Raw genomic sequence first — 72089 nt, forward strand, 5'->3', positions numbered from 1 at the left:
TGTGCTCTGTCATAAAGACAATCAATATTTTTTGGCAAAATCTATCAATCTTGCACTTTATGATTTCTTACCTTTGTGTCCTGATGAGAAGTATGTTGTTCACCTTAAGATGACAAGCATATTCCCCTGTATTTACTTCCACTAATTATCTAGTTTTTTAAAAAATGTTGAAATCTTTAGTAAATCATTACTTTATAAGAATACAATAGATAAAAAATCTAACTTATTGTTTCTCTTCTAATGGTTATTATTAGCCTCCACATTATTTAGTGAGTTAGCCCTCCTTTCCTTGCTACATTTAAATAGTCACTAAAGATCCATGTAATCATGGATCTGTTTCTGCATTCCCTGTTCCATTAATCTCTTCACACTAGTATCATGTTTTAGTTATAGCACCTTTAAAATGTATTTGAATCTGGTAGTACAGATTCCTTCTCATTATATTTCATTTCAAAAATTTGTCAGGTATTCTAAACATTTACTCTTTCAAGTTAAACTTTATTATTAATTTGTAAAGGTTGACTAAAATTGGAATTTTTCGAGTATTATTAACATACAATTTATTTTGAGAATTGTCAGTTTCTTCTAAGGGTAGTTCTCTGTCTTTTCTCATTGAGTATGTTGTGGGAACTAACTGTTCTCTCCAGAGAGCAGTGTGTGAAAATGGTAAACGAAAGTAATGCCCTAAAAATATGGGTTTTGAGAAAGATAATGGTAATGATTGGCTAGAAAATGACAGTTAAGACAAAGCAATAGTGATATGGGAAAATGGAAAAGGGCATAAATGGAGGGAAGTAAGTATAGAGTGAGTGTATAAAGTGAGAGTGAGGAGAGAATGGAAGTGAGTGTAGGAGGAGGAAAGTGAGAGAAATAAGAAACCGAAGAGAAAAACTGATTGAAGTGCAAGATAGAAACAATGACCTATGGCTGGCTGGGCAGAGAAGGGCTAGAGGGGCTGTAGTGGATTCTATAGTCTCATTCAAGTTGGATTGGGCTGCACAGAACTTCTTGAGCATGTGGCTCTGGGGATACAAAACCAGTGGTGGAGGGTGAGCCTGGGAAGGCAAGAGGTGAATGTAGTGCCTTTGCCTTTGCCTTTGCTTGTCCAGAAACAGTGCTGAGTTTGATCAGCATAGGGAGAAAGATAAATGGGGCAGAGTGGGGCAGGGTAACATGGGAGAGTAAGAGGGCCCAGATCAGAAGATGGAGGAGGGATTTAGATGGAGCTCTACACAGGGATACAGGCCTGGTACAGATCCAGCCTGAACACAAGGAGCAGGGGCTTAGTTAGGAATATTTCTGACCACAATCTTTGTTAAGTCCCCCACCCACTCTCCACTCCTGCCCGCTTCACATTTCCTGGGGCCTGCTCCAGGGATATATGTGTGCAGCGTAACTTGCCCAATCTAGCTGACCTGATTTGCGCAGTGGTGGCACTTAACCAAAGCTGAGCCTTGCACTCACTTCACCAGGAGAGTTGGCATTGGGACAGAGGGAGCAGATGGACCTTTTCCAGAGCAACTGCATTTCAGTACCTAAAGACAGTGACTGTACTTCAGCTAGAGGACTGAGAAGCAGAGAGAAACAATCTACTTTAAGAAAGATCAAAACATATACACAGAGAGCAGAGACCAATTCTTCCTCCTGGCTTGTTTTTGAGACTCAGCTGCATTCTATGCTTTGAGCTCAATAGGATACTCTAGAATTGCCCCTTTTGTAAAAAAAAGCTGGCTCAAACTGAGTTTGTGTTGTATATAGTCCTAGAAATCTTAAATAACACAGGAATTAAGGAATATAGGGTGGCAAAGTTATGGATTTCCCTTTTAAATAAAAATATAAGTTCTAAATTAACGGACTGAAATATCTGGTAGAACTCCAGAAAGCAGGGTCAACAGGTTAGATCTAGAAATAGAAGTTAGGGCTTTGCATTCAACTAGACCAAACTTGGCAGCTGGGGCTCGTGGAAAGAGCACTGGACAGAAAAGGAAAAAGCCAGGCCCAACGTCATGGAACGCCACAGCCCTGAATGAGAATTACTGGACTTCTATGGATAAAACAGGGTAGTTGTGCCTGCTTTGTGGTCCTGGCCACAGAGGAAGTTTTTGAGATGTGTGGCAGGGACCAGGTGCACTCAGTGGGCTGTAAAATACTATTTCCATGGAAGTCATTGTTGCAACTGCTTTGTAGAACCTGTATGGTGACTCAGTGCTCTCTGGGGTCAAGGCTTGTAAGGTCAGTCACTGACTGATGTAGGGAGTAGGAAAAGAGGTATCGGATAAGGCTGGGGCCCTCTGCACCGCCTCTGGGTAGCACAACTTCAGAAGGTTCCATTCTTACTCTACACAGTTGGAGTGGTGCCCTCTGGGATCCAAGAAAGAATACCATGTGAATGAGGCCCCCAGAGTTGTGTGATGTGGCAGTCCCGGTTCCAGGGTCACATCTAAAGAGAATGAACTCTCATGCTTGGAGTTCTGGCCGTGCATAAATGTAAAAACAACCCTCAACTGGAAGAATTTCTCTGGCAACCTCATCACAGCTGTGTTGTCCAAACCTTTGGGAAAGGGCGAAAACATTAGAAAAAGCATGGATCTGGCTGGTACTTGAAGGCATGCACCCCATAAACTGTGTCAGCACCCCATAAACATGCCACTTTTAATGATGAGTGCATATCCCTATTCACCACCATCATTTATTCTACCACAAAATCTCCCGGAACTTTGTTTCCAGAGTTCCTTTTATCTTAACCATTAAACTAGCCTTGGGGAGATATTGAGGTCAGTAGTCCTGGACCTGAGTCATATCTCCCTCTGACCTCACCTCGGTAGTAATCTAAATAGCAACAAAGGCTGTTGAATAATACTAACAACTTTGTAGAAGGCTTTCTGACCAGGCTGGCATATGCAGAAATCCAGACTCATCAATAGTCCCATAATGGTTTATGAATGTTCACCCTGGAATAGGAATACTTTAAAACATCTGCTTTGGCGATAATTAACATGTATAGGTGTCTGGAAGTTAGAGGGTACATTAAAAAGACATGCACATCATGTGAAAAGAGGGATGATATACATAAAAATTTGGTCTAATGCTGGGGAATGGTGTCAGAAAGGCTAAAGTTGGAGGTTATAACTGGGAGGGTTGCAAAACTAACATAAAACAAAGAAGCACCCAATGAAATAATATGTACCCATAAGGAAAAATGACTCAGAAAGAAGAATGAAAAGTAATTTTTTGGTCAATGGGGAGCAAAGAGAACAAAAGAATGGGCCCCCTGCTGAGTGGGAAACCCTGTCCAGAAGCAGAGGTTTGTCCTAAGAGCTTCCGAGTTTCTGTTAAGGACAATGTGCTTCAGACAACAAGACCCAGGGAGAGCTTGGCTTGGGGGCGGGGAGCTGATGTTCATGGGGGACTAGCAAGTCAGCTCTCAGATAAACTGCATGGATTGAGGGGTCCAGGCCAGGCTGATGACACCAGAGCACTAACAGGGACAGTGACTTGCACATGTGAGGTGGGAACACTAGAACGAGTCAGCCATTTTCGAGAACTCATAGAGGACGGCAGAGGTTCAAAGATGGGAGAACAATTCTGTCTTGATTTCAAAAAAGATAACTCTGACAAATATAGAAGACAAAAATTGCTGATCTCCTGCCTAATTTTGGAATGGATTCTAACATGGTGTATAAGCCCCTTGAAGTAGAAAAAGGCTTGTTTATTAGGAAACTACATGGATTCATAAGAATAATTCATTTCAATGCAACCAACCCTTCTCTTCTTCCTCTTTTTTTTAAGTTAGAAGTTGACCAAGGGGATTCTGGAGATAAAGTATGCTTACTTTCCTAAAAGGCATTTAATAGCTTTCATATTTTTTGTGAATAAGATGGAAAATATGGGAAATAATTTGTGTATAATAGTTATATCATTAAATTAAAAGAATATTATATAATAGGTATATTATAGTAATATAGGCTTATTGCCATAGATGACTGTTTGTGTCCCCTCCAAATCCATATTGTTGAAACCTAATTCCTAAAAGATGGTATTTGGAGGTGGGGCCTTTAGGAGGTGAAGGCAGAGCCCTAATGAATGGGATTGTTGCTTTTACAAAAGAGATACTAGAAAGCTCCATTGTATCTTCTACCATTTGAGAACATAGTGAGAAGACATCTGTTTACAAACCAGGAAGAGGGTTCTCACCAGATACTGAGTGTGCCAGTGCCATGTCTTGGACTTCAGCATCCAGAACTATGTGAGAAATAACTGTTGTTTAAGTCACCAGTCTATGGTATTTTATTATAGCAGCCTGAATGGACTAAGACATAAATATTATAATATATTAAGCATTATAGAATATTACATTACAATATGTTATTAACAATAATATTTGATAAAATTAACATATAATTAATATTATATTTTAATGTAAAAATATTGAAAATGTTTGAGTAAGGTGGAAAAAATTACAGTTAAGTGGCTAATGGGCTGCTTAATGGATTAGTGTCAACCACAGGAAGTAGAAAGGTGAAGTGTAGGATTTTTCAAAACCATCTGGGGAGCTAATTAGAAGTACAGATTCTGCCCACACCAGACCTATTGAATCACTGGGAGTGGGGCCTAGGAATCACCATTTTAATCAGATCTCCAGATGATTCTCAAGCACACTCACAAGTCTATATCTTTAGGCCTGACTTCTTCCCTGAGTTCTAGGCTTGCATACCCGACAGCCTTCCCAACATATCCACTTGGATATCTAATAGGAATTTCAAACATAACTTGCTCAAAATAGAATTCTTATCCCCCAAACCTCATCTTTCTCAGTAAATGGTACCTCTAGCATCTAAATACTTGGCTAAAATCTAGGAGTCATTCTCTTTTCCTTAAATCCTATATTGGCTTACCTCTGAAGGAAATCATGATTCTGTCACGTCTCACCATTGCCACCTCACCAACCCTAGTCTAAATCATCACCATCTCTCCTCTGGGTTACTATAATTACCCTCCCCAATCTCCCTGTCTCCACTTTTGTTCCCTATTCCTTCTTCTTAGAGCAGCCAGTCTGATCTTTGTTACCCTGAAATAACATCTTACTACATGAACAACTGATCCCATATGTCTTACTTTGGCCTATAAGACCTCGACCTGGTTCCTGAGTATTTTGATACATGGCTCACTCTCTGACTTCCCCTGTGCTGGATGGTAAAGTTCGTTTCTGCCTCAGGGCGTTTGTGTTTACTGAACTCCTTTGCATTTGACACAACAGCCTCTGTTTCATCTTAAGGATCATTTTATCAGAGAAGCCTTCCTGACAACCACAGTTCACCCTCTATTTCCTGACTGCTTTATTTTACTACCTAAAATTCTTAATGATCTATTTATTTGCATGGTTGCTATCTGATTTCTTGATGGACTGTATACTCCATGTGAACAGGAAATGTATGCCTAGGACATTGCTTAGCACATCATAGGTACTGAATAAATTTTTATTCATGAATGAACCACTGGTGTAACAGGAGGCTGGACTTTGCCATCAGACCTTGGTATAAATCTCTGTCCCATGTTGGTTCATGCTGAGCCTGTGTAAAAACCTGGTTCCTTTGAGACTTCTGCTGTCCTTCACCCATCATCTAATCATTTCCTCTTCCTACCCCATACAACACCTCTACTAAAGACTTTATCTGCTTCAGAATCCTTTCTCTTCCCAAGGACTAGCATGACCCAGGGGTACTTCACTGTGCTTTTGTTGAAACAGCCGGCATTATAGCATCATTCTCAACAGTGGCCACATATTAGAATCATCAACGGAGCTTTAAAACAACACCAGTGTTGAGGTACCTAGAGGAGTCCTATACAGAACGGTTGAAGGGACAAGTGGTAAATGGCATGGAGAAGAAAAGGCTCGCGGGATGGAAGGAAGGAAATGAGCTGTCAGGAATGTCTTCAGGCCTTTAGGGGACCATGATGTACAAGAAAATATATTCATGATATGTTGCTCCAGAAGGTGGTATTGGAGCAAATGACTAAACGTCGTGGGAAAATATTTTGACTCTACTTAAGGAAGATCCTTTTGGAGATAAACACAAGAAGAGAAGAAGCTGCTCTAAGAGCTTTCTGCCCTGAAACAATTAAAGGCAAGACTGCCTGACTCCTGGGCAGCGAAGTGATAGAGGTCTCAACATTCCAAAGACCAGGAGAGCCTGTGACAGTCCTAACCCACCGGTACAAGGGGAAGGGGTTAAACAGTGACATCCCTGACGTCTGCTCTGGGGATGGGGGTGTGTTTGGTGGTGTTGCACAGAAGACAGTTTGTACATGATGAAGGGAATCCATTTTCATCTTTTATTTCAAGTAAGATGTGTCCATTCTCAAACCAAAGAAACCTGAGGCATACAGTTTATTGACACAGCAGACAGAGAATGTTGAGGCTAGAGCCAGTGGTTGCTGGCCTATAGAGAAGAACCAGATATTAAAACAAACAAACAAAAACCAAAACCCGGACAGCACCAGCCCAGGAGCAGTCAGGCTGGAGGGCTTGTTGCTGCCTTTAGCAGAACCTTCTATGGAAATCATCTGAGAAGACGTTAGCATATAAAGGCTGTGCTTCCCCAGAGTACACACCTTTACATGAAGACTTGGCAACAGTGGCCCTCCCAGAAGCAGGATGTGAACGTGGCTGTGCCGAGAGTGTGGTAAGATCCATGGGATGCAGAAAAGGACCACTTACAACAGTCTTCTGGGAATACTGCAGACTTCTTTGCAGGGGAAGATCCATATACGGCAAAATCTCTTCATTGCTTGTTGTGGAAATATTACTGACAAAACTCGATTAAATAAAAGAACACTGGTTTGTTTTTAAACCTTTGGGGAGGCAGGGGAGTACTTATGGGAATTTCTAACACTAGTGTTAATTTTCTTGTAACCCAGACTTAGAATCCAGTTTAGCATTTCTCCTTTTTACCTCTCATCAGTTCTGGGATTTATTAGGCCCCAGTTCAGGCAGAGGGATGGGCCATACTACTTACTTTTTGCTCTCCTTTTTTTTGACAAGGTTTGCCTCGATACATTTGTTACGAGATGATACGGAAGAGGGAGTGGACTGTATTAATTACCTGCAGGTCTGCTTAAGTGAGCTGCGACACTTCATTTTTTTTTCACCCCTCTAGGTGCCAAAAATCACTAATGAAGCCAGAAAAGGAATATGGTGTGTTGATTACTCTCTTTTCAATAGGCAAAGAGAAAGCAAACAAACAAAAAAACCCAACCAAACAAAACCCTTTATTGTTCTGAGCTCTTACAGATACTTTGTCACTGCTGATTGTTAATTACTGTCAGATTACACTTTGGGTGATTAATTGACCTTTCTTAGCCAAAACAATAAAGGCCATTTTACTAATACAGCAGAAAGCTCAGAGCACGGTTTGTTACACTGCTTTTCTATCACTGGGTGATTGTTCACTTTGCGCCCCTTCTCCTCACTTTTGACCACACCTACTTGGGAAATAATTCTACAGGTACTTCCTCCACTTCACCACGGGTCCTTACCAGAAGGCGTCAAATCTATTTTTGGAGTCATTAAGACAGATGGTTTTACTCTGAAGATGAGTTGTTTATCTAGGAAGTGAAAGAAACCTAGTAACAATGCACAAGACAAGACTATTCTTATTCTCATTTCTAAAATCTTTCTGGGCAGCAGTTCACCTCTACTTTAAGCTGGCACAGACTTCAAGTCAGAGCCTGAATCAATTTCCCTGGTGCTGCTGGTATCTCATATGGAACAGTTTGTATACTCACAATGCTGTAAGGGATGAAACTATGGACTGTCCTGATTTGACCTTATTCTAGAACTCACCACGTAGCCATGAAGACAGATGTACACACAGAGTTTATTTGGGTTGCCCAGGGTCCTCACTCAGGCAGCCTGCACTCTGACATGGCTCTTCTTGTTGGGTAACTGCCTTGTCAGAATGCAGGTAACTCTCCATATTAAGTTCTGCCCTAGCCTTTCTTCTGAGCTCCACATTTCCAACTGCCTCTCAACTCTCCAGTGGAAAATGGCTAACACAGAACTCCTATATTCCCTTCAAATTTGCTTTTTCTCTTGATTTCCTTACCTCAATAAATGGTGCCTCCAGTCACCTAGAGCCACCTGGGTGTCTGGAACACCTCTCTACTTCAGTATGCGTTTGGATTTATCCACTAGTCTTGTCACTTCTCAACAACTCTTCGTTACTGCTATTACTGCCTTATTTCATCCTCTCCCATCCTCCATTATTTCTCACCTTGACTTCTTAATCTAGTCTCTGACTCCTTCAATCTACTTTTCACCTTGCCTGTGGAAGAGTGATCTCTGAATGGAAAATCTGACTCCATCATTCTGTAGCTCTTTAAAATTCTTCAGTGATTGTTGGCAAAGCAAAAACTCCTTAACAGGGCATAGAAAATTCACTCTAATCTATCCCATGCCTACCATGCATGTGGGGCTTCCTGCCTTTCTAGTTTTAGACTCTGTGCCTGGCCCTCAGTGTCCTACCTTTCTATAACCCCATGCTCCATTGACCACCTCCCATGCCCTACCTTTCTCTCTCATCCCCACTCCTCTGCTGGATACCTTTCTCATATAGAGTCACATGAAGTGTGGTCTCCCCTGTGAGCATTTTCTGAGTCTCTGTGTAGATTTTCCTTCTTATGGTGCTCTGCTCCACCCTGGACTTGCTTCTGGCACAACACCCTAACAGCACATGAATCTTATTAGTCGAAGGTCTGATTTTCTCATCAGCTGTAAAGTCCATTATGGAAGGGTATTACTTGCAGGTTTATCCCTATAATACCAAGCACAATACCTGCACCTACTGTGTTCAGTTAACACATTACTATAGAGTAAACAATGGATTAATATTATTTTACAAGAGCAGTTTTAGGAAAAATTCTTAAATAGTAATTTTTCTTCTTGTTCTTTTTTTACTTCTCTTTTCTTGCTTCAGAGCCTCGGTATTTAATATGTTTCTGCCAGTTACATATTATTTCTTCACTCCCTCCCCCACATGCTGTGATAATAGCTGAAAAACAAATACAGAAAAAACCTCCAACTGTATAAAAATAGGTATCAAGAACTAATGTTTTATTTTAAAAGATACTATGGCTATGATATCTTTCTTATTTTATTTTAGGCTGTAAAAACAAAAACAAGCAAGCAAACAACAAAAACCTTGAAATGGGTTTGTCAAATGATGAAAATTCATCCCTTCCAGAGAAGCAGAAGGCAAGACTGCTTCTTGCATTCTGCTGGGTTTTGAGGCTTCTTTGACTCATAGTCTGGATCATTTTCCTTATCTTCTTCCCCTCCCTTATCTGCTTCTTCACCTTCTTCATCATAATCATCTTCTTCTTCAGTTGCTTCTCCAGTAGAGTCTAATATTGATCTTGGGATTATATGAGCACGTAAAAAGTGACCAATTTCAAAGTCCGCAGCAAGGATAGCTTCAGCAGCATCATCCAGATGCCCACTCTCAGGTCCTATATGTCAACACTTCATTTGTGAAATATTCGTTGGGTTCAAAGTGAAATTCTAAAACAAAACTCATAAGCTGGCCAGCATCTGAGAACTTCACTTTAATATCTTTCAAATGCTTCAGAATTGGTTCATCATGTTCCTGAAACATATTACTGAGTAAGGCACCATTCTTAAAATCAGTCAACCGAAATTCAGGAATTCCCTTGGGGTCCTTTTTTTCCTCATCCCTTTTCTCATCTTCAATTTTGTCCTTTTCTTTCAGCGCCTCTGAAATTACATCTTTCTCATCTGGTTTCCATTCACATTTTTCCGTAGGTCCATAAATTGCATTAATGATCTTGAATTGCTTATCAAATAAAAGCTGATAGAGAACAGCATACTTTCTTTTAAGATCATGAACTTCCTCATAGGAGTTGGCTTCTATCTGTGCACATTTAATTTTAAGATTTTTGAGAGCATTTCAGTGGATCCTGTTGGTGTTTCTACCAGACCATCAAGTCGTTCTTGGAAGGCTGCAAGAATCTAAGGCTTTTGCATCATCTGTGTGCTTTGATTTTTGTTTCTTCACCCGTTTTTTTTTTTTCTTGTACTTCTTCAACATCATCCAAATCTTCATCAAGTTCAGACTGTTCCTTGTTGTCAGTCTGTCATGTTGTAAGAAATCCAAGTATCGTAAGGCTAGCATAGGGAGCCAGGCAGTGGGAGCTGCGTAGTCAGTGACTGGATATGATATCTTCATTCAAAGTTGTTATGAACTAAGTATTTGCATCTCTCCTCCTCCCCCAAATTCTATGTAAAGTCCTAAGTCTCAAAGTGATGGCATTTGGAGATAATTAGGGTTAGATGAGGTAATGAGGGTGGGATTATGTGCTCTTATAAGAAGAGATACTAGAGCATTCTCTCCATCCTTACCCTGGGCATGTGAGCACACAGTGAGAAGATGCCTGCCACCCACAAGCCAAAAGCAAAGCCTCAGAATGAAATCACTCTGCTGGCACCTTGATCTTGGACTTCCCAATCTCCAGAAACATGAGAAAATTCTGTTCTTTAAGCCATCATGTCTGTGGTATTTTGTTATGGCAGCCCGAGAGAACTAAAGCAAAGGGAATATTTTAATGGGAGACTATTACGTATTAGGGTAGACTGATGGGGAAATGTACTTTTGCAATAGCTCATCTCTGTTCCTCTCCTCAAATCACACCATCAGGGAGTTGCCTTGAATTACTATAAAAATCTAATATAATCTGATATATCCACTAGGATTATTAAATCTGGCTAAGTCTGAGAAAAAAAAGTTAAGTTCTTATAATTCTGAACACATTTCTGGGATGGAATTTTTTTGCACTAGATTGAGAGTTGATCAGGGAACCACTTTCTCTTGAACAGGTTTAAGATGAAAACAAATGTATCCCAATGCTAGAAATATCTGTGAAGTGGTCTGATTGTGTAACTGCTCTTTGTAAGCTCATGACTCTTGGGCATATTGCATGGGAGAGGTCTGATTTCTCTAATCAAACCTAGAGACAGTGAGGACTGCTCTTAGCTTAACAGGAAATGGAAAATTGACAAAAAAGAGACAGAGAAAGTTTGCAAATCACAGGATATAACCCTTCAATGTAGATTATTACAAGGTCACGACTGAGACATTCTTTAGAAAATGGTGCTCAGCTCTTCCTACTTCTTATTCAGCTGTGGTGATGATGGTAACTTTATTTGTCCTCTACATTGACCACCCCACCTTTCTCCTGCCAAGAAAGCAACTTGGTAACAGGTGTTGGGAGGGGGAAAAGTGGAGCAAGATTTGAGATGTCCTTTTGTGCTTCGGTGTGAGCCAAGATGGCATTCCAGAGCCAGCCAGAGGCCACGGGGGATTAGCACGGCTTCCTTGGAGCCATGGTGAAGAAACAGTCAGTGCCAAATAAACAAGTCACATTCTCAACTTCTAGCTTGAAAGGGCAGATGCTTATGTCATTTTAATGGCAGAGTCCAAATGACATCCATTGCAATTATCATCTTATTAGATTTTCCTTAGACTTGGAAAAGAATTCACCTTTCTCTACTGCATTTGTTTGACTGAAGTGTGTTCCATGTTTTAGTATTGCTAGGGAATTAGTACACAAATAATGGCAATGCATTTCTCACACACATGCATACCTGTTTATTATGATCTGTTTAAACTAAAAATCATCAGGAATTAGGTATCATAGCACTCTCAAGTCTCACTACAAGTAATTCAGTTTCTTCTAGTTCTTTCCAACCAGTTCTTTTTTTAAAAAATATATTTTTTATTGATTTTTTTACAGAGAGGAAGGGAGAGGGATAGAGAGTTAAAAACATCGATGAGAGATAAACATCGATCAGCTGCCTCCTGCACATCCCTTACTAGGGATGTGCCCGCAACCAAGGTACATGCCCTTGACCAGAATCGAATCTGGGACCCTTCAGTCCGCAGGCCGATGCTCTATCCACTGAGCCAAACCGATTAGGGCTCCAACCAGTTCTTATCAAACTGTCAGTGGTGAAGGGCCATTTAAAAAATTTCCAATCCTTTGTAGATCCATACTTTTGTAAAATACAATAAAAATGAATCATTAGGGAAAAAAGAAATACAAAATACAAACGTCAATTTTTTATTACTAGATTATCAAATTGCTATTAAATTTTCTCAATGTTTGCTCCCTATTTTTCTTCTTACCTGTCACTGATCTGTACCACATGTGCAAATGGCCACATCTTGAGTAGTGTAGACAATTAAGTAAACAAACAGGCCCACAGGACTTCTCCTTTGCCTTGTCATCCGGGCAGAGGGCTCATTATCTTAGAATTGCCCAGAAGTTTCTGGTCTATTAAAACCTGGGGGCTTTCGTCTGGGCTCCCAACCTCTGGAATCCCTCTTTCCACAGAAGGGCAGTGCTTTGGAGACATTGCTCCAGACGAACCATTTTCAGTTCTCCTTCGGGCGGGAGCTGATGTTAGCAGGCTGGCACCCATGTAATGTCGGTGAGCCATGCCCTAGGAAAATGCAGCATGGGTGGTGTAATGTCAGGTGCCTTTTACTCCAAATGACCTCTTCTGTGTACTGAGGCTTTTCAGAAGGAAAACCAACACACACGGAAGTGGTAAAAACAGCAAGAGTTAGTAGCTAAAAGTTATGAGATTTAGAGTGAGGCTTCAGGGGAATGGGACAGAGGTCACAAGTAGCAGGAGATGGGCATTCACAGAGCAGAGAGAGCAGTAATGACAGGGATGTCTGGGGTTGATTTTATTAATAAGGATTTTAACACTTTGTAATAGTTTACCTCAGTGGTATGATAACGAGATGGAGTCCACGAACCAGGCCTTCACCCACAGCCTGAGGAAAAACATGGGGCTTAGACAGCAGAAGTCATCTTCTATTTGGGAAAAATTTAAAAAGGTATATATTAGCATGACTCCTTTAAACCAAAAAATGTTATTTATCAGATTCATGATATTCTTTATTGTCCATCATGTAGTTGGGCAGCTATTCTTTAACACTCTTGCTTTCAATTTACTCAGCACATTTCTTCTTAAGAATTCCAAATATTGCCTTGGCCGGTGTGGCTCAGTTGGTTGGAACTTCACCCTGTGCACCAAAAGGTGGTGGGTTCAATCCCCAGTCAGGGCTCATAAGGCAACCAATCGATGTTCTCTCCCACAGTGATGTTTCTCTCTCTTTCCCTCTAAAATCAATAAGCATATCCTCGGGTGTGAATTAAAACAAAAAGAATTCCAGATATTTTTACCTATGTTATTTCATTTATCCACACATAGTTGTTGAGATATAATTATTATTCATTTATACACTGAGTGGCCAGATTATTATGACCACCCCATCAGTACTTCGTTGGGCCACCTATTGCCTTCAATACTATGGCGATACTTGGCATTGACTCCACGAGAGGTTGAAAGGTGATGCGAGGAATCTGACACCATGCCTGAGGAATAGCGCTGTCCAGTTCTGTGAGATTTGATGGTTGTGGAACCAGCTGCCTGATGGCTCTTTTAACTTCGTCCCACAAATGCTCAGTTGGATTGGGATCTGGTGCCTGTGGGGGCCACCTAAGCAAGGTAAAGTCTCCCTCATGTTCTTGAAACCACTCCTGCACAATACGAGCACCGTGGCATGGCGCATGGTCTTGTTGGAAGAAGCCATCTCCATTGGGATACGCCATCAACATGATAGGATGAACTTGATCAGCAACGATACTTAGGTATGTTGTGCTATTCAGACGTTTATAATGATCTGGCCCTCTAGCAACTTCAGCGCGAAATTATAGCGAATTTGCCTACAAATGTCAGGTGGTCATAATAATCTGGCCACTCAGTGTATATCCAGTCAACATTTCTTTATAGAGGTTAGCAATCTACAAAGTGAGTAGGAGCCATAGCAATTTCTTCAAGATTTGTGAGACTAGACTTCAAGAAAGAAAATATACTTGATCTTTTATATATTTTTAAGATTTAAAAATCCATTATGGGCTTTGGTACAGGTTCTGAAGTAAAAACAATAAGACCATCTGTGCTCTTTCCATATGACAAACACTGTTTGCTAGCTTCATCATAAGGAAGCCTGTGAGGTTTACCAACAGGGAAAAACTTTGGAGTGCTTTTGAAGCAGTTGCTAAATGTGTGTTCATGATTGCTTTGCATTTGTTGTTAATGTAGGTTCTAATGACATGGGACCTGTCAGAATTAAAGAGATTTTGGCTGAAATTTGTTTTCCTGTGAGAATCACTTATCCCCATGTATAAATTTGCCCTGATTCAGTGCATTTCAACCCAGTTCTGTGAGATACTCATGGTGCACAGAATGCTGTTAGGTGTTGGGTTCTCTCCTGAAGTTAGGGAGCTGAGAGCAAGATCTCCCACTGAAGAGTTTAAATGAAGTTGAAATAAATGAATGCAATTTTCTATTCCATACATATTAAATTGTGTCTTATATACAACTGATGCTCAAATATGTGTACAATTATAATCATAGAGTGAACATTTTTATTTTTTGGCTTCCCAAATCTGAATCTCAATTCCTGTGTTTGAGGAATTTCCCACTTTAGGGGCAAGGTGAGAGTCAGAGCCCACCCCCACTGTGATGCTGAAAATGCTGGATACTCTTTTTCTCAGTACCCCTGGGGCTCAGCCCATTAGGCGCCCATGCCTGAGATTTGGCATCCAAGGGTAGGGGTGCAAAGAAGCAGGTGTGGTGGAGAAATCATCCTAGCGCAAGTGCTGGTGATGGCTGGGGAAGGGGAGGCGACCAGTGTTTAATGGCTTTGGCAGAAGTGTGTTTGGCTGGTTCTAAGGGTCATTTTGGTTCTTGTCCTGGCTGTGGACACACAGTTTTCCTACCTGTTTTCTGCGTGTGGTTTTCCAGTCTTCCCCATGATTCTGTGAGTGACTTAATACATTCTTTTCTGCTTAATCGTTTGGAGTTGGTTTCTGGTGCTAGCAATTAAGAGCCCTGATACACTTTTAAATATGAATATTATGGGAACTTGGTTATTGGTAAAATGTGTATTGTCCTCATTCCAAGTAAACTGAAGGAACACTTGCTTTTAGAGCATTTCTTGGAAACTTTATGGCAATTCCTGAAACTTAGTTCTGGCCACTGGAAGGTAGAGCTAGGTGAGTTTTGCCCAATGTTGGGTGGAACAAGCAATGTGGATTGTTCTGGAGTGTTCATACAGCCCCTGCTTGGGTCCTCCATGAAATGCTGTTGTCCAGGACCTCCACTAGCCCATTCAGTGCTTCTGAGAATTGGAAACAGGGTTTCTTCTTGCCGGTGGGCACAGCCCCTTCCAGGATCACATTTGGCAGGTGGACCTGGTGCTGCATTTTTGTCCCCCTTCCCTCTCAGTCAGGAGCTTGCACAGGGCACAGTTTGTACAACGGTGTACTGTAGTCCTGCTGCCCTCCACGGTCATGCCTCCAATATTTCCCCAAAGGTCGACAGATGTTGAAGACTTCCTAGTCTCAGACCTTAGAAAGTTTACAATTGAGTTTGGAAGGCAAGATAAAACATGAAGAAAGACTAAGTAACATTAAAAGAGTTTAGTAACAGTTTAAGACAGGAGAATAGGACTATATTAGCCAGGGTTCTCCAGAGAAACAGAACCAATAGTAGACAAATATCTATATCTATATCTATATCTATATCTATATCTATATCTATATCTATCTATCTATATCTACATCATCTATCTATCTATCTGTCTATGATATTTATTATAAAGAATTAACTAATGATATTATGGAGGCTGAAAGTCCCAAGATCTACAGGGTGAGTGGTGAGCTGGAGACCCAGGAGAGCTGATGGTGTAGTTCCCATCCACAGGCTGGCAGGTTCAAGACTCAGGAAGAGCCGATGTTTCAGTTCAAGTCCAAGACAGGAAAAGTCAGTGTTCCAGTTAAGAGGCCATCAGGTAGGAAAAAAAATCTCTCTTACCTGTGGGAAGGTTAGCCTTTTTGTTATATTCAGGCCTTCAACTGATTGGATGAGGCTCACCTATGTGTACCTATTCAGATGTTAATCTCATCCAAAAAGCACCCTTGCAGAAATGGCCAGAAAAATGTTTGACCAATATCTGGGTATCTTGTGGTCCTAGTCAAGTTGACACATAAAATTAACCATCACAAAAACATATCAAAGATTGTGCATAATTAATTGCCCCATGAGTTATACAGATAATAAATACTCTGAGATATCTGAGGGGGGTGAGGTCACTTCAGTCTGTGGTAGCCTTGGATGGCAGATAAGTGAAGACTGATAAATTTGGGATCAGGAAAAAGAAAGGTAAAGCCCTAACACCACCACTTCCTCCCCCTAAAGCAACAACAACAACAAAAACACCAAAACCCCTTCCAAAAGATAAGTCCAAGCTCCATAGCTTGAGTAGAAAAGTCTGCACAATTGGAGTCAAATCCAGTCATTTTGGTCTCATTTCTAAGAAAGCTCTCCTTCTGAGCCATTCTGTCATTCCCTTCAATCCTTCAGCCAGCATTTACTAAGTCCTACTGCATGCTAGAAACTATGGCCGAAAGAGTTGATTCCTAGTCCCTCCCACACTCCTTGTCTCCCACTCATGTTCTTCCTCCCTGGAATGAACCTCCTTTCTACCTCCTTTCCTCTCAAATCCACTCTTAAGATCCATCTTTAGCATGTAACCCTCCATTTTTTACTATAAACATTTACTGCTCTGAACATGAATACAATAATTTTTGGTGCAATTCATTTGACAATAGATAAACTATTTTATTTCAAATTGTTATAAAAATGTTTTGTTTGCCTTTTTAAAAACATGTTTTATATTTCTTTCATCTCTCCACTGGATTATAAGATATGAGACCAGGTTTTCTAATATTTAGGTGTCCCTTGTGAATGCTTTCAAAGTAAGCATGAGATGTTTGCTGCTTACAGTCAAAGTCTTAGCTAGTGATAATGTAAAAAAGGGCACCTTGGCCCTTGTCATAGTGGCAGGTATACAGATTCAGAGTTGAGACACCTCTCCAAACCAGCAAGAACTGCTTGGACAGTATCTTCTCCAAAAGAGAAAGAAAACTTGCTCAGGTGGTCATAAAGGTGATCCCTAGTTTAAATTCCTCTGGAAGAATGAGGAATAAATGAAAGGGAGTGGCTAGCAGGGCATATCCCCAGAAAGCAAGGCCTAATTAAAGTTCACACTGGAGTTCCTTTTAGAAGCAGCATTTCTTAATTGCAAGAAATACATAAATGAGTTTCCGAAGGAGCTTTAATGCAAACTAAAAGGCCAAGTATTGAGCAGAAGGAAGGAAAGGAAGCACATTAGCCTCCTGTTCTGTGTGCTCGCAAACCACCTAGTTATCTGACAGCTTTACAATTTCACTTAGAGGTCACCAATGATAACTCATTTCCTAATGCTGGACACTTAAGTAGAAGCAGATTACTGTGGAAGAGTAGAGTAAATAGCAATACTAATAAAGCCAAGCATCAATTTTTCATTTCCAGCCCAATCACTAAACTTTTACCAAAACTGTATGTGATACATTGTAAGTGTCCTTATATATCAATAAAATTGATTTGAACAAGTTGAATCAAACCCACAATTAGAGTGAAATTGGCAACACTAATATGTGTTAATGATAGGTGGGCCACCTAATTTTGAGAAATAGTAACGATTAGAATGCAGCCTTGACCTTGTCTGTTCGACTTTTTAGTAAATTTAATCTTACTTCTGGTTTTGGCTAAGATAACACATATTTGATAAAAGGAGCTCTTTCTTTGGGTTATAAATGGAATATTCTGTTACTGCTTGAAACCAAACTACTCAATGAATTGTTTTCCAACTAGAACAAGGATGAACTGCCATATTTAATTTGGTTCATTGCATTCTCTTTACAAAATCCTTGTGACTAGATTTCATTGGCCAAAGCAAGTCATGTGGCTGCTCTGGAGGCCAACAGGGGTGGAGATATATAATTCTCCCAGGAGGAGGCACATCACAGTCAGGTGTCCAGCCCTAACATTTGTGGGCCAGGGATGTAAAATCTTTTCACAGAGAGGGCAAGAGCATTTTTGAAATATTATAAAATCTGCCATAAAACATGAGTCCATTTTCCCCCCATCAACCTTTCAAAAACTCTTCAAGAAAATACTTTTTTCAAGGCTAAAAGTCCTTCATTCCTTTTATTGTTTTCTAAGACATAGTTTTTAGTTCCTTTCCATCCTCTGAGCATGCTCTACTTGCACTTGCTGGCCTATGAAGCTTCAAGACTACAGGGACTGTATCTGTTTTGTTCTCCACTAGATCATCAAGGCCTAGCATGATACCTAGCACATAGAAGGCACTCAGTAAATATATATCAAATGAATAAAATGTTCCTTTTAGTTTGTGACCTGATAAATGCACGTTGTAATAGAAATATCACCACCCTATTGTAGATGTTGTATATCTTTTAATATAGTTTAGAATCACATGCATGTGATCACATGACCCTGATTCCATTGTTGGCTAAAACATTTTCCGTAGTTGTTTTCAAACTTTGGCTCATCATATATTACTAGAGGCCCAGTGCATGAAAATTCATGCACTGGTGGGGGGTCCCTCAGCCCAGTCTGCCCCCTCTCACAGTCTGGGAGCTCTCAGGGGCAGGAGGCGACCTGATGATCAGGGGAAGGCGACGCCTCCATCACACCTCTGCTGCTGCCACTGCGGGCAGCACAAGCCTCGGCCGGCCCTGGTTACCTGAGCCTCGGGCGGCCCTGGGCAGCTGGGCAGCCGCCATTCGAGGTTTGCCTGAACCTTGGGCCGGCCCTGGGTGGCTAGGCAGCTGAGGGGACTGGTGACTCCGGAAGCAGGCGCGCGGAGCAGCCAGACCTGTCTTGGGGTTGGCCCGGCCATGTTATGCGCCTGTCGCCCTGGTGGGGCTGAGGAGACTGGACGCCGCCATCTTGTAGCTGTGGGCACCGCCATCTTTGAGGGCTTGGCAGTCAATTAGTATATTCCCTCTTTATTGGCTATGAGCGCCGGCATCTTTGTAAGGGTGTGATGGTTAATTAGCATATTCCCTCTTTATTAGATAGGATTGTAAGATTGGGTTTTTGAACATATATATAGATCTTGATATTTTCCTACTTATAGTAACAGCTTATTCCATTCAGTCCATCACTCCAGCTGCTTGGTATTTTTTGTAATCTTGATTTAGTCACCTAATATATTTACTATTCTCATAAGTGTCATATGCAATCATATGCAAATTAGGTGACTTTACCTTCCATGGCTTTGTTCAAGACACTGAAAAAAACGGAGCAGGAAACATCTTCCATGGAATGTTTTGTGGCAGGCTATCTGAAATGTCCTTCCAATCTATCAGTCTATTATTGTAAACTTAGTGTTCTTGGGGTTGCCCAGACAAGCAAGCCTGTATGAGCCCTTGGCACTACAGGAGTCTGACTCTGGGCTCCATCATGTACTAACATACTACTTAACATGTGTGAGCCCTGGTTTTCTCTATGTATAATGGGGGTTGGTGCGATTGGAGAAGGTAAGTTGGATTCTGCACAGTTATATATGTGAAATGCTTAGCTCTGTGTCAGGTTCCTAGTAGGTGATAGGAACCATGTTTCCTTCCTTTTCTGCTCCTTCGAGTATCCTGTATGCAGCTCTTCTTGGATTTCTTTTCATTGGGTTCAGAATTACTAGTAGAAGACAAATTTACCGAGTCCCTTGATTCAAGTACAGTCTCCACACCCAAAAATATCCACTCTGGGTGATGGAACATAAATGTAACACCAAGCCCGTGAAGTGTCCATTTTCAAGTATCCAGGAATCTTGGAAAAGTTTTCAAATCCATATGTACTCCTAGGAATGTCCCTGGATATTTACCTAGGAGAATAACTAACTCTAATGAGACTCTTGGACTCTACTTTTTCTTTTCCTTTTAACAAAATAAGATTATTCTATATCATTGCACTTTGCTCAGGCAGATCCAAATTAGTTTGAGCTGGGTAGCAGAGGGAAACACAAGAGGAATTTGGCTCTGGAAATCCATGTTCTGGAAAACCTTCTTGTAGCTATAAAGAGGAGCTTAGATGAGCTCAGAGTGGGCTCTGGGGATTTTGGGATGTTTTCCTTCTCTTCTATTCTCTTGATCTCAAATGTCAAGTTAATTTTAACCTAAACTTCTGACTCATTTTAACTAATGTAATACCTACATATATGTTCAAGACTGCACCACAGTAGTAAATTTATGGTCTAACCATTATTCTTCACTTCAGCTAGATGTGGAAGTACGCCTAAGTTTCAGTGCATTAAAGGCATGGCACCTCACTTTAAGTACCTTTTTTTAAAAAATATATATTTTATTGATTTTTTACAGAGAAGAAGGGAGAGGGATAGAGAGCCAGAAACATCGATGAGAGAGATCGATCAGCTGCCTCCTGCACGCCCCCCAGTGGGGATGTGCCGCAACCAAGGTACATGCCCTTGACCAGAATCGAACCTGGGACCCCTGAGTCCGCAGGCTGATGCTCTATCCACTGAGCCAAACGGGTTCGGCACTTTAAGTACCTTTTTATTTGTACTGGTTTGGTTATTCAGTCATCAGCCTAGTTAAAGTCCTGCTTGCGCTCAAACCACACAGCTGGGGCCAAGGACTCAGACCTACCCTGGGTCCCAGTGATAAAGGTGCTTTATAACACATTGGCAGACTCACCAATATACAGCTTGAGACAAAGGTCAAAGCATTTCTAGCTGAAAGGAAAGTGCAGGAAATAAGAGGGCTGGGCCTGGGATCACCCAGTATGAAATGTTTAAGCTCTCAGGAAGTGACATGGATGGGAAGGAAAGTAGACCGTGATTGGCTCTGAGCAACTGAGATAAAGACCTGTTTAAGTGAGGAGCAATGGGCGGCCTAAAATCTGTGCTGTTTATCAGACAGTTTCTATTATTTTTGTGCCTAGTTTTAGTGGATTCATAAATTTTCTTTTCTAGATTTTTGAATTTAGTTATATGAGATAATGATGAATTATTTTGTGGCATTACATCCCCTATGTGATAACAAACAAACAAATAAGCAAAAAATACAGTTGGAAGACCTACAGATCACATCAGATAATCTAAGTCAGATTACAATTGTTAAGAAACATCATTTTATTATATGATAGTTGAACTTCATGAATTTGGACTCAAAATTTATGAATGGAGGCAGAGACCTCCCCAGTTTATCTTACATTTAAAGAAAAAGAGAAAGGATCTGGGGAACAGAAATGATGGAAGTGGGCTTTCATATGAACCTCATTAGGAAGGCATGCTGTTGCCAGTATTTTAGGAGCAAAAATTTATGTAGAACGTTACTAGGATACTAATTGAAGGCATTATTTTCTATTCATCAGAATAAATCTGTAAGCATCTCTGTTTTTAATAATTTGTAAGCCTCTGTCCTTTATTGTGTGTAGTAGTTTTTATTTTATAAGATATTTGTTTTCAGTGGGGGTGGCCTAGAAGGGGTCAATAGGGGAAAAAAGGGGGACACCTGTAATACTTTCAACAATAAATATTAAAAAAATATCTATTTAATTCAGACTAGGCTATCATGCATTAGTCCATATCAATATTTTATCTTACACTAAGGTGTCTATTGAGGGATTTATAAACAGACTATTTTTAAAGATATTTGGGATGTGGTCTTTCCTACTTAAAGGAATAAATTTCTATACATGGAAATGGAATAAATACACTTGTTACAGAAATTATTCTAGAGCATTTAAAAGATTATATTAAGGAAGAGGCAGCAAAAGTGAGAAAAGTAAAACAGGATGGGAGGTAACCCATGGGGAGGTGATGAAATAAACCTGCTAGAGAGTTGGTGAGAAACCATATATTGTACAGTATTTTGGTAATTTAAGAATGTACCAGTGAAAAGGAAGTAAACTACCAGACGAGAATGAGAAGAACAGTGTCCTTAATAGTACCAGCAGTTGAAGTGAATTTTAGGGGAAAGTATTTAGTCACATACCTGGCTGTTCCCTGAGATATCACATTGCAGCCTCCATTTTCATTTCAAGTAATGGAGTTCAGACAAATGCTTTGGATAGTGGCAAGGGATTGAGAGGATTATATAAAGCGGTGCTATTGAAAATCTCAGTGCAGAGATGAGTTCCAGTTGTCCAGCTTCCATTCTGGAGACCAGAAAAAAATAAAGATGACTTCATTACCCAAGTGCTCAAGTCAATGCAAAATGTTGGGTAGGCTGACAGACGTCATCTCCCTCTTTTCTTCGCTGGATGAATAGTGAACCACATGTGAAAAAATTAGAAGCAGATGGCTCTAAAACTAATGCCTCCACTCCTCTGGAATATGTGTGTGTGTGTGTGTGTGTGTGTGTGTGTGTGTGTGTGTACTCATATTCTGTACATGAATACATATATGGCTATGGCATAATACATATTGAAGAACTACCATTTTATCTTTTTATTATGTACAATTTCAAACATACACAAAGTAAACAGAATAGTAAAATAAACTCCCGTGTACTAATCACTCATTATCATATTCTGTCCTTCTTGCTTCATATCTACCTCTACTCATTCCCTATCCCCTATTCAATAATTTTAACTTTTTCAAGATAAAACTTACATAACATCAAAAAGTTTTAACTCTACAATTTTGACAAATGGATATAACCAATGTAACCCACAGCATCACTTCATTTTAAGCCCCAAGGTTTTCTACAGGGGTCTGAAGCAAGACTTGGATCCCACTTTAATGTCAGAATGGCCAACTCAATGCCAGTGGCTTAGATGGCATAATCATGGGGTACTGGATACATTAAAGGGATGGCAGGGTAGGGAGGGATGAAAATAAATATATATGCTAAGAAGAATTTAGGAGCAGTAAAGGAAGAAAGTGTACCCTGCAAGTAAAGGAGTTGGACTTGGAATAGTCTATAAAAAGAAGATGAGCAAGCCGCGAGAGAGAAGAAACTTCGTAACTTCATGGGCTCCATGAGGAAAAGAAGACACTTCCTACTTTTCAGCTTTTAGATGACAATTACAGGAATACCAGGCTTAAGATGTTACCTTGACCGTAAGTGTTTGAAAGCTTCTCCACAACCTGTTGAAAAGGCCCAGGATGGAGTGTTGCTTCAGTGCACAGAGACTTCAGTGCACGTCTCCCCTCCACCCAACACACCGCACCTTTGGCATGGCATCCTTTTTATTTCCAGCACGACTCCCTGACCTGGACATGTTGTTGATCATCACTGGTATTACTCTCACATCTTACAGCATTTGGGGAAGATAAGGCACTAGCAGATGCATAGTCCAGGAGAAGGCCTTATGTCCACTCTTAGGGTGCCTTTTCCTATGCTCCTTCTTCCCACACCAATTCCCTTTTTAGGGCAGTTGTCTAACTTTCAAGACCCACTCCTCTCTTCTGCACAGTCCAGCCAAAGCAAACTCCCAGAGGGAATGCATCAAAATGCTGCATTGCTTCCTGGTGAATTCCATCACCCTCAGTTGTTTTCTCTGGATCCCAGATACATTTGCCAGGTGATTTCTTTGTCTTTGCTCCAAGACAATTCTGGTGATTGGACCCCAGTGCTCTAGCTTGGAACTTTACTCAGAATTGATTCCAGATGGTCCCTCAACTTATAACCTTTAGGTTTTCCTCTCTTCCATTTGGTCCTGGATTGATGGTGTGGGCCAAAAACCATTTTTAGTGGTATCATCTTCTTTAATGGTAGGTAGGCAAAGGCACGAAAATTTGAGCAAATTGCTATGAATTAGTATAGGAGGTTTAAGGGTAGGAGACAAGACCATGTTTTCTGTTGATAGAATAATTTTAGAGTTTTTTTTTTTCTTAAAGGCATCTGGTTCCCATGTCTGTTGATTTCCCCAAAATAAACATAATGTGGTAAAGCTTTAATATATGCACCCTATTTTTTTTTAATATACACTAAATGTAAAGTCAAGTTCAAAGACTCTACTCTATGTCCTCAAGGTGGTACCTTGCTTTGTAGCTTGAGGAAAAATGAGTTTTAATGTATTTGGTGGGGGAATATGAAGGACCAATATTGATCAATGAGGTGTTATTCATTTTTTAATTCATTTTTATAAGCTCACACATTTGGTTAAGAATATTAGATTTAGCACATCGATCTAATTATAACACCTAAGCAGAATTTTGGAGGCTAAGCATAACCAGTAGAAATGTATTTAGAAAAATTTTGTTTTTCTTCAGTAAACTCTCATTTAGCAATGCAAATTTTAAAAATTTACTCAGAGAATATATATATATATATATATATATATATATATATATATATATATATCACAAGCATACAACGATTCTTAGAAAAAAAAAAGAGTTTATTTTGTTTTCTTCCAAAAAATTTCCAAGAATTGCAGCATTTGGTAAATCTGTATATATTTTTTCTTTTTAATGGTTTTGTTTTGTCTCTTCATCCCCATTCCAGTCTTTGACTTTCTAGATAAGAACACCCCATATTTCTTGGTCTATAGCCACCTAAAACTCCTCTAGCCCTTTGGCCATTTTAAAGAAAAGTCTGGCATATTTTTTGTTCTATTATTCTTTGTTTCCCTCGTTGAGCAACCCTGAGGTTTAGTTTGTTCCTAGTCCTCCTCTCCTGCTCCCAGTACTTCAAAAGCACAATCAGATCTTTGCTAAACTTAAAATACATCTTTTTTACTACTCAGTGATACTTATCATCTTTTATTTTTTACACTGCTTACATGTTCCTCTTTTTCCCTCTGCAAGGATTGACTTTTATGGTTCTTAAACTCCTTTATTCTTCATGATATTCCTTCGTCTCCTCCTTTAAAACATTCTAGTGCCCACTGACTGCTGGCAGCTTGATTTTCGATGGATTTACTTTAGATAAACACACAGCACTGAAGCACTTTTGAATTGTGCATGAAATCTATGTCCAGATTTAGAGAAAAATAATAAATTCGCCAGCCATGCGCCTTGAAGGATCTGCTTTGTTTATTCCTTTCTGTAGCTGCGGACCACTGCTGATTTAGTTTGGATTCATGGGGGCAAATGAGCCTTTGAGGGTAAAACTATATGTCAGTTGGAACTGAGCTGCTTTTACACACTTCAGGTGCAAAAAATGCAAAATAATGAAAGCCTGGCATTGGTGTAATTGCTGGCGGTAGGATAGCTGAGCCAGCTGAAGGCTGAGGATCCAAGCATTCCATGACTAAACTAATTCCTTGTTTATTTCTACCCAATTTTTTCCTTCCTGGCCACTAACGCCATTTTCATAATATGTAGTGACACCGATAACCTGTATATTTATATGTTAAATCTGAATCTATCCATAGCATTATTAACAGCAGAGTAGAATAAATACAGACTGGCGATAGTGTTAAAATAAGTTTCAGGCATTCAAATATTTACCCAAATTTAATAATAGCAAAAAATCTATAATTGCTGTACCTCTCTCTAATTTAGCAATATCTGTGCAAGTGTGTGCAAAATCATGGTTAAGTCTCTCCATCTTTGGAGGAATTTTCTTGAATACATTCTGTAGATCTGCCTAGCAAGAAGAATCTCTACATCCAGCCATTTCATACTCAGAAAAAGCTGCTTTCCTCTTATAAGACTCCTTGCTTTATTTGGAAGAAAAATTTTAGGGGAAGTTGGGGGGAGGATCTTGATGTGGCTGCAGTGGAGATAGGCCTTCATGTCCTCTAACGCGAGGCAGGCATGGTACAAGGAAACCCAAGTTTCTCTCGGCATGGATCATGAAGACAACCCTTCTAAGAGATACGCAGTTACCGAGGATTTGATTGCTGCCCCATCCTTCACTCAAAATCCATCCCAAAGGAAACGAGGTCGGCTTTTGTTAGCACTGAGTCCGCTCTTTTTTTCTTCTGAATACAGAAGTTGGAGGACACTGTGGGAAGAGTGCCAGTCTGTTTTTATTTCTTTTTTTAAGAAAAATATTGTACTCCGGAGAACTTTTTCAAGACCCTTCACCTTCAGATGCTGCCAGCTTCAAGGTCAGGTTTAGCATAGTTTATCAGCTCTAGAAAAGGGAATCAGGCAAGCCAAAACTACAAGAAACAATTTCAACCATTGCTCTCATTCTGCCTTTGTGAATTTGGTAGGTCCTATAAAATCTGAGCGGGAACTGGGCTGCTGGAAGCTGGCACCTCCCTTTCATTCAGCCCCGTTGCCCGCTGGAAGAACGGGGCCCCGCATGAACCCGGTTTACAGTGAATGAGGCACTTGTTTACTTTCATTCATGTTTCATTAATTTCTATGATCGGTGTCCAGCATCTTTTACTACATTTTGTGTCATTTGTTACCACTGCCCTGAGTATAAACTTGATACAGACTTTGTATGTTTATGGGCCTGAGCTGCTCAGGACTATAGTATTCAATACTCCCTGGCCTTCTTCCAGAAGTTTGCTTTATAAACTTCACAATTATATGAAACGAGCTCCCAGAAAACCAAGCCCTTTATGTCAGACAACTGTGTCAGGCTTTTTGCTTTTCTCTTCTAGCAGATGCCAGTGGATGATGGATCTTCTCAGGTGGGGGGTCCAAGGAAAATCCCACGTGATTGACAGAGGCCCATGTGGGGTCACTCGGGTCAGACCTGACATACGATCAGGTGAAAATTCAGCTCCAGAAACTTGGAGAAGACCTCAGGTCCGGAAACCATTTTAAAAGAAAATTAAACTTTCTAAAATGGTTTAAACACATGTTTTTAATACTTGTTAAATGTCTTTTTCTTTCTGGAAAAGACATGCTTCGAGAAAATGAAGGAAAAGGTAAATATTTGGCAAAATAATCTTTTATACAAATGCCCCTGGGTCAAAGCAAATGAAAATTGTACATACTACCCAGCTGGCCTCTGTTCTACACCTGCATTTTGTTTTTCTTTCGTCTCTCTTTATTGTCTATACAATAGTTTGCTTCATGTGATTTCTTAATTAAATATTTAACAGCACGCAACTGTGGAGGTGGGGTGGTGTTATGCTGTGTTTTATTGCAGTCGTCTAATGTTTGTATTTATACTTTGTGGTGTTAAACCATACGCAGAGAGCGAATGCATCCCAAAGAGAGGACTACAACCTCTGCCAGCTCAGAGAACTAACCTATTGCTGTGCTAACACGGAAGCCCTAATGTGTCCCATTCAACTACCTCTTTAGGGCAGAGCTCCCTTTTGCTTAGTGGGAAAGGATGCTTTGTTGCTTTGTCATTTATTTTAGAAAGGCTTATTTGTCTTATATAGTGTGGAAGAGGTAGGGATAGAAATGGAGAAGCAGTCTACAGTGACAGGGCAATAAGACAGCTGATTATTGGCAAGAGGGAAATCCTCACTGACCTAGCAAGCCAGCTGGGCTTGAGAAGGACTTGGCAGCTTGCTGTGTATGTGGTGATAGGAGGGTGTCAAAGGGTGAAATGCCAAGGGCCTTTAAATTGGCCCAGGGAATTGAAAATCAGGTAATTAGAGAGATGGTTTGTTCAAAGGTGAGTTGCATTTGGACAGGGATTTTCCTCTCTGCAGATGAGTGACTGCAGTGGCAGAGCTAGAGAGGAAATTGGGGGGCCTTGCCCTGGGTGCAGGCGGAAGAGCCAGACATGAAGTGAACAGCAGGCAGGACTCTTTGTGGCCTTCTGCCAAAGAATAGAGCTGTGCTTCCTAAACCTGTTTAGGGCCTGGGCACATCGAGAATGTGATGAAGGCTTGCTGTGGAACCTCACTCTAGAACAGGGTTTTTCAACCTTGACTTAGTGACATTCTGGACCAGATAATTCTTTGTGCATTGTAGGATGTTTAGCAGCATTGCTGGCTTCTGCCCACTAGATGCCAGTAAACACCCCACCACCTCCCAATAACCCCACCCCAAGTTGTGATACCACTAATGTCTCCACACATTGCTAAATGTCTCCTGGGTGTCAAAATTGACCTTGTTTTGAGAACCACTGCTCGAGAAATATACAAATGTGTCCAAAACTTCCCAGAGATGAGAGTATGCTGCCTCTTGGAACCTACTCATGATACTTGCTAGGGTTAATAATATTAACGTTTCTCTAGCACTTCCTGTTCTGAATTCTCAAAGAAGCTAAATCTCTAATGTCACAGAATGGGTCTAAAAGCCACAGGGAGCTCACTTTACCAACTTTTGGAAAGATATGGACAATTTTTATCCAATAAAAAATGGGAGGTTCTTGAATTTAAATTACCCATCTCTGGCCACACTAAATTACTTAGCTGCAGTGTCATGGGGTACAAGAACCCAGATTCCTTATTTCCTGGGACAGATACATCCTTGTGCAGTGGTTCTAGGCTAACAGCTATGGCAATTTGGTGTAGTCACTGTGGTTAGTAAATACATAATTGCACTGCACTACATCTTTCTTCCATGCTTCTTTTCCTTTATACTCTACTCAATGGGCCCTCGGGTATGACTGTCTTTCTACCAGGTACTCCACATATATAAGTGAAGGGACTTTCCTGCTTATAGTACTGCAATGTAGCACTTCCCACAGGAAAGTGGGCACTGTTGTCAGTGATACTTGTAGGTGAACAGAGACATCTAGGTCTGTAATGATGAGTAGGGTGGGTGCCAGCTGCGGATGTGTGGCGTGTTGCCTGGGTTAGCCTTGATGTGGGAAGTCAGATGTGGCCAAGGGGCAGGTATGTGTATTTCTCTCCAGGATGTTTTAGGCTCACTTACTGACTGTTCAGCTCAGTCTGCAATACTTGTTGCCATGTAAAGAGCTGAATTGATGACAGTAGTAAGTGCATATGCTTATGTTTTGTGTAATGGGGGTATTTTCTGAAAATAGTGTTTTATTCACATAGGTTATTGCCAACTCCCTTTCAAAAACATGGACGCTATATATCAGTGCTTCTTAACAGTGGTTGTACTGCCTCTGGTGGAGAAGGGGAACAATTTAGAGATGAAGGGGGACAATTTTGGTTGACATAATGCATGGGAAACTGCTGGCATTTATGAGCAGAGGCCAGGGATACTGTATGCTAAAGATTTGTGCCATGATCTACATGAATTTTGGATGTCTCCCAAGATTTGTTTATAATGATCTGAACTTTGAACCCAATTCAATTTAATATGGAAGCACAAAGTAGTTTTGCTCAATCTTAATGATGACTGAAATTTCCAGGAATACAATTACCATTTAATTGAGAAGAGATTGTCCTTTTTGTTTGGAAATTTACCAAGAATTTTTCATTTCCAAAAATCATGTTACAACTACTAATTTGAGTTACTCTGATATAATATATTTGTATTAGTCTGCATTGGCATAGTCACATTTATGATATTCTGTATATGTTAACATAAATATATAAATACTAGAGGCCCAGTGCATGAATTTGTGCAAGGGTGGGGTCCCTCAGCCTGGCCAGTGATCAGGGCTGATGGGGGCCATCTTGCCCAGTCCTGATTAGAGCTGATTGGGGCTGGCCGGCCGGGGTGAGGGACTGCGGGAGGTTGGCCAGCCACGGGAGGTTGATTCTGGGAGAGCACTGACCACCAGGGGCCAGCTCCTGCATTGAGAGTCTGCCCCCTGGTGGTCAGTGCGCATCATAGTGACTGGTTAACCGGTCGTTCGGTCATTTAGTCGCTTAGGCTTTTATATATATAGATATGTGGTGTGTGTGTGTGTGTGTGTGTGTGTGTGTGTGTGTGTGTATCAGTTTGTGGCTCCAGTGGAGGGACCATCATTTCAACATAGATCCTTAACTCTCATAATTATTTTAAATCATAAAGAAGCACTATAGCCCTGGCTGGTGTGGCTCAATTGGATGGGTGCTGTCCTATGCACCAAAAGGTTGTCAGTTCAATTCCCTGTTAGGGCACATGCCCAGGTTGTGGGCTCCATCAAGTAGGAGACGTGTAAGAGGCAGCCCATCCATGTTTGTCTCTCTCCCTTCTTCTAAAAGAAAAAAAAGAGAATAAACATATTTAAAAAAAGAAGCACTATAGTTCTCATCATAGAGTATTGTTTTGTAGTGACATGTTATCACCTTTAGCTATGTAGTCCACTGTGAATTTACATTTTTCTGTAGGGAATATAAAGATTGCATAATTTTTTATATGAAGCCACACCTTCAGCTTCAACCTCACCAGACTGCAAAGTGGGACATTCTGATGCTGAATTGAAGGAGAAGAAGGATTTCTCCAGCTCAGTGAAAGCAAGTTTCTATTTTCCCTGGCACCTCTCTCTCTTTCTCCTTTGACCCGTACTGGACATGCTCACATCTTCCTTATGTCCAATAGCTCTCCCATTTTTAATTTCCAAACAGATGAACTGCTCATGTCAAATAACAAAATTAATGAGGATTAGGTTCCAACAACTCTTACTTTCCTCAGAATGATCCTCCCATTATATGTTTCTTTTAGGCTATATTTTTTCCCCATTTGAAGTTGCTTAAGTTTATGATTACCATCCTCATTTGTCCTGGGGGAGGAGAAATTCTTGGACCCCAGGACATGATAACCTCTACATTTGCCATGAATACCTAACCCTTTCTTTATGTGAGATTTTCTTCCTACTTTTAGTGACTCCTTTATTGGTATCATTAACTTATTCTCCTGGATCTAGTATTAGCTATCATTTATAAGAAGTGTTCAAATAAGATTGCTTTTACCTGATAATTGAAAGGACCTCTAACCATTTCTCTAGCAAGAATAAAAGCAGTTCACTTTATTGAATACTTACTATATGTTAGGCACTATTCCAAGTTCTTGATGTCTATTGATTCATTTAATTCTCATAAATAATTGTGTGAGGTAGAGGCTATTATTATTCCCATTGTGTAGATAAGGAATTTTGGAAAAATTAAATAAATTACCCAAGATTTCACAATTAATTAATGTCTTTCTCTGTCCATTAAATGTAAGTCATTTAATACTCTAAATAGAAAAGCATCCTAGAGAAAAATAAATTGAGAAAGTATAAGACCAAATCCATCACCAAGACATTCCATCAGAGTTGTGGTTGTGGTAGGCCTAACTTTTCCCTAAATATTGGCTTGCAATCACATTCTCATTATTCATATCTAAACTATATATAGCAGCAATATGTCATCTAAGGATGACTGTAACAGTTGATGCTAACAGATTTCAGTGTAGGTCTCCTTTTCCTTTGGCTGCTGTCCTATTTAATGGGTAAATTATTCCTAATCAGAAAACAGAAAAGAATCATATTTAAAAGCAAGTTATGTAGTTTCTCTGAGGATAGATATCTGATCACAAACATATGACGCTTGCTTGTCTTATATTTAGGGGGGGAGGTTGGTTGTTTATATTTGGTCAATTATTTATTTAGATTTATATGCACTCATGGATATTTATTGTATATTCTATAGATTATAATCCAGTACTGTTATGATTATTATATTTTTATTGCTTAAACTGTCCCAGCTTTGGCCATTGGGAGCTCCTTCAAGTTGGCTTCTGTGTCCTTTCAACAGGATTATGACTTTTTTTGACCACTTCTTTACTTTTCTCACACCATAAGATGCTCCAGGCTCATCTTGTATCTTTCCTGTCCCAGCTCTAGAACCAGCCACTTCTCCAAGGAGTCCTGGTCTCTTTTCTCAGAGATTTTTATGGCACTTTCCCAATATTTGTGGTTTTGCTTTCTTCAGTTTTAGTCACCTGCAGTCAACCATGGTCAAAAAATAATTCCAGAAATAAACAATTGATACGTTTTAAGTTGCACACTGTTCTGAGTAGCATGATGTAATTTCTCACTGTCTCACGCCATCAAGCCTGGGAAATGAATCTTCCCTTTGTTCAGCATATCCATACTGCATAGGATACTCACTCACTGGTCGCTTAGTAGGCTTCTTGGTTATCAGGTCCACTGTCAAGGTATTGCAGTGCTTGTGTTCAAGTAACCACTATTTTACATAATAATGCCACATTCACATAACTTTTATTACAGTATATTCTTACAATTGTTCTATTATTAGTTATTGTTGTTAATCTCTTATTGTGCCTAATTTATAAATTAAACTTTACTGTAGATCCATATGTATAAACAAAATATAGTTTCTTAAGTTATAGTATATGTACGGTTTGGTACTACCCACAGTTTTAAGCTTCCCCTGGGGGTCTTGGAACATATCCCCCAGAAATAAGGGAGGACTACTGTATATTCTTAGAACAAAAAGGAATACAACAAAACAAACAAAAACCAAGAAAGATGAGATTAAACTGTTTCAGTAATCATATTGTAGGTATAAATGTTGGTATGGCTTTCCAAGACTCTTCTAGAACATTATGTGATAAAGCAAATGAATAATAATGTTGGTGTCACTGTGTATCAAGTTTTTCAGAGTGAGATACAAGTGTAAGATCAATGAGGTTAAGTTAAAAACTCTGTAATCTTGAATTGCAATTGGAATTAACACTTTAAATTGATGAGGTATTTTATCTTAAAAAATATATTTCTCAGTTCTACCCACTAAAAAGGCCAAGAAACAATGACCTATCCATTAGCAATGAACACCTTTAGTGCACAGATTGCCATCTCTAAATATAATTTCCCATATTTAAGAATGAGCATTTCTTGGAGAAATGGCTGATAGCCAGAGGGCAGGAAATGTACAAGATACACCTGGAACATCTTGCCATAGCACAGAGCAGGAAAGTTATCAAGCACCAATTTGTGTTGTGTCTAAAGAACTCAGTAGTCAACTCAAATAAGTTTCCATTGGCCAAATATGGGTCAATTTGAACAACAGTAAGTAGTAACTATAATGAATTGAAGTACATAAAATACATTTACATACATGAGACTAAGAATTAAAAACATGAAACATTGTTCAACTTTGGAAGATGCTAAGGAGCCAATTCACATAGTGGATGAATATTTTTTTATTCTGCCTTTCTTCTTTTTAAAATTCTTTATTGTTGAAAGTATTACATATGTCCTCTTTTTCCCCCATTGACCGCTCCCAGCCCGCCCCCACCCCCCAGCCCAGGCCTTCACCCCCCTATTGTCTGTGTCCATTGGTTATGCTTATATGCATATAAGTTCTTTGGTTGATCTCTTAACCCTCCTCCCCACTCCCTTACCCCCCTCACCCCCCACCTCCTGCCCACCCTTCTCTGCCTTCTCTCTGATGTTTGACAGTCTGTGCAATGCTTCTATGTCTCTGGATCTATTTTTGTTCTGCCTTTCTTTTATGAGTTGTATCTTGAAGTAACCAAATAAGTGATTAAAAGAAATTCTCTTTATAAAAGCATACTAGGTACTAAAAGAAGGAAAGATAGAATTAGAATATCCCTAATAAATTAAGGCAGTGAGTGATCATCTAACTTTCTGATACCAATTCTAATGTGCATGCATGTTTGGTTGGGGGGTTCCCCACATACCATGAAACATTTCTCAGACAGCTGGGTATCCTACAAATCAATTCAGTTCTGACACTATCTACCTGGAGATAGCAGCAGATACCATAGGCTAAGGCAGCCGTGGGCAAACTATGGCCCGCGGGCTGGATCTGGCCCGTTTGAAATGAATAAAACTATTGAAAAAAAAGACCGTACCCTTTTATGTAATGATGTTTACTTTGAATTTATATTAGTTCACACAAACACTCCATCCATGCTTTTGTTCCGGCCCTCCGGTCCAGTTTAAGAACCCATTGTGGCCCTCGAGTCAAAAAGTTTGCCCATCCCTGGGCTAAGGGTTCAGTCCTACAAAACTGAGCCCACCCCAACCCTCAGATGCCAATCACAGGCCTACTGGCTATAGATAGGGGATTCGAACCACCTTCTCCTTGGCTTCTATTAATTTGCTAAAGAAACATTTTACTTACTAGATCAATGGATTATTATAAGAGGATACAATTCAGGAACAGTCAGATGGAAGAGATGCATAGGGCAAGGTATGAGGAATAGGCGAGGATCTTCCATACCCTCTCTGAGTGAGTCACTTTCCCCACCATCTCCATGTGGCCACCAACCAGGAGGCTGTCTGAACAGTGTCCTTTTGAGATTTTATGAAGGCTTTATCACTTAGACATTCTTTATTAAATCATTGGCCATTGGTGATTGATTCAGCCTTCAGCCCCTCTCCCTTCCCTGGAAGTGGGGAGGGGAGGTGGGAGGTGAGACTGAAAGTTTCCACCCTCTGATCACATGGTTGGTTCTTCTGGCAACCAGTCCTATCCTTTGTGCTTTTTCAAAAGTTACCTCATTAACATAACACAAAACACCTTTGTCTCTCTCATCAGTTAGGAAATTCCAAGAATTTTAGGAACTCTGTGCCAGAAATAAGAACAAAGACCAAATATATATATTTCTTATTATAAATCACAATATCACATCATCAATGACTGCTGACATTACAGAGAGTAAGCCAGATAGTATGTTGAAATACACAACACTATCTATAACATATTCTTGCCAAAAATTGAACCCAAGTCTAATAAATCCACTAGAACTAACTACCAAATTACAGAGAACAGAGGAAAATGTTAAACAACACCATGGAATGAATTCAGTAAAACCTAGACTGTGGGTTTTAACATGTACATAAATTGTATGTGTACATAAATTATAAGAACAAAACAGTAGTAGTAGCAGGGATCCTATAGATTAAAATAAACTTAAGAAATATTGCATAAATGCAATGTAGAGTCTTATCTGGATCCTGATACAAACAAAATCATGGGACAATTAGAGAAATTTCAACACTGACTACATAATTGATTATGTAAGAAATTGTTAATTCTCTTTTGAGTCAATAATAATTTTTGGTCATTTTTTAAGAGTCATTTACAGTGTGGAGGAAAAAGGGACCACATACTAAACCTGACAAACTCAGGGGAGGCCTGCATGGTGGCTCTTAAGAACTCAGAGACATACAGTAACCATATAGGATAGTCTGAAATTAAATCTTTCTAACTAAAAGCGAGTCTTGGTGGGTAGTCATGTCCTAGGCCGGTATCTTCCCTGACAAAAGTCAATTTTTCCCTTAACTGAGTGAGCCTGTCTATTGTCTTTTTGCATCTATGATAACATACCTTTGGAATGTCAGGGTAATTTCCTTTTCTCCAGGGCACAATCTCCCACCAGAGCCAGAGACCATAGAGCCCCTCATTATTATTATCATGTTGTTAACTGTTAACTGTCCTATACCCACCTATGTAAAAGTGATACCATTATAATTAACCCAGTTATTAATAACAGGAAAGGAGAAAAGGGAAGGCCAAGTAGTATAGGCATGTCATTTGGGCAGCTTCACCAGGAAGCTAAATTTTTACATTGTCCAGGGAGCCACCTGTCTTTTCCCCACAGATCGCTGGGGCAAGGGATTAGACAGGGGGAAAAATAGATGCATGCGCATTAAAGTTGGGGCGACATTGGAAAGGTACTTACTTGACTGTCAGTCACAACTGGGAACAGGTCATTGGCCAGAATGGGTGTGGCCACTGCAAGGGCACAAAATTTGGGATATTTAATCCCCTAAACAAAGGAGCTCGCTCTCTTGGCTCTTGGTGTGTTGTGGGGCCCTCATGCTCCTGCTCACCTGAATTCCCCCACTTGGCCCACAGCCAGGTGGCCCACATACACGATGGACTAATGGACTGTAATTAGCCTGATCCTGAACTGGACCTGGATGATACATGGAAAGAAAACTCTGGACACTGGCTTTGCTTTTAGCTCTACTGAATCCCCAGCTATGCTTCTTCTATAACTGAATTAAGGGACATGGCACTTTGGAAACCCAGGGATGTAATTGCAAATAAAAATCACTCATATTGCTGTACAGTCTCAGAAAATTCTTTTTCTCTAGATATTGGAAGGAATCCATCCCCTGGCACTCAGTGAGGAAGATGATGCCCCAATTTCCCTGATCCAGAAAGTGTGTCTATTTGTTTTACTTTCTATCCAACCCCAGAGATTCCCCCCCTTTGCTTTCTCCTGCCTCCCTAATCTATCACCAGTGGATTTTATGTAACCCCCTTACACTTCCTCCTTTGATTGTAATGCATAAAATAAGGTGCAAAACTACCATTCTCTGGAGTATTTTCTCAATCTATTGAGATTTACTTCTTGGCAATTGTTGTCAGTTTGGCTCAAATCCTATATAATAAAAGCCTAATATGATAATCGACCAAACAGTGGAATGACCAGTGGAATGACTGGTCGCTATGATGCGCAGTTACCACCAGAGGGCAGACACTCAACGCAGGAGCTGCCCTCAGCCCACAGGCCCCAGGCCAGCCAAGGCAGGTGCAGCAGGGGTCCCCTGATCCCCACAGATTGGCCCTGATCACTGGCCAGGCCTAGGGATCCTACCTGTGCATGAATTTCATGCACCAGGCCTCTAGTAAACTCATAAAAATTCTTTCTTACATTGACAATAGATACATACTGAAGTAGTTGTAGAGAACTGATGCCTGGAATTCACTTCAAAATAATCCAGGGGAGGAAGAATTATGAGAATACACTTGAATCAAAATTGGTTCAGAGTTGAGTTTTGGTGAAGCTGGATGATAGGTACATGGGTTCATGATATTATTCTCTCTACTTTTATACATGCTAGAACTTTTCTCTAATGAAAGGGGGGAAGTAGCTGGAGAAGCCTAAATTGAAGATCTTCTTGGACCCTGGTTTCAGGAAATAGAATGCCCTCAGTTCTCAGTGAGGTTTCCTCCTATAAGTTGCTCAGGTATTTCCAGGTATAGAGACTATATCAGCGTTTAAATAAGGTTTGGAACCAACTTTGTGCCCCTCCGCTTGAAAGAATGAAGAGAAGCCTCAGAAAGAGTGTTTCTGATGATGGCTGTACCAAGTTGTCATAAATGATGTGGTTTCAAACAGCACAAAATTATTATTTTATAGATCTGGAGGCTGTAAGTCCACAACGAGTTTCACTGGACTAAAATCCTGGCATCGGCAGGGTTGTGTTCCCTCTGGAGAGCCAGGGAAGAATTTGTTCTTGCTTTTTCCATCTCCTAGTGACTGTTTCCATTTCTTGGGCCCATGTCTGCATCATTCTGATCTCTGCTTCTGTCTGCACATCTCTTATTCTACTGCTTTTCTATCCTCGCATAAGGACCCTTGTGATTACATTTGTCCCACTTGGATAATTCAAGATAATCTCCCCATCTCCCAAAAAACGTTAGCTTAATCATATCTGCAGGGTCCCTTTTGCTATGTGAGGTAGTATATTCAAAAGTTGTAGTGATTAGGTTGTGGACATATTTGGGAGGCGATATTCTGCCTACTACAAAGAGAAATGAAGAAGTTGGGAAATCCTATATAATAAAAGGCTAATATGCAAATTGTCCCCTCAACCAGGAGTTCGACCAGGGGGCAGGGCCAGCTGATCAACCACCGGTGGCCCCTCCCCCTGGCCTGGCCCAATCAGGGTTGATCGGGGCCGGTCAGCCAGACCCACCCGTGCACAAATTCATGCACTGGGCCTCTAGTAGTATTAATAAGAGAAGGTATAGCAATCAGAATTCAGCCAGGAAATAGGAAACATTTTAATTTATACAGAGGACATTTAATATGGAGAATTTGTTACACAAGAAATGGAAGATCTGAAAAAGTCAAAGAATGGTGAAGTACCTCAAAACTTGAAGTACAGTTTGTACTGAATTCTTGTCACTTTTGTACCATTGTAAAGTAAAAAAAAATCATAAGTCAAACCATTCTAAGTCAGGGACTGTCTTTATTGATGTTGGGGTTAGAAAAAAAAAATCTTAATAAGTACGGGAGTTTGCAAATATGGAAGTTATGGGTAATGAGGTTCTACTTTACTTCCCAGGATAGAGGGATGATGTAATACCCTGGATTCTCTCACCCTCTAGTCTTCCACCAGGGTTCTCTGGCTAAATCAGTTGCATGCGAGTCTGGGAAACAGAGTTAGCAGGAAAGGATGGAGAACACATCTGATTACAAAGAGGCAATGCACAGCACAAATGGTTTAAAGAACTAAGATTTTGTGGTGAAAGAACTAATGAGAAGTTATTCAAGGAACTTAATGATTGCCTTTAGATTTATAGACCTTATTATAGAAAGGATGATGACAGGCTGTTTTTAATTTCCATAAAGCCAATGTCAATTGACTTATTAAATTAAAATAGAAACTATGGATAGAAGATTTATGAAAATTCTTCTCCCTGTAAGGATTGAAAGATCTAGAAATACTTTAGAAAGGATGAATGAGGAACTGCCTTCCTTAGAAATGGTGAAGGACTAGGCACCTATTTATGTGCAGTTCTTTGGTAGCCAGCTTACCTGGTGCATGCTCTGTGGGTCTGAGCCAGCCCTCACTATAATTCTGTTTGTGGTTAATAGCACCTTGAACTCAGAAGAGTGGCAAATGCCATTGCAGCTGCCTTGCTGTCTGGGATCTGAGAAAGAAAAAAACAAAAATGTATACCAAAAAACACAAACTGTTGTGGCAGAAGGTTGGTGAATAGAAAGCAAATCAACCAAAAGATCATTTTAGTGCAGAGCTGGTGGCTTACTTGAGTAAGTGATTTATGACACAATGTTTTTATTTGATCTGGCATTACAGGGATAAATTATTGAGTGCTAATTGTATGTTGATAAGCTGTTCCTGCTTAAATTTATTCCTTCCTCAGTTTGTGTTAATTGGGGCATATTGGAACAGAAGGGGAATTGCCCACTTACTGCCTGGTTTGGTTTATGCTGTTGCTAAAATGCCAAGTTGTAATTGTGTCTTCACTCTTATTTATACTCAGTGAAAAAGGGGGCTCCTACGGTGGACTTTTTTTTTTTCCCTTCCTGTTAATGCATATATCTTTTTCTCATCCATGAAATGTTAGAGAATAATATCACTCCTATTTACTTGTTCAAATTTACTCAAGTTGTAGCAGAAGGTAGGGTCAGAGGTGGACTGGCCGAAGCCTAGGGAATTTTAAATGCATATTTTATTATTTGAAATTTAAATCTTTTTTAGATAAAGCCACCATGGAGGGGAAGCGGTAAATCTAAGTTTTTCCTGCATTGGTGGCTTTATTTCTAACTAATCTTCCCCCCCCCCCCCCCACTATCTCTTCTCTCTCTCTCTGGACTTGAGTGGCAATGGAGTGGCAAAGGCCAGCAGCGAGAATCTGTGTGCCATGTAGAGATGTAGGTGTGGGTGGGAAGCAGGGAGTGGTAACTGCCAGATATTTGGGTCTTGTCTCTCAAGCATCTTTATAATAATTATTCTAACTCCAGGGAAGTTGAGTGAGTCCAGATTTTAATAACTCGATACAGATACAAAACAGCAAATGGCTCTTATAAGTAGAAAAGCTGGGTTGAGATGAAAGGAAATCAACGAGAGCAGAGGAAAGAGTAATATTCCAAATAGGCACACCAGATTCAGGGCACCCGAGGGCTGTCCATGTGAGTTACTACACATGGCCCAAGGTGGGCTTGTAAGCACTAACCTCAGACACAGACCTCACTCTCTGCCATGGTTTTATGAATTCCACTGCATGTGGGCAGGTGTGTACCTGGCTGTAAGCCAGAGAGAGGTGGACCCTGGCTATGGCAGGGACAGTGAGTGCCACTCTCCAGGCCTGTTCCTGGGACCCAACACATCTCCATACTCTGCTATAACTGTCCTCCCTCTCCCAGTTTTATTCTTTAAACAAAATTATTCTTACCGATTTCAGAGAGAAAGGGAGAGGGAGAGAGAGAGAGAAACATCAATGATAAGAGAGAATCATTGATCGGCTGCCTCTGGCACACCTCCTCCTGGGGACTGAGCCTGCAACCTGGCATGTGCCCTGACCAAGAATCAAACTGTGACCTCCTGGCTCATAGGTTGATGTCAACTATTGAGCCACACCAGCTGGGCTCCCAATTTTGTTTTTAGATGTTGTATATAATTTCTTTCTTCTGACTCTTCTCCCTCAATTCAAAATAAAATAGTTCCATTTAGTCATCATTTGTGCAACTTTCCTAGTCAAAATAGAAAGAACCTTGTTGGCCTCTGTGTAGAGAGGAGAGCTATGGATTGGGTGAGTATAGGTACCTAAGGATATCTTTCTCTGTCAGTACATAATTGGCTAGTTTACCCACCAAACTGTCCAACAGGTAGAGATTGTGAAGGCAAGACCATGTTCAAACCTCAGGGATAGCTCCAGCTCATTTACACGGCCATTTGACTCTTGGTTAGTTAATTAAAATAAGGGTCATAATTACAGGGAGATTAGTTAAAATGTCACTATCACTGTGATGTACTTCCTTGGGGAAGGAAAACCAACTAGGCATTGGTAGTTCTAGTCTCTACTCTTAAGCATGCTATAGGTATAGCAATCCTTAGAGGTCTTGGGAAGTAATGGGAAGAGAGCAAAAGAAGAGGTAGAGCCCTGGGTTCTAGCTCAGCATTCTCCATTGGCAAGACTCCTGCCATTTTCCCAGGAATCTAAGAGTCTCCCAAGGGAGATTTTGGTACCCAGGGAACTGGGGCCAGGAGCTGGAGCCTCTCAGTAACGGGACTGCCTGAGTGCTGAGACCTGGAGGGGCAGCCACACCAGCATTCAGAGGACAGAGCATTTGGAGGAAAAAGCAGGGGTTCAGATCTCAGAGGTGGCATCTCAGAGTTGGATGGGAGACACTGGGACAGCCCAGTGTGCATTGTCAGTAGGTCCCACCCCATGTTATTTTTTTGGTTCTCAACCACCAAGACTAGGCGATGGCCACCAATAGTGTCAGATTGAAAGTAGGAAGCCAGAGTGAGAATGAAACTCAGAAAGGTGAAGTGACTTGTCTAGGGGCACGTGGCTGGAGGTGGCAGAGCCAGGACTAAATCCAGTTCTCTGAACTTCCAGCAATGCTTTTCTAATATAACCTACAGCCCACCTGTGACATCTCCAGGTTCATTCTGACCTTGGGTGAAAGGGATGCTGAAATCACCCCAAGCAACCAAACAAGGAGACAGGAAACGAAAATAGAATGCCAGAGTTATTTGAACTCTGTATGAAACCATTTTTCTATGTTTTCAATGAGGTAAGAATTATAGGTGATGCTAATAAAATTCCTGAGGAAAAAACTGGTAGTTATTATTCTAGCAAATAGAAGGCTGTAGAGTTCCTGCTCCATAGAGCTGAGGGTTGACATTGTACGGACTCCTTTGCTTTTCTTGAGAATTCCTAACCTTCATGAATTCCTAACCTCCTGGGTCGTCGTGGTTACGATCTGGCAGGTGTAAGTCTGCTAGATTTTGCTTCTCAGAGCATGATCGCCAGACGAGCAGCACCAGCCCCACCTGGGGACTTGAAAAAAATGCAAATTCATAGGCCCCACTCCGGGCCTATAGAATCAGAATTTCCAGGAGTGGGCCCAGGAATTTGTCTTAACAAGTCCTCCGGGTAATTCTGATGTACACTGAAATTTGAGAAGTCCTGCGATGGAATAAAAAGGAAGTGTACACTAACAGAATATAAGAAGCAATACAAAATAATGGTTCAAACTCTGACAATTACTAGTGAGGAGATCTTGAGCAAGTGACTGTCTTTCTGTGACTCAGTTTCCTTGATTGTGAAATGGTTGGGTCTCCCACAGGTAGTTGGGTAGCTCAAATGAGGTAATGCGGAAAAGTCGGTATGTAGTACCTTGCCCCATATTTAGTGGTATTCAGTACATTTCACTTATTAGTCCTATGATTATTATAACCCCAGACATCTCTAGCCCATGGTGTGAGTTTCAGGCCCTTCTAGAATCTTCCTATGTTCTCTCTCTCTCTCTCCCCCTCCCTCCTAACCTCCTAACCTCCCTCCCACCCTGAGCTTCTGCAGTGCCATCCAAACCTTGCAGCTGCTATGGGTGACTGCTGTGGAGCTGGGCAGGTGAGCTCCTGAACACCTTGGAGAATGGATCTCTAGCACCTCACTGCTTCCTGATTCTCACTATGAAATCAAGATGGAATTAAACCATATTCAGTCCTACTTCATGCATTGGGAAACAGATAGTGGGACCTCATATTCTGAGCCAAAGTCAAGACCCATTAACAACAAATATGAATCTCTTTAGGTAGAGAGGGAGGCCAAATTCCAGTGTTGGGACTGTCCTCAGAATTTCAGAGTGTCTGGTCATGTTGGGTTAGATGATCTCGTCCTGGCCATTCCTTGAGGTTACTGCCACCATGTCCACACAGTCACTTTCAGAGCAAGAGGCCAGCCCCTCTCCTGAGCAGAGCAGCCTGTCATTGCCTCTGCCTCACAGCATAGACACAGGAGTGGCAGGCTGGAGCAACAGCTGCTGCCTCCCTGGGGCCCACCGTAATGTCTCTGGGGGCCAACCCAAGCCTGGATGAGCCTTGGAAAATTAGTGAGCAATTCTGACTAGTTTAATTTTTCTCTCCTAAGAAATTGAGAGACCATGTCCTCTTAATCATCTTTTGAGAAGAAAGACAAGAGAAAAGAGAGACATTCAAGAAAACAGAGCCATTAATCTGTTCATTCATGTTCAATAAATGACTGTGCTCTGAGTACATCCATGTCTTTGTTTTACAGATGTTTATTAGGCACGCATTCTGTGTGCAGTGCTGGGGACACCCAGGAAAATTAGGAACATTTCTGCCCTCGGGAATTCTGCAAGCTGCTAGGGAGGAGGAAACTACAATTTGGTGAGCATTTCCTGTGCCCCAAGCATTGGGCTAAGTATGTAATCCTCACAAGAACCCCATGAGGTCTCTATTCTTATTCCCATTCTATAGGTGAGGACATGGAGGTGGAGGGAGATGAAATGATTGACATGGAGTCATCTATTTAGAAAGTGGCAGGGCTCTGAGACACAAAAGCCCTTCCTTGCTTCACTCTACCATGCTGCTTCTGTGGGAGTGTGCTCAGCCATTTCAAGCACAAAGAGCAGGAATGTTAAGTACCATGAGGAGGTGCAAGTTCAGAGGACCCCTGGCAGCTCAGAGGGCAGAGAAATTGCTCCTGGTTGCCAGGTGTGTCTTGAATCTAAGGGAGGGCTAGGGACGGGGGAAGCAGGTGGAGGAGAGTTCCTAAGCAGTGCTCTGGGGAAGCTGGCAAGAGATGGTGTGGGACAGGTGGGCCCTGAGTGTGGGGAAGCAAAGAGACCAAGCAGCCATTATCTTGGGTCAGGCCTTGCCCTCAGTGTGATCCTGGCAGTACTAGTTATCAAATAGGACAGGACTAAACTTGAAATGTGACTTTCACTTCCAGATAAGGCTGCAATAAAACCTTGTCTATGTGTTACCCTTGCTTTCATTTATCACCATTACCTGCCCACCTACCCATATTCTAAGTGCTCATGTGTGCATGAAATGTTTGACGTTGGTCACAGAACAGGTCTGAGGATACTAACACATCTCCTCACGCAGCCCCGTTCCCACCAACATCACATGAGGATGTCAGGCAGGTCTCAGGTGCTCTGGTATGTATTATGTCCCCTCACACAGCAGGGAGATGATTCCCACTTTCTGGATGTGGTCACTGAGGCTCGAAGAGGCCATGGGGCGAAGGACCTGGCTGGTGACAGTGGAGCACTCGCTTTCCAAAGCCGGTGCCTTAGGGGCCATGTGGCCAGTTGACAGGTTTCTGAGACAAATACAATCTGTGGTAAATTTAGTTGATTTAAATTAATCAAGTAAAAGTTACACAACTGTATTGCCACAGTTGAGGCAGCATGGGAAAGGGGCAAAACAGACTGACCATAATGGACACACAGTCCTTGGTTCAAATCCTGTCTCCACTTAGCCTTTCGGGGTCAGTTGGCTTACCTCCTCTGAGCCTTTCTTCCTTCATTTGTAAAATCAGAATAGTAGTCCATACTCTATAGCAGTGGTCGGCAAACTCATTAGTCAACAGAGCCAAATATCAATAGTACAACGATTGAAATTTTTCTTGAGAGCCAAATTTTTTAAACTTAAACTATATAAGTAGGTACATTGTTATTAACTTAATTTGGGTACTCCTAAGGCTTAGGAAGAGCCACACTCAAGGGGCCAAAGAGCCGCATGTGGCTCACGAGCCGCAGTTTGCCGACCACGGCTCTATAGGATCATCAGGGTGTAGTGAAAGAATTTATGTTTAATATGTATCTCTGTTCTTGACAAATAATATATCCTCCTCTGCCCTGGATTCTTCTCCAGCAAATGCTTGCTTCCAAATTAACTTGTTTGGACCCATAAATATTGACCATTTTGATCTGCTCAGCAGTATTATTTTATTTACTTGAGATTGTATGGATACCCAAATACCTTGTTTTATGGCCAGGCACAAGGAAGCTGAAACAATTAGCATGGTGCACAGTTCTCTTCCAGAATGCCCAGTGACCCAAGTCTGCATGGTTGGCCCTTTGAAATTGCCTTGGCTTCATGATTTCATGGAAGTTCATGTGGCACAGATTGACTGGTGGTTCACTGACTCTTCCCTTTTCCTTTCAGCTAGACTACATTTCACAGTCTCCCTAATAGTTAAGCAATTATGTGACTGAGTTGTGGCCAATGGCACCTGGGTAGAAATGATGGGGGTGTGGAATGTGAATGAAAATTCTGGCCTCTAAGAATTTCCCACAAATCTTCCCTTCTCTTCTCATCTGCTGCCGAATAGAGGATCCAGTGCAGGACTCCGAGTCTGTAGAGGATGGGGAGCCACTAGATAGATGGAACCTGCGTCCCTTAATGACTACATGGAGCAGAGTAACTGTCGCACTTCACAACCTGCATTGGTCTGTGAGTGAGACATAAACTTTTACTGAGCCACTGAGAATTGGGGGGCTAATTGGGGGGCTAAAAGTAATTAGCCTGCCCTAAAAAATATAGCTTGCTTATGACTTACTATATTTTCAGCCATCATTAATACTCTCTAAATGACCCTATGTAATCTAATACCCTGGGAGAGGTAATATATTTCTTTGCATTAGCTTAAGTTAATTTATAAGCTAAGCCTGCCAGGTCCAAACAGCACCCTCCACATATATGGCACAATTTATATCTGGAGCTGAGGTGGGGCGATGGCTTGCACAGTGGTTCTCAAAGCATCAGTATCACTAGCACCTTGTTAGACATGCACATTCTTGGGCCCTATCTCAAATCTACTGGGTCAGAAATTGTGAGTGGAGCCCAGCAATCTGTTTTCACCAGCATCAGGTTAACATTTGAGAACAATTGAAGAAGGACTGCTGGAGACCTGGAGGTCACATCCGGGAACAGCAGAACAGAGGGAGGTTCACAGCAACTGCTCCCATGCAGACCAAGGGCACCGGGTAAAGGAGACAAGGGGAGAGACCCCAGAGCCGAGTACCTAACAATTTGTGTATGACTGTCTCACCGACTGTGGCATAGAGTTTCAGAATTTGGCTCGTCACTCCATGGAGGTTGAACGGCTGCACCTGAATTCTCAGTATGAGCCTGCTGCGTCTGCCATGAGCACATGCCAAGGTGCTGCAGGGCTGGCCTCCTCGGAGGACACTCTCCTTGGTTTGCAGGTGGCTGCCCGAAAGCCGCCTCTTCACACGGTCGTCCCTCTTTGCACGCACACCCCATGTCTCTTTTTGTGTCCTAATTTCTTCGTATAAGGGCACCAATGGAGTAGGGCCCCAACCTCAAGACCTCATTTTAAGGTAATCACCTCTTTACAAGCCCTATCTCCAAATACAGGAGGGACAGGGGTGGGAGGGGGGTGGGTCAAGGTAAGGCTTCAACATATGAATTTTGAGAAGTCACAATTCAGTCCACAACAGCTGTGAAAGCCAGAGTATTGCTACTTTATTATATGCCTATCTCTCTTGGAACTAACTCCTTTGAATAATCCTGGAGCCAATGATAGCTACATACTAAATTTAACATAAAGCTTGCTTCATTTTATTCTAACAGTGAAATTAGAACTGAATTAATACTTTGGCAGTAAGTTGGCTGATTAAAAATAGATCCAGGAAAAAGTAATGCAAAAATAAAGGAGGCGTATTTTAAATAGAGTTTCCTGTGCCTCCTGGGCAGCTGGATATTAATTTGTAAATGAATGTAGAGTGTTTGGCAAATAGGGGCTATAAAACAATCTTAGAATCTATTGGAAACTTGCATTTTGTCCTGAGTTGATAATCAGTTGATGCCATGGTAACTGGAGAAATTATTTTTCTTAATATTTTGGTCTTTGGAAATAAACAGGAAGGTACTTGTGTTAGGATAGAAAAATGCATTCCTTTGAGATGCTTTTGAATCTGTTTGACTTGTTAGTCACTCTAGTAATTATCTTAAATAATGACTGAGCAATTAGCAGAATTTATATATGTAGAAAAATAGAACGGGGGAGGGAAGGACAACCAGCAACTCTTCTTAAAACTCATCTTTCTCAAGCTCAAATGTTTTTTTCCCAGAGAAGTCTTCAGCATGTCAGGACCACTTTCTCTTTCATCTCATTCTCTATGCACATTGGTCTCCCCTTACTCTACTCCATCCCCTTCATATTAACTAGCAGAGGTCATGGGCTGGGTGACCTTGCTGCCAAGATGAGCCTTACCTTAAGAGCTTCAGGTAGTCTAAACGTGGGGCAATTTAGCTGCCTTTAAAATCCCACTGAATGAACTTTCTTATCACTTGTTAACTGTCAGGGCAAAGTTCACTGAAAAACATTCTCACTGCTAGCCTGTGAAATGGTGGTTGTGAAGTCCTCTGCATATGGGCACATTAGCCTGTGCTCAAAATATGCTTATGGGGCAAATTCTGATATGATTCATGTTGGCATCATTGAGCATACATTAGTGGAATTTGCATACATATAAATTTGAATAATGTTCAAGGACATTAAATGATTTCAGATTTAACGATGATCATAGCTAACATTTATTGAAGTATTTTATGCCAGACATCATTCTGAATATCTAACATAATATTAATTAATCCTCAGAACAGCTCGATGAAATAAGCCCTATGATCAGACCCATTTTACAGATAAGGAAATTAAGGCACAGAAAAGTTCAATAACTTGTCTGAAATTGCACAGCAGCTCATAAACAGCAGAGCTGGGGTTTGGGCCAGGTAGGCTGCCTCCAGCGCCTGTGCTCTCGTGCCTCGGGTTACACGGCTGTAGTTGTCAAGCGCACTGAGGCAGGAAAATGGCTTTGCTTTGCTATGGCAGGTTGTACTAGCACACGAGCTGAATGGAGTCTTCTTTCTTAAGAGACCTTTGGCAAACTGATATTCATCCAAAAGTATTATTTTGGGGAGTTTGAAAACAAAGCATGAGTCCATAGAAGGGGGACCCATGGTTCATCCCTCTGTCACTTTGGAGAAACTTTTATGCATTTGTGCCTGTGCGCATTAAACAAGTGTCTGTCGAGGGCTGTTTGCTGGCCCCCTGAGAGCTACAGTTTGACCTGGAGCACAGCAGTGGTGAAGGGCCCAGACTTGACGACTAAATGGCAAACAGTACAGTCTGACAGCACTGAGAAAGTGAAGGTCAGAGTGGGGAGCTAGGTGAGGAGATGGGAAGAATTCACAGAGGCAGTACTGAGTGAGCTGAGCATAAAAGATGAATAGAACGTCACCTTTGAGTAAGGAGGGAGCTGGAGCGCCAGGGCATAGAGGGGAGGGGCACGGGGTGTTCCTCACTAGGAGGTAATGAGTCCCAAGGGCTGGGACTCGGACTTTGTCCTGGTGGGGTGCAGAGCCAGCAGAGGTTTGTAAGCAAATAGTACCCCAATGACACATTTGCTCTTTGAGCCATTTGTCCCACTGGAATGTGGATGATTCATGCAAGCGTATTTATTATTCTAGAATGCCTTATATTAACATGGGAGAAGTGGCAGTCTTGGTGCCCCAACTTCCCTACTCCCTCTCTCTCACCTGTCCTACCTGTTTGCTGGTGTTTCGAATCCCACAGTTAGAGATGTATTCCTTTGTTAAATCTCCTATCACGTATAGGATATTCTCATAAGTCACTTAAACATTACCACAGTAGCATGCGTGAGCAGCTTTCTAAGAGCAGGAGTTGGTGAGATAGGAAGGGAAGAGGTTAAGGAGGAGAACCTAGAGGAATGGAACTGGGAGTATGACCACATGGAAAAAATATAGCAGTAATCCAGAGCTGACTCAAGACTCCGTCACACCAAAGGGTAATGCAGTATCAGGTCAGCTGGAAATGATGTGGAGATGTGAATTGTTTTTGAATCTTTAACTTATTAAATACTTTAAAACCACAAATATTTATCTAATATAAGAAAAATCCTGGTCAAGTCTGTAGCTCTCAGGGGCCCTTAACAGTTTTGAAGGGCCATCAAAGGGGTAGTTGCAGACAACAGAATTCGGTCCTGGCCAATTTCAGCCTAAAAGGAGTTCATTAAAGGAGACCCAGCAGCTCATAGACTCTCCAGGAGGCTTGTGAACTGGCATGGAAGCTCTGTCTTTAGCCATGAATGGTGACCAAAGCCATGCAGCAGAACTGGTCTAGTGGAGACCCCTCTGCTTCAACTTTGGGCACAGATGCTGCCTCAGGCACTGCCAGCACCACTGATGTTGGTGCTGAAAGAGTCCACCCGAATGGCCAGATTGCCTCTGGACACTGCATCCACTTTCACCAGAATGGATTCTAGAAAATGCCTTTTCTAGAAAAGCTTCCATGGTAAAGTGGAGCAGGGTGCATCAGATCAGTGAGCCTAGGGTGCATGTCTGCTACTGGTACGGGGGCTGAAAGGTGAGTATCTGGTGCAAATTGTGATAGGTGGACTCTCTGACCAAGACTCAGCGGGGGAGGGGGTGGGGGGGTGGGGGGGGTGCATCCTCAACCCTGAGGGCCAGGGGCTTTGATGGGAGCATGAAGCGCAACAGAATGACAAAGGCCAACCACAAAGAGGAGCTTTTGCATACGCTTCTGATGCTGCCTAAGAGTTGCACAGGACAAAGGGAACTTTGAACCTTGCTACTAGTAGCAATGGCTGTTAAATATCTGAAATGTAGAGCCTTTAAGTTTTTCCTCATCCACTAGTCAAAAGCCAGTGCACTGTTGTCAAAATAAGGGGAGGAGGGATTTCTCAGTTTTAAAATAAGGTTTATGCTTTAACTTTGAACTTAAGAATTTTCCTGCTCTCTTTGTCTTCAAAGAGACATTTCTGCCATAATCCCGAAACCTAGTTAGAAGTATACAGATAAGTCTTGAAAAATATATGGTGTAGCAAATAGTTCTAAGGATATGTCTTTTTATATGTCTAAAAATGAATCCATAGTTATGGCAATAAATTTTGACTTGATTGGCTAGTAGCTCAATCAGAAGGGGCATGTCATGTGACCATGATGACAGGCATTCATTCATAATTTGATGATTTCTTCTCCTAGAATCTGGCAGCCTGACAGCTCAGCACCTGCTCAACCCCAGCAGTCAGCAAGGAGTCCCTCACAGTAAATGAAAAGCTAGGGGTATAAAGCAATGTTTTATTAGTTGACACTTTTAAAAATTTCATTGTCCAAGTTTGTTAAATTCAGCCTGAAACCTTGAAGGTTTCAGACCCAAGGGCCTCATCATTCTGCATAGAGCTCAAGGAGTTGTCTGGAGAAACAGTTTATTTTCTATAATTTTACAGAGGAATATAAAAGAATAGGTTGTAAAGAACATTAATAATTTAGTGTTACAGTATCTCTAAAATTTTCAGTATACATACCCACTTTAGGAAAATCTACCTTACAAAATTGAAAGCATCGGTATATAAGGATATATTCACAAAGCAGTATTTATTTCAGTATTGTTTGTAGTGAGGAAACAAACCCTGGATGTCCATTAGTAGGGGAATAGTTGAATAATTCTGGTACATTTTACTGTGAACTATTATGTGTATGTTTAGAAAGAATGATTTATATCTGTATGTATTGATTTCAGGGGTGCCCATGTATATCGTCAGATTAAAAAAACCATTGTAAAAATGTGTATAGAATAAGCCCATCTGTATACATATATATGTTTTTGTATGTTTATATTTGCTGGGTGAGCATTGCAAAGTATGTGGAAGAATACAAGGCAAATTGTCACTTTTGCTAGAGGTTAGGGGTCCAGGGACTGTTTAATGTGTTACAACAAGCAATTTATATGAGTATATGAGTTTTGATTAAAATACAGTAGAGAGAATACAGTACTGAGCCATTTAGGATTTGGTGAGGATTGAGTGAGATAATGTTTATAAAATGCTTATTATAATCCCTGGTATATAGTAAGCATTTGAGAAAAGCTGGATATTATTATTTGTTGTTTTTTTTTCTGTCTGGACTGGTGTAGCATACAGCAGTCTGGCCCTTGTCTTCCTCCACACTGTCACTGATTGCCTTCAGTGTTCCAGGCGGCTTGTAGTCTCTGTCATCTTAGGCCTTGCTCATACAGTTTCCATTCCTAGAGCCTTAAATTGCCCCTGCTTCACCTGCTTAGCTGCTTTGCATCCTCCAGGGCTCAGTTCAAGTCCCTTCCCTGACCCACAAGTGAAAGTCAGAGAGCTGTCCTCTCTGGGCTGTCTGCCCCACAACACAATACTCACCACATCGTCCGTGGGCTGTATCTATCCATCTTTGCTTCCTCAGCACCTAACCCAGGGCCGTGGATGTGCACTTGATAAATGTTGATGGAGTAACTGAAAGAAGAGGACTTACATCGACTGCGTGATTATACCAGAGAAGAAAGAGGCAGGCCGGGTTTCTCAGGAAAAGCTTGGAAGCTGCTTTGTCACTATGTTTGTGTCCTAGGCACCTGCTTGGGTTATCTAGTGTTTCATTTCTCAGGTTTTTGCAAATGGAAAATGGACTAAGGTGCTGCTGCTTTTTAAGTGATTAATTTGTTCAGATTATCGTATAAGGTCCCTCCAGTTTAGAAGTTATTAACATGCCAGAACAGTTAATAATGACTCTTGATTAACTTTCTGCATAGGTGCAAACCCCTCTATTTAACCAGTGTCAGATAAAAGCGACAGAGAAAATGCACTGCAGGATGGAAACGGAAAATGTCTTTGCAGATGGTGATTGTAGCTACAGCATCAACAGGGAGTACAGTCCTTAATGGCAGAGAACTCATTTCTTGTCCCTGTTTAAAATACAGCTTTCAAAAAAGGTCAAATCATGACTCTCACACAGATATAAAATAAGTATATGTTAAAGATTCCTCTTAACTTATTAATCAATGAGAGAACACAAACAGATGTTATAACTGATTTATAAGAGAATCCAAAGAACAGACACAGTGGAGATGACCAACATAGAAATGAATGAGAAATGGAGGCAAAACTGTTCTGGTTTTTTTAAATGGGTTTAATTGAACATCTTCCCAATAGGGCAGAATTTGCATGTCTATAGATAAATTATTTTGCTAATAAATTTTAGTGTGAATATGCTCCAAATAGTGCATGATACATATTTGTACTAAAAAATGTTTATCTGAAACTAAAATTTAACTGGTGATCCTGTTTAATATTTTTGCTTTTCCCCCCTCTAAATCTGTCAACTGTACATGAATTTAGCATCATTATAACCGATCATCTCTAAATCCACTAGATAAATAACCTATCCCCCAAATGGCAAATTGTTATGTGTTCTGCAACAAATCTACTCCCTTGTCTATATTCCACAATGCAGCATGACCTCATCTACTTTTATCCAAGGTCACACTCTCTTTCCATACTTACAATTGGTTAGCAAGGACTATGGATTTGGCCTCTAAAATATTCTCAAATTTATGCTGTTGTCTTCATCTCTACTGCCCAAATTTCTAGTCAGGCTCTCATCCTCTCTGGCCTGGTGATTTGAAGATTTCTTATATTAATTTTTGTTTTCATTTTCTCCCATTCATTCTCACATTGTCAACAAGTTATATTTTTGCTTGTTTCCAGTAGAAGATGATTCAGATCCCTTAGCATGGCTCTTCACATCTGATCATGTTCTACTTCTCTGGTTACAATCCTCCTTGCCCCCACCCTCCCTCTGCTCCAGACACAACAGTCATTCACAACTCTTGAGTCTTTGCACATGCTGATTGCTGTGTATACTCCCAATTCCTCTTTAAGAGCCTACTTACATGTTACCTCCTCTCTAAAGCCTCCCTATGTTCCCAAGCTTTCCCCTTCCAACCAGTTTTATCTTGCTTTCCTGTGCTTCCATTATAACATATTTCTAAAGCACCTGTCAAATTGTATGGTTGATAACTGTGCTATTTCTGTTTTGCTCACTAGACTCTGAGCTTTTCCCAAGTTCAGGGATTATGTCTTAGTCATTGTTTTATTTTTTAAAAACAACAAATGCTTTAATTTTATAATTATGGGATTAAGAACTAAATTTAGGCATGCATTGAAATAATAATTGTGAAAAGATGGGTTGATTAAAGATTATCTGAGTATCAAAAATCAAGTTTTAATAAGGCTTTATGCAGTGGTTCTCAACCTTCTGGCCCTTTAAATACAGTTCCTCATGTTGTGACCCAACCATAAAATTATTTTCGTTGTTACTTCATAACTGTAATGTTGCTACTGTTATGAATCGTAATGAAAAAATATCTGATATGCAGGATGGTTTTAGGCGACCCCTGTGAAAGGGTCTTTCGACCGCCAAAGGGGTCGCGACCCACAGGTTGAGAACCATTGGATTAGGGTGTCCTGTAGTCCTTTGATTTTTTAAATAGCATTTCCTTAACTTTTTTTTTTACTTTTAATTTCTTTATTGATTAAGGTATTACATATGTGTTCTTATCCCCGCATTACTCCCCCACTCATGCCCTCACCCCCCTGTTGTCTGTGTCCATTGGTTAGGCTTATATGCATGCATACAAGTCCTTTGGTTGATCTCTCCCCCTTACCCCCACCCTCCTCTACCTTCCCTCTGAGGTTTGTTAGTCATTGTTTTAAATATACAGCACCTAGCATAGTGCGTGACATAGAATGCATGCAATATCAGAATAGAAAGTAGATATCTATCACTCTGTTATCATAATCATGAAAGGAATTGTCATGGTGCTCCTGAAATGATGTTGTAGCACATTGAGGTGATAGGACGTTAACCAGGTAAAGATGGAATGCATACAGATGTTTATTCTTCTGCTTCACCAGATTGAACACAAATGATCATGCTCACACATGCTTTAGCAGGAGCAAGTGCATGTCTATTGAGGTATTGAGGTCTAGCACAGAATGAAGATAGCAGGGAACAAAGACTCCTGGAACTGGAAGTTACTAGATGAGCCTTCGTCACAGCCTGAAGATGCACCAAGTCTGGGAAGTTGGGAGTTAGGAAAGAGCCTGCCTTGCTGTCCTTTATAGCCCTGTAAGTGTGTGAGGCACAGATGAAACTTTTCATTGTAATGAGATACATCTGATCACCTTCAACATAACAGCATACTTTTCAGCTCTTCCAGAACACTTCTGAATACATCCAACTTTTATACTCCTGAACAGTTTCCCTTGTAGAGTTCATTGTCTGGCCATGGCCTACATATGAACCCCCAGCTCAGCCCCCAACATTATCTGAGAAGCCAAGAAGAGAACAATTCCTTACAAGCATAACAGTATTTAGGGCTTTTGCTTATTTTATTTCTTCCATCAGGACTGTAACTCATGAGTTTCTTATACTGGAATTAAAAATTATGAGTCAAGATGTTATAGGTGAAAGAATGAGAGAGAATGCAATTTTTAAAATGTAGTCCAAGGATCAGTTGCATCCGGACCCTTTGGTGCACTTGTTTAAAAAGCAGGTTCATACCCTAACTGATGGACTGAAGGGTCCCAAGTTCAATTCTGGTCAAGGGCACATACCCAGGTTGTGGGCTCTATCTCTAGTAGGGGCTATGCAGGAGGCAGCTGATCAATGATTATCTTTTATTATTGATGTTTCTATCTCTCTCTCCCCTCTCCCTTTCTCTCTGAAATCAATAAAATGTGTGTGTGTGTGTGTGTGTGTGTGTGTGTGTGTGTGTATATATATATATATATATATATATATATTAAAAAGCAGGTTCATGAGCCCAGTTTTGAATATCAAATAAAAATTGTTAGAGTGGGGTTTGGAAATCTGCATTGTAAATGAACTCCATAGCATATTGTTATAGATAATAAAGACTGAGAGCTGGTGGAACAGACACAGGCAACAAGGCAGATCCCATGGGTGGGCACCTGAGGCACTCCGCTATCCTGTGAGATGGATGACAAAACTCACTTTCAAAAGGCCAAGCTCTTCAGACCAAAGGACAACCACATTCTGGGCAATTGCTGTCGTGACTCTGCAACTGTCCCAAATATCACCTGGGGTCAGTGAGGTGCAGAGCTGCTGCCTGCTGGCGGCTGAATCATTTGAGTGGGAAGAGAAGTAGTAACTCTGTGCGCTGGGTTAAGGATAGATATTTCCAGGAGGACAAGACTTGAGGATAATACCTAGGATATTGGACATGGGGCGAAGGGCGTATTTCTGAATAGGGGCTAAAGTGCATTATGATGTCTCATGTCACTGGACTCAGGTGAAACAAACAAGGTTTTGTTCCCGGAGGCTGGTTGGGTCCTCTTAGACACTCTACTGGAGACAAAAAACCCCCGCACGTTTTTATACGTGTGTGTAGATTCTTTAAAGCCTCCTTTTATCACTACAATGTAAGTAACTAATTAAATACTCATCACCCACCCTTGTATTTCAGGTTTAGAGATACTGGCATTTGGAGCATGACCTAAAGAAATGTGACACGTGGGCACAAGCTGGTGCGTTCTCTTCAAGCTTCAGGCTAAAACTTGCATCTGTAGCTTTTGTTGTTTATCCGAATCTGAAATAGAAAAGATGATTAACACACGGTGCTCGTCCTCTCTCTTCTTGCGAACCTAACCTCAGCGCCTCTCTTTCCCAGCTGGCTCCAGCTGCAGAACTCACTGGGAGCAGCCACTCTCTGCTCTGTGGTGAGTCATTTTCTTACGTCTCACTTCCTTTCTGATGGACAACTTTAAACTCCAAAATATTTCTCAGCTCCAGTCCTGTATTTTGCATACTTCATATCTTAAGAGGCTAAAAGCTTTTCTTTCTGTTGTGAGTGAGCAAACAGCTGAAACACTTGTGGTGGTTTCCTTATCAACCTGTGGGGAAAGCACTCTACGTCTGGGGTAGGCTTGACTTTATAGTGATCACAATAGGGCTGCATAAATATAGCAGAGACTCCTATGGATTTGATGCTGCTTCTTTTAATACTTCCAGCCTCTTCAAGATGGGTGATGTTATTGCCATTTTGCAGTTATATTCAGACCCAGAAAGGTTAACTGACTTACCCAGGACCATACAGCTAGAGAATGGTGAAATCAGATTTGAATTCCAAGTCTCTATGGCTGCAAAGTTTATGTTCTCTGTATCAGCCAACAGATTTAGTAGAAATAACTGATAAATAGGGCTTCTGGAAAGCTCAGAGCTGAGAATGAGTTTATCATAGCTAATCTTCCTTTGCCCTTCAGTAGCCCAGGTACAACTAAATTAGGGCAGATCTTGTAGCTATTTCCAGTTTAAGTTTAGTGTGTGTGAAAGAAACAGAAGCATCCAGGGTATTAGAGAGAACAGGGAAGAACCCAGAGTGAAGTTTAAGGCAAAGGAAGTGGCAGAGGAATGAACGGGTAAATGCTCTGTAAGAGCAGAATAAAAGATTTCTGCTGGGACCATACCTAATTACTAATGATTGAGTAAAAATCTACATTAGAGTCGTTTGCTAAAATCTCTTTATGGGTGGATTATTACCTTAAAAGAGTAAAAACTAAAAAACTGAATTTTTAGGATTGATTTTTGAGATTACGTACAGGGAACCAAAAGATAAAATTCAGTGTTATTCCAACAAAACAAAACAAAATCAATGGAATTCTTGTAATTATATTAATGTAATCCAAATTCCTATATAAAAGCTGATCAGTGTGGAGCTACTTGGATGAAGCCAAGAAGATTTGGAGCCTTCCTGCCTGACCTGTCATCCGCCCTACCAGTGACTCCTGAGGCTCTCCCTCAGACTTCTGGGCTCTTAGAATCATAGACTGCAAACACGGACTTAGGAGAAATAGAAGGTGATTAGCATTCAGTAGTCCTGTGTCTCATGTCTGCTCTGCGATCCTGGACCTTGGGCAAAGCTACACCTCAGCCCCTCCCGCTGAAGGAGAAGATGATGACACTTGAACCACCAGCCTCAGAGGGCTGTGGAGAACTAGGAAACTGGAGGTCCTGTGTGGGTTTGGTGACTCACCAGGAGCACTCACACACACTCACCGGGCTCACACAAGATTTATTACAGTGAAAGAAGACAAAGCAAAACCAGCACAGGGAGAAGGTGCACGGGCCAAAGTTTGGAGGAAACCAGACGCACGCTTCCAAGAATTCTCTCCCTGTGGAGTCGCACAGACGGTGCGTACTTCCTCCAAAATCCAATCGTAACACCATGTGTGAAGTGCTGTCTATCAGGGAAGCTTAGTAGAAATTCAGTGCCCAAGGTTTTTACTGGAGGCCGGTTGCATAGGCACCCTCTGCCTGGTGTGTTTCAGGAGTTCAGATTCCCTGATGAAAGCAGGTGGTCAGCATAAACCACATTGTTTCTACAAATAGGATGGGCTCAGTGAGCCAATCTTATCAGTTAGGGAATGGTGGGCACGCTCCTGTAATTCTAATTTCCAGATGTCAGTAAGGACCAAACTTGTAAGGAGCATAGCAGTCTCAAGCCTTGTGTGTTAAGTATTTTATGGTCAGTAAGCTTCACTCTCCCCTCCCTTCTGCCCTTACCCGCCCTCCCCCCCCCCCCCCTCCCCCCCCCCGCCGCCCTGTCTAGTTACCTGGTTAAAACAATTAGAATATAAAATAACTCAGGAAAATTTGGAACTATCATTTTTAGTTGATGATAGCATTTCTGAGATGAGCATTCTCATTCAAACTCTTAGAACTCAGATAATTTGCTTTTATAAAAGCTTACAGTTGTGTAATTGAATGAAATGATAAAACAAAAAATCAAAATAATCTAGTTACATTTTAGAGATATTACAGTATAAAACATTATTTTGTAAGTTTTTTAGTAAGTTTTATTAAAATATTGAAATCTATATCTACTCCTAAAGCGCAACATTTTTGTGTATAAGAAGATAATGTATTAATTGGATAAAATGTTAAGCTACTATAATAAGAGACTCAAAAATAAGGTAGCTTACAAAACAGACATGTTCATTTCTCTCATGCATAACATTTCTAAGATGAGGGGTTCAGGTGGATAGGGAAGGTCTGCCAACTTTATCAGACTCAGCTGCAGCCCTGCCTTCTGCATGAAGTGGTTCTCCACACATTGTTTTCCAAGTTCTGGTCATTAAGCCTGAAGGAAGGGGTTAGGGAGTGGAAGTCCAAAGCCAGAAATTCCTTCTTGGCAAGTGAAGTGAAAATTGCTCATTTAAGTTCTGCTCATAGTGTATTGGTAAGAGATTGATCATATGGCCACACCTAGCTACAAGGAGGCTGAGAAATATAATCTAGCTACGTGCCTAGGAAGAAGGAATCAATAACTTTTGGTGGACTGTTTGCCATTTCCCCACAGCCCAAAATAGCTTTTCTATTACAGATGCAAACTAGGATATATGGCACTCTATTTAGAGATTTATAACTTTCCAATTAATTGCAGATCAAATCAAGAAATTTTTAGAATGATATCCCAGGTAGCAGTTTAAAATGTGCTATAGTAATCTTCAGCATGAGAAGATTCCACGATGGAAAATTCAAGATGACAATAGAATGGAATGCTTTCAATACATTGTATTATTCTTGTGGGTTTTACCCCAAGTCTATTTGACATGTTATTTCTCTTTAGCTTGCTCTTTTGAGCAATATGTAATGCTTCCCACCCCAAGCCATCTTTCGGCTAAAAGGTTTTCCTCTGTTGAATACCTTTTAATCTCCATATAATAATTATGATTTCAAAGTTCAACTGTACTTCCTTAATGTAAATCTAGGGAAATTGAAAAATAAACCACCTCATTTCCAGTTTCTACATTTTACTAGATCTGTTATTTTACTTAAGGATATAATATCCAACTCCTGAAGGGTATTACGCTTATAATTGAACTGCTTATGTTTTTATTCCTGGCATGCAAATAGTAGAATTTGATTCGTTAAGCTTAAAGTTGTATTTTAAAACTCTTTAGGAGATTCTTGTATTGTTTTATTATATAATCTCCTATGAATTCTGTATCTTTCTTTTTGTTTCCCCCCAGTTTCATATTCTGGGATTTTTTGAATCTCACATATAATAGTACACACTGTACACCTGCTTATATGTGTGTATGCTTATGCATATATGTTCCATTTTAACTGTCATCTAAATGTAAAATGTCCCCACTTGCAGGAAAGTATCTCATTACTGAGAGGGTAGTCCTTTATGTACCGAGATGCTGCTGCTATGCACAATGATGAAGAACTCCATGTTGAGTTGTTTCCTGGTGGTGGAGACAGTTTTGTACTGAGCTCTTCTGATTCTCTCCTGCAGCCCCTGATGAAATGGAGAATGACCATTCACCAGATTCCAGCTTTGACTTGGGCAAAGAGCATGTGGTCAAAGGACAGGGTGCAATTAACCAATTTATATGTGTGGACTCCATGATCTAGAATACATACAGGATACTGGGCCAAACTGCTACAGACAAATCATCCTTCAATGCTTTGAATTTATAAAATTCTTTAAATATATGTATTTCTCTTCCCCCAAACTCTTGCTAATCTATTATCTCATAGTGGTTTCCCAAAAGTCTAGGAAGTTATGAAGAGAGAAACATGACTAAATCTATTTTTCTTATTCTCCTTGTTTCATTTTCCTTCCCTTTCTTCTTACATCCATCCTCCCCTTCCTTTCTTTCTTATTTACAGAAAAAGAAACTAAAGGGGCAGAGATATAAGTAAAATGTTTATAATTCAGATCTACCAGCTAGCTGTAAATTCAGTGTAATTACTGTCATATAAGGATATAAATGGAGACAGGGGAAAGTGTGTGTGTGTGTGTGTGTGTGTGTGTGTGTGTGTGTGTGTGTGTGTGTTGGGTGGAGGGAGTGAAGTGGTTCATAAATATTTCCAATTCAAACTTTTCCCTGATTACCAAAACCTTTGCATCTCAGCAGGCACCCTAGGAGTCATCTAGGTCAACTTCCCACTGTTGCACAACACTGCTCCTTGATCTGGCTCCTCTCTATCACTTCATGGATGAGATGCTCATGTCTCACAATGTAGCATATGCTAGTTTGGATCATTTTTGTGGTAAGAACATATATTGGGTTGAAATTTGCCTCCCTGTGACTTCCATCTCTTATGGGAATAGATAAACAAGTGTAATCTTTTCCTTGACAATCTCTAGTCTAGACATCTGAGAATACCTATCATGGCTTCACCAAGCTTTCTACCCTCCAGGCAAGCATCTTTATTTCCTACAGCTTTGCCTCTCTATGTTTATATTGCATTTGATCCTCGGCCCCCTTAAGATTTACAGAGAACTAAGAACTAGAGTCCACCCAGAGAACAATGGGCAGTTACTTTCCGTGAGCTAAAAGTCATGGAAGTGGAGATTCAGAGCATCTCTGGGGGAAGATGCTGGCATCGTTATCCTGAGTCTGCCCCAAGATAAGTTACCTACCCTTTGTCTACCTCTGTGTTGTTGTTGTTGTTGTTGTTTTTACCTCTATTCCTGATGATATTAGGAATAAATATAATAATGCTTGTGAGTAATTTGGAACAGTGCCTGACACATAAGTTTATTTGTGAAATGTCATTACATTCAGATTTTTGGCAGTCATGCCAGACAGTACATTCTGAACTTTTAGTTAGCTAAAGACCATGGCCATTTATATGCAAACCAAGAAACATTAAAATCCTCCCTCTCTCTCTCTACACACACACACACACACTGTACATATATGTTTGTGTGTGGTTTGTATATGTGTGCATTTGAACTAAAATGAAGGACTCTATCCTTTTAAAATTTGTGTGAATTATTTTAGTACATGTTCCAACCTATTAAGTGTTTTGAATCTTGATAGTGTCATCCAACATATCTTAGTCTCCCTCCCAATTTTTTTTGTTCTCTAGGAGTTTGATAGGCATTCCTTTTATGACTTCAACTTTATTATTGAAAAAAAAAAAGCCAAATAAGATGGTAACAATTACAGAGCACTCTAGGTTTACATCATCCATCCTACACTTATTTTTCTAGTCCAAGATAGTACAAACTAGTTAATTTCATGTTTGTCTAAAATAAAAATGTCTACTTTGCAAGAATTCTATATTGACTTACTACTGAGTATCCATATACTAACCCAAGAAAAGGAGGTTAGTTTGGATGACTTATTTACAAAGCAAATTTCTGGTTTGCTCCTTTCCCATTTTCGTAGCTACTAATAAATCACATTAAATACTTGTGGCATTGGCTATAACATGCACAGTTACCACCATCATTTGGCGTATGGACTTGGCCAGAACCTGTAATTTCACTATTTGAGGACTAAATTAAACTGCGTGTTTCTGGCTTAGCAAAAACTAATTACTATTAATCCAACCATGGGTTTTACTTTACGTTTATAAATGACAAAAATTCTCTTCGCTTTTTTTCAAAAGTCTTCCAGTCTTCACAGAAAATAATTTATTTCTCTTCATAAATAAACAGTCTCAACAAACAAACAAAAGAAAACAAAACAGTAAAGCACATCCAGAGATTCCTAGTTATTTCTTTGGAATAATCCAGGGGGTGAGTACAGAACCAGTAAAAATCAGATCTCCTCTCTCCTAGCCCAGTTTTAACTCCCCAGAGCAGCCCTGCATTACAATGGCCCTTGCATCTCTCATGGGAGCACCTTATCAGGTAAGATTTTGACTACAGCCTTCAAGTACATACGTTCACATGAGGCTTCATATGTTTGAACTAACCATATGAATCTTTTGAGGTTTGTCTGTCATTAATTTGCAGTAATTGTTTTGACATTGCTGATCTCTCAAAACATAAAAGGTATTCCCTAACAATAAAGAGGCTGTGATTTCATTAAGGATTTGTTACATTTCAAGAGGGAATAGAATATTTTATGAAAAACAAAAGGAACCTTGTCATATTCTATTAAAGCAATCTCCTAACCCCCACTGAAATTGCCTGAGGACTTACATGGCTCCTAATTACACAGCGTCTACCTTGGATTTTCACGTAATTTAAATGAATGGGTCTTGTACTGAATGTCTCATTTTTAAATTATTCAATGTATCTTATTTAAATTGCTCAAATTCAGTGTTTTAACCTCTTTCCTTAAAGAGTCATCTAAGAGAATAGAAAATTCTGGAAAAAAAGAGAACCTATCTTTCAGAAAGTTATCAAATTATTCTCCCCCTCTTTTAGACTTGACTAGTTCATAGTTTTTTACTAAAATACACGTAGAGGGTTTGTCATAGGAGGAGAGAAAGAGATGGATGGGTTAAAGAAAGGGTTTTAGTTCCCTAAAAATTTCATTTCCCAGAGAGATTAGATATGTTTATTATTGCTACCTTAAAATCTGATCTGTGGGGCTTGCCCACTGCTATCTGCATAAGAGGGAATAAGCTGCCACATTGTAAACACAACTTGAGTTGCCTCCTTTCTGATGTTCGAACTAAACTTAAGTCCTCTTAGGACCTGAATTTAGTTTTGACAAAATGCAGCTCTCTGTTTCCATAAAGAATAATAAGAAATTACCTTATAATGTATCCTTCTTAATTGCCCTTAAGGTGGTCAGTTTAAATCTGAACTAAGGTATAGATTTGAGAAAAATAGTCAAAATCAGTGAGAATTTTTGAATCCTTGGTTGAGGTGAGCTTTATTTAAATGTTTGAAAGATGTTTTCATAGCTCAGTTGGACTGTGACGTGAGGAAGCACAGGGTGGGAGTAGAGAAGGTAGTGAGTGTTAATTATTTCCTGGCTGTCCTTAAAGCTGGGTCAAAAAAAGAAAAAAGAAAATCAAGCTTTTGGTTAACCTAAAATATGTCCTTTTTCATGTCATACTTTATTGTTATGGATCTGTTGGTTCTGCTGTGCAAATCTTTCTTTACATTACCAAGTCCATTCACAGTGATTTCCATTGGAATGCACAAATAAGGGTGAACAAAAATTGTTTTGTAAAGTGTCATTAACATTAATAACACATATAATAATAATAACTGATATTTATTGAGGACTCACTGTGTGCCTGACGAGAGTCTGAGTTTTTATATGTTCTCACTCACTTAGTTCCTACTGCAACCTTATTAATAATATAGGCACTCTTACTGTCCTCACATTTCAGGTGAGGAAACTGAGGCACAGGCAGGTAGGTAAATTAATCAAGTTGCCTCAGCTTTTAGACTAGGTGCTACTTACATATTTTGCTCTTTCTGTAGCATGAGCTTAGATTTCTGGAAACAGTTCTGGCCAGTAGCTCACAGGAAAGGCATTCCAACTGGCTAGGCTGGAGTCATGTCCAGAGGGGTTGTTTTGGTGCTGCCCTATCAATTCCCAATAATAGTTTGGGCGAGGGACAATGGTGGGGAGTGGGAACATGGCTCTATCATTGTCTGTGAAGAACTGAAACCAAAGCAAAATGTAGGATAGACACCTGAGAAACGAGTAGGACGTGGATTTTGGCTGTTCATTGATTCATTCGGCAAATATTCATTAAACATTTACTGTGTGTGTGGCACCCATTCTGAGCCAAGGGGACACCAGGGTGAACCCAACAGATCAGGAAGGCCTTCCTCTCTTTGAGATGACATAGCCTCTTTTATGCAAAGTTACTTTTCACCCATGTTCTCTGGATCTTCCGTTGTCCACAATCCTCTGCCACGGAGAATATTTATTCTGTGTTTCAGCTACTTGTCTGGAATCTTCTCCTTATAAACAGGTTCACTTCTGAGGCACAAAAAGGGATTAGACACATTCAGTCAGTAAGATCAGGGGAGCAGAAAGTGCCTGCAGGTTATTTAAACTGCACTAAGATATACAAGCATGACTTACATAGTTCTGGGCCCCAGCTCAAGAATGTGCTGGTCATGTCCACAACTACCAAACTGCATAAAGACCCACATTAAATGAGTAATAACAGAGAAATTTTTTAAAAGTTATAGAGACAGGGCAGAAAGGTTTCTTGAATTAAATCACTTTTATCTAGGCTCATTCGCTTAAGGATGCAATCAACTCACCATTTCAGCACCTTGGGACCTTAGAAATGTATTTCAAGATTAATTATAAAGCAAATTCTTTAAAATGAAAAAATATACTACTTTCCCATTACTCTTAACAACAGATTCTAGTTAATGAAGCCTTGAATCAGTTTAGTGGTTTGACTGCCACCTACTGTTCAGTTTTCAATACAACTCTCATCTTGCTTGGTCAAGAGATAAGAAAAATGCCTTAGGCAAACCATCTTTTAAGAAAGTATTTTACCATATGTGTTGTAATGTAGTTATTTTAAAAATTTAAGAGATTAAGAGAATGTGATTGATTCTATTTCAAATTACTGTATTTGTCTTAGTAGTTTATGACAGTCACATTGGTTAAAAATGTAAATTCTATCATGTTAAAAAATGCATATATATGTACACACACACACACACACACACACACACACACACACACACACGGCATGTCATTTAGTCCTGACAAGGTGTTATAGTTGAAATTTATAAAAATGGTCCACAAACATGAATGCATCAACCTGAAAATATCAGCTCATGAAGCTGGTGTCTGATCTTTAATAGAGAAAAGAGATCTCTATCATCTACTTCTTACACGGCTTGTGTAGACTTCAAAAATGTCAGCACTTCTGTCTGAATAAGGAGATCAAGGGCTGCACATCCCCAGCTATTTCAGAATGACCAGGCTTCTGGTAGAAATCTGTTCGGTTAACATTGTAGTCCTGAGAAACGCTTCGAACTCAGGAAGCAGGATGAGTTAGTTCATTTCTCTGTCATATCTAAACTATTCAGTTTAGAGTAAAACTCATTTTCTGGCTATTACAATGCTATTTACTGTGTAAATATAGACTCTTGGCGGAAACTATAAACGTGATCCTAAGATACAGTTTGACTTACTTTATTTTTAAGTTGAAACTTTTCAAGCCTTTGCACTAAATTATGCATGTAAAGAAAAATTGTAAACTGCTTATATGATTTTACTGGTACACTACATAAATGTATATGCTTTTGTTTTTGAATGTGTTTGTAATTGTTTCATTCACACTTAAATCCAATTATATTTATTATGATTTTTAAAGCATAAGGAAAATCACCTAGAATATTTTGCCTTTATTAAAATGTGCTTCTTGCAAAATCTATGATGCAGGTTTTATAATATAAAATTGTGTCAAGAAATTCTAACATTTTAGAAATCTTTTCAGCTAACATTTCTTTTCTCTAACAGGGACAGATATAAAGTAGTGGTAGTTTACTCAAGACAGTATTGGTGAACGATAACATAAATATCCTATTTTATTTTTTGCCATAATGGTATTTTTTCCTTATATATGAAATAGAAATCTTAGATTTAAAAATCAGTATGGATTCTGTCACCAGACCTCTCTCTCTATAGTTTTACCAATACATTCACATATTTGAAAAGCTGTACTTTATGGTGCCAATGATATAAATATAAAACAAAAGCTACCCATGTGGCTTTATTTACAGTGGCACTGATAGAACTTATAAAAATGATGTAAGATGATATTAAGCAACATGAGCAAGTTTGATCAAATATCAGTTTTATATGCCCCCTCCCCCCCACCTCAATGATTCCATCCAATAACAATGACACCAATCCAAAGCCAAAAATAGTTTTACCTAAAATATTGGGGAAGAAACTGAAACAAATAAAATTCAGCTGACCTTTTAATAAATGTCTGTTTATTGATTTAAATTCCCTTTTTTCTTTTTCTGAGCAATGCTGACGAGGCCGGTTAGAATACAAGCATGTATAATAACTTGGACACAACCATTTTTATTTCTTTTGTGTGTCACTCCTGAAAGATTGAGGCAAGCTTCACCTAAGTGTAGTGATGCAAAAATAATCGTATCCCAGCCTGGCTGCGCAAGAGCGGAGGCAAACAAGGGCTTCATATTAAAGCGCCTTCTAGGTAGCTGACACGACGCCTCTAGTCAGACGTAAATAATGACAGACGGAAACTATCATGAGGTCTGTGAAGCATCAACATACTGCTATCATTTTCTCTCTAACCTTGCCTTGCTAGCAGCTCTCCGCCTTACAGGCTGAGAGATCATTTAAAAAGCAAATCCTAATGACTCTGCCCACTGTAACAACAGTCAGCAAGATTGGCATCAATTTAGCTCAGTTCAGAAACTCAGGACAGCAGCCACTGCTGACTTGTGACACCCTAAACTCCAGCTGTTTTCCACAAACTAGCCCCTGCCCCCAGGGCTACCCCTTCCCTGTGGTTATTTCCAGGTCTTGCAAAAAGAGTCTCCTCTCTCACAGGAAAACGGTTCATCGCAGCCTTTTGCCTGGCACTCTGTGTATAATCTCTTAGGCTGCACCTATTTTTCTGGACTAGCTCATTGGGCACAAACTACTTTAAGTGCTCCCTGACCCTTTCTCACATGGCACATACTATTTTATGTATATCATGTACGCACAGGGTAACAGTGGGTAAAGAACATCCCAGTGTCCCTGTAGCTTAAGACTAACATGGTTATGGTTCAGATAAACACGTCTGTACATGGCTGCCATAATCAATGTGGAATGGCAGAACAATTTTGCAGATGCAGTCCCAGGAAGATTAAAAAAAAAAAAAAAGCTGTCTTGTCCGGATTCAATAGAATCTATTCACCAAGAAACCCCAGATAAAGCAGTTGCATGTTTTATTTGTTAAGACAGTGATGACTTTGCAAGCCGGCGGGAACTGAAGCTGATGTACAATAGGATAATAGCATTATCACTTTGCAAATCAGCATGTGGCTTTGCTTGGGTGCTGGCAGAAGGGCATGGGATTCTGAGAGCTCTAGCTGTTAACCTGAAAAGGCAAGGAGATCAAACTGCCTGGCTGTGAGTGTAAATGTGTGGAGATAAATTGCCATGAATCTGCTTTTGCTGGGTTAAAAACACATTGCATATGTGTGTTTTCACTGCTTTATAAGGTTCTGGGAGGGGAATATATGGGCCTGAGTATGTGAGTGAGTGTGTGTGTGGCGGGGGGTGGGGGGGTGGTGGTGGGGGGGGTGGGGGGGGTGGTGTTAGGAAGCAGAAAAGAATGGGGAAGGCTCACAATAGCCCATCTCAATGGAGGGCTATTGATCTCATTTCACAACACTTTAATCTCCAACTAAACATCTTACTTACCTTGTGTAAAAAGAAATGCCAAGTTGAAATAAATAATAAACACAATATTTTAAGGACTTTTGAATTTTGCATGGTAATAAATATTAATGCAGCCTGTGACTCCCAAAGAAAATAGAAGGCACTTAATTCTGTTGTTGATATCAGGTACTGTGCAGGTTGATTTCCCGAGGCGAACGTGAAAAATGCACTATTTGGACTTAAATTTAGATTTAATAAATAACTAATTTAGGATCTTGTTCTATATGCGAGGATATAATCACAAGGCATTCGTTTTTAAAAGGTTTCATTTATTCTTGTGCGTTTAATTATTGCAAGGAAACTGTGAGCAATTTGTTTTTTTTACCAGTGTCTGATTTCGAGAATGGTTATTAAATATTAAATGGATGCATAATTCAGGCAATTAAGAGAGTAATCACACAACGTAATGTAATGGAAGTTAATTATTACTGCATAAGCAAATAGTTCATTAATGCTTCTAGTTGCTATGGCTGCATTCTTAATACATGCAGAACTGAAGCATGAATCCTCTGTGTATTCAAGGAGCTGGTAAGAAGAGTGATGCTACGAGCGAGCACCACTAATGAAAACCAGAAGCAAATAAGGCCATATTGACCCCTGACTTGCCTAAATAAGGTGGGATCATCATTACTTAAGAGAGTTTCATCGAAACCACGACTGCACTAGCTGCTCATAATTTTATTTTTTGGTTTGTAACAAAAGCCTGACTTAAAGGAAGGATAAACCAAAGGGAGTTGGGCGCGCTAAAACAACAATCACCCCTCGTACTTCCCTGAGGTTCTCTTTGAAAAATCAGCTCTTTTGTTAAACAGCTAAAGTAACCATTTGTAACTTAAAAAGGCTCCATAGGTGTTTTTTTCATAAAAGCATTGCAGCTGGTAAAAGACCGTATTTTGTCCTGCTGCTCAGCCCCAAGTTAAAATTCTGACATTTCTTTACTAACGCTGTCTCCCGAAAGCATTAAGCTTTGTAAAGACTATTTTATATTAATTCAACACATGTGGGTTCCCGTGCTCCCCCAAACAGGCCGGGCCAGGAGGAGACCAGCTCCTTTACTGGTTTAGTTTTTAACTACCCAGAACTGCCCAGGTCACCTGCCTCATCTTGTCACAGAATTTTACAGAGAAAGGCAATTCTGTTAGGCCAAGTTGCTCTTCCAACATTTCGATGTAGGCATTAACTCGCCACGCTTCTGAGAGCTCTTGCTTATCTACTTGCAATGCCATTGCTGAGCTCTACCCACCACCTCTCAGGCTGGGGCTGTGCGAGGTGGGCACAGAGGGAGACAAGGAGCTATTTCTAACCATTCAAGGATGGTCTCCTCTCTGTTCCCAGTGCTTGACTAGCCATCGGGGGAAATAGGAAAGATGTACAAAACAGACTCAATATCTCCTCCAAGGAAGCAACTTACAGTCCCCTTAGATTAGAAGAGTGGTTCTTTTAATCTTTTTTGGAGGGTCATGGAGCTCTTGGACACTCTAATGGCCTGGGAATTTACGTAAAAATTTGCGTTCAATTTTAGAGGGTTCATGGTCTCCCTAATCCTACCCATGGAGCTCAGATTTAAGACCCTCTGCTTAAGACCAATGTCTTCATACATACTGAATCATGTTTCGGAGATAATCTGTTTGGCTTTTTGGCATATGGAGGGGCCTGAAGAAGTTTGGAGAAGGCTTTATGGAGCAAACGAGCCTTGAGCTTGACCTAGAAGGATGATGGACGGTATTTTGAAGCCAAGTCAGAGTATTTTGTGTGGAACAGCATGAACAAAGGAGGAAAAGTAAGACTTCCTTCATTTATTTATTAATTCATTCATTCATTTAAAAAATATCAAACACCGACTGAATTATACAATAAAGGTAAGGCATAGTTTCCTAACCTCAAATAATTTACAGCCTATGAAATAGAACCCAACAAGCATATAAATAACCGTCACTAGGAAAATGTCATTGTTCTCAGCAAAATCCAAAGAACTGTAGGAAAAGGATGAATTCAGCCAGGGGGTTTCAAAATGCTTGATGGAGGGGCCATGTTTCAGGGGCATTATTGCAAGGAATCTGTGCAATAATATGGGCATATTATTGCCTTTGGTTTGGATGTCACACCTCAAATAGAGGAGGGCAGCAGTCTGGGCAGGTAGGTAGGTGGGAAAATGTATTGTATGTTTGGAAAACAGGTTCAGCTTGACTTCAGCACAGGTTGTGAGTAGAGAAAGCTTTTTGAAAAGTGAATAAGGGTCAGGTCATGGATGCTCTTAAGAGAGTTTGAGTAAATCATGGCTTATCACAGATCTTCCTTAATGTGGTGCTTTAGGAGGGTACACCCGGCTACAGGGCTCAGGGAATGTTGGCGTGGAGTGGCCTTGGCAGTGGGGAGACCGCACAGGCCCCTGAGCGACTCTCTCTGGTGTGTGTGTGAGGGAATCACTTGGTGAACAAGAGAGGGTGGGCAGTTAATGGGGAGCATGGGAATTTCTCATTCAGATCCACCTGCTGGGGCAGAGATGGAGCATGACTCCTGGGACACTTTTCAAAAAAGACACCATTTTACTCCCCAGGAAAGAAGCAGCGTATCCTCATGATGATGGACTTCCATGGTGCCTCTGCCTCTCTCTCTGAAAAAACCTCTCAATGTGCTCCTGGCTTCAGGACAGGATGTGCCTGCGAACTGTGCCTTTATTCCCTGTAACACAGTTTAGTATCTCCTCTCTCAGAGCAGGCCTTGCCACACAGTACCTGGTGCGTATGTCCCAGGTAATTTCCATAAATCTTTGACCTTTAAATAAAACTCTGTCGAGGGTCAAGGCCATTTCCTTGAGGGGGGCTTAAAGCTTTCAGAATATGGGCATTCTCTCATTTAGGAACAAGCTGCTCTTTCTGTTTCTTTCTCTTTTTTTGAAGTGGAATCTCCTACAATGACATAATCTTCATGAATATGAAAAATTGGAAAGATACCATTATTAGTTCTAGTTTGCAGATGAGACTCAGAGGAGAGAAAATGCCTAGCTTAAGATAATATAGCTAGCAAAAGATGACCCCAAGATGAAAACTTTCCACCTCAAAGACAGCCCTGATGTAAAGGTAGCAGGGCCTCTATTTTCTCTACCCTGATCCTTAGAATTTATTCCAGGAGTTTTAATTCTAACATTTATAGTCTAAACCAGCCGTGGGCAAACTACGGCCTGCGGGCCGGATCTGGCCCATTTGAAATGAATAAAACTATTGAAATAAAAGACTGTACCCTTTTATGTAATGATGTTTACTTTGAATTTATATTAGTTCACACAAACACTCCATCCATGCTTTTGTTCCGGCCCTCCGGTCCAGTTTAAGAACCCATTGTGGCCCTCGAGTCAAAAAGTTTGCCCACCCCTGGTCTAAACTCAAGTCAGAATCAGGCTGGAGATAGGAAAGTTTGAGTTTAGCCTTCATTTTAGGGAAAACTTAATTTCCCACTCAGCATTAGATTCATTCTTTAATCTTACAGAGATTGTGACAAGCTTGTATTCCAACTCTGCCGAAGTTCTTTGCAGAGTCTAAGTCCAATATCATTTCTTCAGAGTTCCTCTACGTGGGAACAAACCTTTCACCCCCTTTTCCAAGTCACCGGCGACATTAAATGTCGGCACTTACCCAGAGTACAGATCGGCACTTTGCTCATTTGGATGCTCGTCTGTGCATCCAAATCCATTGAAAGCCTCAAGGCCAGTGGTTTGTTAAACTAACTAGAAGTTTCCAGAGTCCCAGAGGACCTCAAATTTTAGTTGCTTCTTCATCACTGATGAGGTGACATGTTATCAGTTTATAGAATTTTGCTGTCATGTTCAACATTGTTACGTCTGATGCCACAAAACTCTCCTTAAATACATGCTGAATTAGCTGCTAACCAATTCCTTTCGCTTCACATTTCTAAATCTTTAAACCCTAAAAAAGCCAGCAGCCGCAATCCAGGCTGAGGATATGTGGGTCGGACACTGAGCTGTTGTAATGGACCTTTATGATGTCCCTTTAGGACTCTGCCCGATTCTCTTTTGGCAGTCTTCGTTGTGATGGGGATGGCAGGTGAGGGGCAGGGTTGAAAGGAAAATCCCCATCTCGGGTGAACTCCGGGCTGGCCTGCACAGCTCTCATTAGACAGCGTCTAAGCTGCCAGAGACGGGCTCAGCTCTCACACTGGAGTTCTCACGTTAACCCTCCACATCACCACAGTGGGAGAAAAACATGCCTTATGGGGACTGATGACTAATTCCCTACATCATGTCTAATGTATCCCAGGGTGCTAACTTCAGCACACCTGCCTCCACCGCTGGTAAGGTAATGAGAGCACTCGTGAGTTACTGGTCACTGACAACATTTATAATACTCTTCAGCCTCAGTTATTGCCTTGGTCCTTGTGCCGTGTACTCGGAGTGGGTGAATTCTGTCTCCCCAGGAGCCCCATTTTATGGGCAGTTGGTTGGGGAAGTGGTTCAAAACCCTTTATAAATGAGGTGGATGCGTTTGGAAAGGTTCTAGGTGTCCCGTGATACTCTGTTAAATTTTGTTACTAATTACATCATCAAGAAGTAATTATAGCACTCTAAGGCCAGAGATTTTAAAATCATAACCATCCAGAAAATTCAGCCCATAAAAAAGGTATGCGTTGGCCTGGATAACGGATGACTGAGGGAAAGTGCAGGGGCAGCATGGGGCAGGGAGCTGGGAAATCCAGTTTGCTTGATTTCAGTTAGCACCTAAATGTATTCATCGCTGTCACCTTCCAGCCTGTGCTATAGAGTCTGAGTGAGCTGCCTTAGGGACGCACTTCTCAATGTTAGAGAATCAGAAATTACCTAATTCACTGAGGAATGTATCTAGAATAATTATTTTTTCTTTCTTAAGTCAATCTATTTTTTTTTTTTTGGTGGGTTCTTAGAAAACAGCGCTGACATTCAATTTAAAATGAGAAAAGAAAGGCAAACTTCCTGTGATCAGCATTTCAAGATAATGTTGAGTTGTTTGACATCAAGTGGGCAAAGAGACACAATGCAGTGAGGCACAAGTGTGCCTGGACTCTCTTCAGAAGAGCTCTTTAGAATTAGTCTCTTAATCCTATCTCTACCCACTTTGCATGTCTGCCATGAATGAGCTACAGTGAAGAGCTTGCTGCCTCCTTCCCTGAGAGCCGCTCCAGTGGAGTGGGTAAGAATAGGGAGCAGAATCCCTTGGTTTGCATTTTGGCTTCTCCAGATTAATCTTGTGTACTACTTAGGAGAGCAGTAGTTGCTGTCACAAATAAACCCCAAATTATCAGTGCTTTGACATAATGGAAGTTTATTTCTCACCCATGTAACAATCCAATGCTCATGCTCCTGGTAAGCAGGCTTCCATGTTGTGATTCAGAGGTGCGGCTCCTTCATCTTGGGTCATGCATCTCCTAGGACCTCAGCATCTTCTGCATGCAGCCAACAGATAAGTAGAGCGTGTGGAGAAGGACAGGAAGTACCCAACAGAGATATTCATGATTGCTATCTCACACTACCCTAATTAAAATAACTAGCCAAACAATATATGATAAGGCTGGTGTTTGTTTTCTGAACAAAGAGACCCTATTTGATGGGTTGTAAAACTACGCAGTGTGACAGTCAGACAGTCCCTGATGGACATGGAGCCTGAGGGTAAAATCATGTTCCCTGCCCCACTCCTGCTGCATTTTGTACACACAGAAGGAGGAAAACGTTCAAATTTCTGATGACAGAATAGCTCATCATTTCATGTTATTTTTTTGGTATTTATTTATATACCATTTCCATTA

General features: G+C 40.6%; 1 pseudogene; it reads right to left on the reverse strand.

The window, feature by feature from the left end:
• Positions 1-9500: 9500 nt before the first annotated feature.
• On the reverse strand, positions 9501-43545 carry LOC118661541 (annotated as a pseudogene).
• Positions 43546-72089: the final 28544 nt, after the last annotated feature.

This window comes from Myotis myotis, unplaced genomic scaffold (genome assembly GCF_014108235.1).
Source record: "Myotis myotis isolate mMyoMyo1 unplaced genomic scaffold, mMyoMyo1.p scaffold_m19_p_8, whole genome shotgun sequence".
NCBI classification, from domain to species: domain Eukaryota; kingdom Metazoa; phylum Chordata; class Mammalia; order Chiroptera; family Vespertilionidae; genus Myotis; species Myotis myotis.